We start from the raw sequence: 72089 nt of genomic DNA on the forward strand, positions 1-72089 counted from the left end.
CACTCTCTTCAAGGATGCCCGTAAGTTTGTCTTGTCTTGTGACGAATGCTAAAGAATAGGGAACATGAGTAAACGCCAGGAAATGCCTATGAACTATTCACTTGTCATTGAACCGTTTGATGTCTAGGGCTTTGATTATATGGGACCCTTCCCGAGTTCCAATGGGTACACTCACATCTTAGTCGCTGTTGATTATGTCACTAAGTGGGTAGAAGCTATGCCCACTAGAATGCTGATCATCACACATCTATTAAGATGCTTAAAGAAGTCATTTTCCCAAGATTTGGAGTCCCTAGATATCTGATGACTGATGGCGGTTCACACTTCATTCATGGTGTTTTCCGCAAGATGCTTGCTAAGTATGATGTCAACCATAGAGTTGCATCTCCTTATCATCCTCAGTCTAGTGGTCAAGTGGAGTTGAGTAATAGGGAGATCAAATTGATCTTACAAAAGACTGTCAATAGATCTCGAAAGAATTGGTCTAGCAAACTTGACGATGCACTATGGGCTTATAGGACTGCTTATAAGAATCCCATGGGCATGTCGCCGTATAAAATGGTTACGGTAAGGCCTGTCATTTACCTCTTGAGCTGGAACACAAAGCTTATTGGGAAATCAAAGAGCTCAACTTCGATTTCAAACTTGCCGGTGAGGAGCGGTTGTTTGATATCATCTCATTAGATGAATGGAGGGCCCAGGCATATGAGAATGCCAAATTGTTCAAGGAAAAGGTTAAGAGATGGCACGATAAAAGAATACAAAAACGACAGTTCAATGTAGGTGATTATGTCCTGGTATACAATTCTCGCTTAAGATTCTTCGCAGGCAAGCTTCTCTCTAAATGGGAAGGTCCTTACGTTGTCGAGGAAGTATATCGTTCCGGTGCCATCAAAATCAATAACCCGGAAGGTAATTTTCCTAGAGTGGTAAATGGGCAAAGAATCAAGCATTATATATCTGGTACTCCCATAAATATTGAGACCAATATCATCAATATCATAACTCCAGAGGAGTACATAAGGGATGATTTTCAGCCTATTTTTGACCCTGAAAACGAAGAGGTATGTGTTTCGGTAAGTAATTGGACTCCGAAACTTTTCCAATAGGAAATTTTCTCCGTTTTGGAATTTTTGGGAAACTAGAAAACTAAGAAGCAGTCCGGAGAGCGCATGAGGCGGCCACAAGCTTGGTAGCCGCCACCTACCCCCCTGGAGGCGGCTACAGGGCTTGTGGGCACCTCGTGTGCCTCCCGGACTCCGTTTTCTTGCGGAGCACTCCTTCTGGTCCAAAAAAATCATTATATATACGCCCGAGGGATTTGATCTCCGTATCGCGTAGTTTGCCTCTGTTTTTCGTTTCGAGCCTGTTTCTGCCACAGATCTAGGTCAAGATGTCTTCTCAGGATTCAGAGGGGGAGAGCTATGTGGCTGACTACCTTGCTAACCCCAAGGTCTATGGGGACTTGGAACCATATGGCTGGACCACTGACGAGGAAAAGGACTATGAGCCCAAGGGGAAGGAAAAAACGAGTTCCGACGAAGAGGAGGCTCCTCTACCTCAACCTGGACGCATTCATGTGGAGTTCAAGAAGTCAAGCCTCCCTGACCAAAGGAAGAAGCCTAAGACCTTGTTTATCCCTTCTCGTTTCTTGCAGGAGAGTAAGCAGGAACTTTGCCATAGAGTGTTGAAGCTCGAGGAGGAAAATGATGATCTGAGGGAGCAGAACTTTATGCTCAAGTGGAAATTAGACAAGCTCAAGACTACTTCAACAACACCACCACCAAAGGAAGACAACTAAGCATTGGTATGGGCAACCCCCCTGGCTTTTGCCAAGCTTGGGGGAGTTGCCTGGTATCGTATCACCTTCATATCTTTTGCTTTTACCTTTGTTTTAGTTCTTTCCTTTTCAGTTTTTATTTTTTCTCTTAGTGGAATAAGTCTTTAGTGTTTAGTTTGAGTCTTTTACTTTGTGTGTCCCCCGATGTATTCGAGCTCGCGATCTATATAATAAAGAGTATGTTAGTCAAGGGCTTTGTTTCGTGCCGTAATCAAAAGTATTAAAAGAACGATAGCATGAAAGATCATGAGATGATCTTATGGAAAGTGATAGCTTCACATATAACAAGTATGATGATTGAAACTTGTTGAGAATAGACCAACATAGACCCCAGTCATTATTGCATTTAATAAGAAGTAATAAGGAAAGAGAGGTTCACATATAAATATATCATCTTAGACACTTTTTACCATTGTGAGCACTCACCAAACTATTACATGCTTAGAAGTAGATGTTGGACAAGGAAGACAACATAATGAATTGTGTTTGCTTGGTTCCAAACAATGTTACATGCCTAGAGATCCCTTAGCATGTGACGATTGCTTCCACCTCATATTAGCCAAAACTCCCGCACCAAGTAGAGATACTACTTGTGCATCCATAAACCTTCAACCCAGTTTTGCAATGAGTGTCCACCATACCTACCTATGGATTGAATAAGATCCCTCAAGTAAGTTGTCATTGGTGCAAGCAATGAAAATTGCTCTCTAATATGTATGATCTATTAGTGTGTGGAAAATAAACTTTGTACTGTGATGAGGAAGACATAAAAGCGACAGACTGCATAATAAAGTTCTTTGTCACAGGAGGCAATATAAAGTGACGTTCCTCCGCACTAAGAGGACACGCATCCTAACCTCAAAAGCGCATGACAACCTCTGCTTCCCTCTGCGAAGGGCCTATCTTGTACCTTTACTTTTTGCCCTTGAAAGAGTCATGGTGATCTTCACCAATTCCTTATTTTTCCTCTGTCTTGGCTACCGTCACAAGCTAGGGAAAGATCTATATTCATACATCAACTTGGTGGTGAGTACTTATGCTCTAGTATTGTTGACTTTACCCTTGAGGTAAATGGTTGGGAGGCAAAATTATAAGCCCCTATTTTTCTCTATGTCCAACTGAAACTTCGATACCATGAGTACCACGTGAGTTGTACAATTGTGGAAAACAAAAGAGATGATTGAGTATGTGGGTTTGCTTTACAAGCTCTTTTTTGACTCTTTCTGATGTTATGATAAATTGCAACTGCTTCAATGACTATGGACTGTTGTTGGCTACTTCTAGGTAAGGTTTTTTGCTTCATGCTTTGCTTTGTGAAGGAATTGTTACTTTCCCATAAGAATCTTTATGATGTATTGCTTTTCTATGTGTGATCATGATGCCCTCATGTCCGTATTATGTTTTATCGACACCTTGATCCCTAAACATATGGACATGTTTATGGATCTTGGTTTTCGCTTGAGGACAAGCAAGGTCTAAGCTTGGGGGAGTTGATACGTCCATTTTGCATCATGCTTTCATGTTGATATTTATCGCTTTATGGACTGTTATATTACTTTGTGGTACCATACTTATGCCTTTTCTCTCTTATTTTGCAAGGTTTATTTGAAGAGGGAGAATACCGGCAGCTGGAATTTCTTGACTAGAAAAGGAGCAAGTCTGAGTCCTCTATTCTGCGCAACTCCAAATGCCCTGAAAATCAACGTGGATTTTTTTGGGAATATATAAAAAATACTGGGCGAAAGAAGTGCCAGAGGGGCGCTACCAGGGGCCCACAAGCCTGGTAGCCGCCGCCCCTGGTGGCGGCTACAAGGCTTGTGGGCACCCTGACGGCCCACTTGCCCCCCTCTTTTGCTATATGAAGGGTTTCGTCGAGGAAAAATTAAAGGTGGAGCTTTTTTGTGGATTCTCCGCTGCCACGAGGCGGAACTTGAGCAGAACCAATCTAGGGCTCCGGTAGGACGATCCTGCCGGGGAAACTTCCCTCCCAGAGGGGGAAATCGTCGCCATCGTCATCACCAACACTCCTGTCGTCGGAGGGGAGTCATCTCCATCAACATCTTCATCAGCACCATCTCCTCTCCAAACCCTAGTTCATCTCTTGTAACCAATCTCCGTCTCGCGACTCCGATTGGTACTTGTAAGGTTGCTAGTATTGTTGATTACTCTTTGTAGTTGATGCTAGTTGGATTACTTGGTGGAAGAGTTTATGTTCAGATCCTTGATGCTACTCATTACACCTCTGATCATGATTATGATTATGCTTTGTGAGTAGTTACTTTTGTTCCTGAGGACATGGGATAAGTCATGCTGATAATAGTCATGTGAATTTGGTATTCGTTCGATATTTTGATATGTTGTATGTTGTCTTTTCCTCTAGTGGTGTTATGTGAACATCGACTACATAACACTTCACCGTATTTGGGCCTAGAGGAAGGCATTGGGGAGTAGTAAGTAGATGATGGGTTGCTAGAGTGACAGAAGCTTAAACCCTAGTCTATGCGTTGCTTCGCAAGGGGCTGATTTGGATCCACTAGTTTAATGCTATGGTTAGACGTTGTCTTAATTCTTCTTTCGTAGTTGCGGATGTTTACGAGAGGGGTTAATCATAAGTGGGATGCTTGTCCAAGTAAGGGCAATACCCAAGCGCCTGTCCACCCACATATCAAAATATCAAAGTAACGAACGCGAATCACATGAACATGATGAAACTAGCATGACAGAAATTCCCGTGTGTCCTCGGGAGCGCTTTTCCTCCTATAAGACTTTGTTCAGGCTTGTCCCTTGCTACAAAAGGGATTGGGCCACTTTGCTGCACCGTTTCTACTACTTGTTACTTGTTACTTTTCACTTGGTACGTTTCACCTCACTACACCATCACTTGTTACCGCTACTTTCAGTGCTTGAAGTTATTACCTTGCTGAAAACCGTTTATCTGAGCCTTCTGCTCCTCGTTGGGTTCAACACTCTTACTTATCAAAAGGACTACGATTGATCCCCTATACTTGTGGGTCATCACATCTCAAAAACATGAGAGAGAGAGAGAGATCAAACACATAGCTACAGGTACATACTCTCAGCCCTGATGGTAAACTACTCCCTCCTCGTCATGGAGACCGCCGAGATGATGAAGATGGCCTCCGATGATGGTTTCCCCCTCCAGCAGGGTGCCGGAACACACTCCCGATTGATTTTTCGTGGCTCTGGAGGCTTGCGGTGGCGGAACTCCCGATCTAGGTTTCTTTGTGGGGGGTTTGGTATTTATAGGAATTTTTGGCATCAGCCTCACGTCAGGATGGTTCCCGAGGAGGTCACAAGCCATAGGGGCACGCCCTAGGGGGGTGGTCGCCCCAGCAGGCTTGTGGCTTCCACATCCACTTCCTGGGCCAGCTCTGGTGCTTTGGGGGTCTCTTTTGGTCCATAGAAATCAACGTAAATTTTCAGCCCATTCCGTGAACTTTTATTTCTGCACAAAAAACGACACCATGGTAGTTCTACTAAAAATAGCATCACTCCTAGTTAGTTCTAATAAAATCGTACCAAAATCATATAGAATTATTGTAAACATGGCATGAATACTTCATAAATTATAGATACGCTTGAGACGTATCAACATCCCCAAGCTTAATTCATGCTCGTCCTCGAGTAGGTAAATGATAAAATAATTAATTTATGAAGTGTGAATGCTAGCGAGTGCACAAATTTGACAAATGATACTTCCAATCACTTTTTCTAGCATCAATGTAAACCATAAACAGTAGCTCATCTCATAAAACTTCTCACGATCAAGTAACAAGCTATTAACATGTTAAAGTATCGACCAAAAAATTTATTGAAAATTAACAAACCATAATCCTAGTCATCGAACAATTGCAATTCATCTTATTTTCGGGAAGGGTCTATGTAAGAGCTTTGATTTAGCAAATTGCACATACTCAACTATCATATGGTCTTCCATGATTGCTAACACTCAAAGCATATTTTAAGAGCAAATGGCATCCGTGAACACACAAAAAGATAGGGGCTTAAAGTTTCGCCTCCCAACTTATTTATCATATAGATAATTGTCAACAATAATAATTCATGATCAAATATATTTGAATAGCCATGTATGCTTGGATCTTTCCCCGCCACATGATGCTTGCCAAGAGAAAAGGAGAAATATAGGAAGTGGTGAAGATCACCATGACTCTTGTATAAAGGTAAGTACTAGAAAGTAAAAGATTGGCCCTTCTCTGAGGGAAGCATTGATTTGCAAAGGTGCGAGAGCTCAAGATTTTAAAACATATATGAATAATAATTTTGAGCGGTATGCTTTCATTGTCAACATAACAACCGAGAGATCTCGGTATATTCCATGCTAGATACATTATAGGCGGTTCCCAAACAGAATGGTAAAGTTTTTACTCCCCCTTGATACGTCTCCAACGTATCTATAATTTTTGATGGTTTCATGCTATTATCTTGTCAAACTTTGGATGTTTTGTATGCCTTTTATATTTTTTTGGGACTAACTTATTAACTCAGTGCCAAGTGCCAGTTCCTGTTTTTCCGTGTTTTTGACCCTTTTCAGAGGAGAATTTTAAACGGAGTCCAAACGGAATAAAATCCCCGAAAAGATTTTTTCCGAAACAAAAGAAGATCGGGAGACGTGAGAAGCAAGCCAGGGGGAGGCCGGGCCTCACGGGCTTGTGGTCCCCCTGGACCTCCTCTGCCCTATGTTTTGCGCCTATATATTCCCTAAAATCCCAGAAAAAATAAGGAGTTCATCGAAAATACTTTTCCGCCGCCGCAAGCTTCTGTCTCCGCAAGATCCCATCTGGGGCACGTTCTGGTGCCCTGCCGGAGGGGGGATTCGGATACGGAGGGCTTCTTCATCAACGCCATGACCTCTCCGATGATGCGTGAGTAGTTCACCATAGACCTACGAGTCCATAGCTAGTAGCTAGATGGCTTCTTCTCTCTCTTGGATCTTCAATACAAAGTTCTCCATGATCTTCGTGGAGATCTATCCGATGTAATCTTCTTTTGCGGTGTGTTTGTCGAGATCCGATGAATTGTGGATTTATGATCGGATTATCTATGAATCTTATTTGAGTATTTTCTAATCTCTCTTATGCATGATTTCATATCCTTGTAATTCTCTTTGAGTTGTGGGTTTTGTTTGGCCAACTAGATCTATGATTCTTGCAATGGGAGAAGTTCTTGGTTTTGGGTTCATACCGTGCTGTGACCTCACCTAGTGACAGAAGGGGTTGTGAGGCACGCATCATGTTGTTTCCATCAAGGGTAAAAAGATGGGGTTTTCATCATTGGTTTGAGATTATCCCTCTACATCATGTCATCTTGCTTAAGGCGTTACTCTGTTCGTCATGAACTCAATACACTAGATGCATGTTGGATAGCGGTTGATGTGTGGAGTAATAGTAGTAGATGCAGAAAGTATCGGTCTACTTGTCTCAGACGTGATGCCTATATGTATGGTCATTGCCTTAGATATCGTCATGACTTTGCGCAGTTCTATCAATTGCTCGACGGTAATTTTTCCACCAACCATAATACTTGCTATTTTGAGAGAAGCCTCTAGTGAACACTATGGCCCCCGGGTCTACTCCACACCATATTTCCAGCCTTACACTTTTACTTTGTTGCACTTTCCGCCTTCAGATCTCACTTTGCAATCAATCTTGAAGGGATTGACAACCCCTTTATAGCGTTGGGTGCAATCTCTTTATGTTTGTATAGGTACTCTGGACTTGACGAGATTCTCCTATTGGATTGATACCTTGGTTCTCAAACTGAGGGAAATACTTACTGCTCCTGTGTTGCATCGCTGTTTCCTCTTCAAGGGAAAAACCAACGCAAGCCGAAGAGACGACAGAATGATCTCTGGCACCACTGCCGGGGAAGAACTTTTGTTGCCGTAGCACCCCTCCACGAATCAATAACACTCCACGGCGAGCCGAATCCACGGGCACCGTCCATACCAATAACATTCCTGGTGGAATTTTGTTTCATTATATTTGATTTGATTTTTGAGGATGGAAATGGGCATCCCGAGTACCAGCCACTTTCTCGTGAATGATAGTGAATCAACACATATCGTGAGAATAACCCACCTAGCATGGAAGATACTGACAACCCCTATTCACTATATGAGCGATTCGGGCATAGAAAACAGAATAGTATGTTAATCCAATTGCTAGTGAGTTGAGTGCACTTGACTTTCTCTATGGAGTTTTGCTTGAGATGTGTGAATCTGAAAATCGTGATGAAGAAATTTATGAAGTGATTCACGAGGGCTCCTTGAATGAAAAGCATGATTGCAATGGTTTCACTATAAATCCTATTAGTGACAATCATGCTAAAAATATGCAAAACCCTAAGCTTGGGGATGCTAGTTTTGTTATGTCCACTACTTGCTGCAATGATCATGATTGGGGTAATGATTTTCTTGTGATCTTAAATTTTTTTAAGCCTCATGATGAATATGATATTTGCAATAATATTGAAAGTGGGATTGGAGAAGTCATGACTTTAGTTGATGATAATCCCACTATTTTTGAAGAGCGCTAACTTTGCATGCTTGTAGATCATGAAAAGAAAGCCTTAGGTGTTGGTTATATTGTTGAATTCATTCATGATGCTACTGAAAATTACTATGATAGAGGATCATATGCTTCTAATTATTGCAATAGTATCAAGCTTCCTCTCCATGTGTTGTAATTTTTGAAGCTATGCTTGTTTTGCCTTCCTATGCTAGTTCATTCTTGCTTCAAGAAGTTGTTTGTTCACAAAATCCCTATGCATAGGAAGTGGGTCACACTTAAATGTGCTAGCCAAATGCTCCATGATGCTCTCGTTGTGTTTCAATTCTTGTCTTTTGTGAGAGCATCATTGAATTATCAATGCCTAGCTAAGGGCGTTAAACAATAGCACTTGTTGGGAGGCAACCCAATGAACTTATCTTTTCCTTTCTGCTTTGTTGCGTCCACACCATCATAATTCTGTTATGATTGTGTATTTTGTGTTTCTTTTTGTGTTTGAGCCAAGAAAAACCTTTATGATTAGTCTTGGTAATGGTTGTTTGATCCTGCTGGAAAAAGACAGAAACTTTTCGCTCACGAGATGATTTTTCATATTTATTCATAAATATATTTTGAGTTGATTCTTTTTGGTTCTGGTTGATATGCCTTTTTCCCAGGCAGTCATAAGTTTTCAGAATTTTTGAGGTACCAGAAGTATACAAAGTATACAGATTTCTACAGACTGGTCTGTTTTTGACAGATTCTGTTTTTGTTGAGTTGGTTTCTTGTTTTGATGAAACTATGGATAGTATCGAGGGGGGGTACTAGCCATGGAAAAGTGAGAATACAGTAGCCCAACACCAATATAAATAGAATTCAAGTTTGCTACAGTACATAAAGAGGCGGTAGTTTGTTTTATTGTGCTAATGTTATCACGACTTTCTGTTTATGTTTTGTGTTGTGAAGTTTTCATGTTTTGGGTGATGTTCACATGGACAAAGAGATAAGGAGTGGAAAGAGCTGAAGCGTGGGGATGCCCAAGGCATCCCCAGCCAAATTCAAGGACACCAAAAAGCCTAAGCTTGGGGATGCTTGTAATGACCCGACTCAATACGAGTCAAGCCTCTGGTGTTTCCGTACCATCCCAAGATCATGCTGGTACACAGTCAGTACATCAATGTATATATCAAGAGTTCAATCACACAGCTTTATTAATCGAAATCTCATAACGAGTACTTTATTACAATAATGAATTACAATAAAGTGGCTGAAGGCCATCTCATGAGATATCTAACGAAGACTAGCGGAAGCATCAGGTAGACGAGTCCATCCGACTCCAGGGCATGTCGTTGAGCGTAGATCGTAGCCTCACTCCTCGTCGGAAAAGTACTCTGCAACATGATACGTTGCAGCTGTGTAGGTCAGCATATGGAATATGCCGGCAAGTCATCATCGAGAGGAAAAAATAATAACCAACTATCTCTACATGCATATTTGGCAGGTGGGGCTGTAAGTTTTGCATAAAGCCAAATTTTCTCCTACAACAAGAGAGGGATGAAAGCAAAATATTACTACATTGTTTGTTGTTAACGAGATGGTCCCGCCAACCAATTCTCGTACCCGAGTTGTTGTTAAGTCCCACATCATTATTAAGTTGTGTCGAGAGTTCAGGGAAATTTCAATGCCTTCGGCTCAAGTTGTCCATGACCCTGGACAAGGCTAATCGATTAGGTTTGGGCACTCTGCAGAGTTTTGCACACGTTCCACACAATATTTGATCACCTCCGAGTATGTCCTCGCACTTCAGGGTGTTTGAAGACCGGATGATCAAAACATGGTCTTTCAACGGGTCCCTCTGAATCCCTGTCGGTGCCCATCCATTCCTACCGTTCTTCTACATCTGCTAGCACCGCCTGTACAGAGTCGCCGCGTTGTCCAACCAAGCCAGATCCCATAATGACTTGTGGCTGTGCAGGTAAGCCTTGGGTCTTGAAGCCTCCGTCCGTCTCTTCGAGCCTGGGTGAAGCTTTCCGCAAGATGTCATGGCCGTCTCCAGCATCCCGGGGTCGTCCACTGGTTTCTCCAGGGAGCCCGTCAAACCGTCCTTCACCCAGAGTTGCCTTTCTTCACGGGGTCTTGAAAATCTTGTCTTAACCGGTCTTGGTTATTTAATCATCCTCGCATCACTCGTGTTATGCACTCAACCAAAATCCCATCTACTCAAGCATAACAATATGAAATTGTCGTCCCGGGCCAAGTATCGGGGTTGTTGTGTGCCTACCACATGATACTACAACCTATACTAAAAATTTCCAAGTACCTACGCAACATGCAATTGGGCAAAGAAAGGTGAAACTACCATGCATAGAAAAAACATAAGAGATAGTATGATCAACATGACTTGTCTTGATGATAGTTTTCTTGATCGAGCGCTTCTAAGTAACAGGCCTCCCACTCCGGGTGATCTACCTATACAAACAAATACACACCATAAGCAATACAATCATCAACAAGTAAAATAACATCACAAGTATAAAGTAGCTATGGCCTAAGTGAAAGAATTCACTACACCTCACTAAGGCAGAAATTGTTTCTGTTAAAACCCCAAGTAAAAATATTAAAAAAAATTGAAACTTATACCACAGTAAGATATAATCACTAGGAAGCAGTAGCAAAAAGAATCAAATAAAAATCATTTTTAAACTCCTGGAATAAGAAAAACAAGGTTTAAACTAAATCTGATCTAATTCAAATTTGAGAATTTCCAACATAGACAAATTATATGTTTTTAAAAACTACAGAAAAATTGTGATCTACTGGAACAAGTTTCAACTCCATTGGAGTTATGGATCAAAAGTTATGGAGGAAACAAGATTGAAACTCTCTCTGTTTTTGAATTAAAACTAAAAACAGAGTAAATTAACTAGCACACGGGAGGGGGTATGTGGCACTCTCTGATTGGTTGGAAGGGTGTGCGCTGCGGTGCTATCTAGCAAACGGCCGCTATTTAGATAAAATCTCTCGGCTCAAAGTAAGTGAGGTAAAACTGGCTCGGTTTTTAACTATAAACCGAAGGGGTACGGGGTTCTAATCTCAAGCGTAGATCTACGATCTAACGGCTACAGGGGGGAGATGGGAGTACTCACAGCGGCAGCAACTCCGGCGAGACTCCGGCGATGGCCGAGGCGGAGCTGGCGATGGGGAGGAGCTCCGGGGGTCTCCGGCGAGGCCTGAGGAGTCGAGGAGATGGCGACGGCCCTCCTCCGGCGGTTGGTGGCGGTGGGGAGGCAGCTCGGGGGAGGGGAAGGAGCAGCAGGGCGCCGGGGCCTCGGGCGGAGCTCGGCTCCGGCGATCTCGGACAGGGGCGGCGGAGCTTGGGCAGGGCGGCGGCGAGGGGGGACGAGGCGAGGAGGGGGCTCGGGTGCATGTTTTATAGGGGGAAGAGGGGGCATAAAGGGGAAGGGAATCGGGGCCGGCGAGGCAAGTCTGGCTATGGTGGCCGATCGGGTGAGAGAAGGAAGGAGAGAGGAGAGAGAGAAGGAAAGAGAGGGAGAAGACCGGCTCGGGCTGGGGGTCGATCGCGGGCCCCACTGGGCAGAGAGAGAGAGGGGAGGGGCGTGGGATCGGTCGGCCGGATCCTAAGGGATTCAGTCCGGCTAAGGGGGGAATTGGGCCGGGAGGGTTATAAAGCGCCCAGGGCGCTTTCCAAAATAAGAAAAAAAACATTCCCGGTTTTCTATTTTTTCAAAAAAACAGAAATCAAATCAAAATAAAAGGCAAGTAAATAAAATCCTAAAATGGGGGTATTATATACCAAAATTTTCAGAAAAAAAATCTCTACACGTTGAACATTTTTCCGAAACCAAATTAAAAACTTTTTTAAAAATGTTTTTTTTCAGAAAAACCTCTAAAGGCTTTATTTTCTTTTAGCAATTATTTTCTCCATAAAACTCTGGGTTTTTTTTCTTGGCTCAAATATTTTGAAAAGTGCCCCTGATTTTGGAGGGTCATATTCCTCCTCTCTTTCTTGCTTGCAAGAATTATTCCCCGACATTTCTCGTGTGAAGAAAAAATAAAAATACAAAAGCAAAAATCGAAAGAATTCAAATGCAAACTTTATTTCAATCAATATGCATAGATGCTTAGCTACAATGTAAAATATTCCAAATTAGGAAATTTGGGATGTTACAAACCTACCCACCTTAAGATGAATCTCGCCCTCGAGATTCGGGTTGGCTAGAAAATAGGTGCGGGTGGTCTCGACGGAGATCCTGTTCTCGTTCGCAGGTGGGTTCTTCCTCGGTGTGGTGGCTCCACAACACCTTGCAGAACTTGATGATCTTGCTGCGGGTAACTCTGTTGGCAGTCTCGAGAATCCTGACGGGTTTCTCCTCATACGTCAGATCACTATCCAGCTGTATGGCATCTAGGGGCACTGTATCTCTCAACGGAACATCAACCATCTCAGCGTGGCATTTCTTCAACTGGGAAACATGGAAGACATCATGAACTCCGGACAATCCTTCCGGCAGTTCCAGTTTATACGCAACTTCGCCTCTATGTTCAAGAATTTTGTAGGGGCAAATGAATCGGGGTGCTAACTTTCCTTTCACACCAAATCTCTTGATTCCTCGAAGCGGAGACACCCGAAGATATGCTCGGTCTCCCACTTCGTATGTTACTTCCTTGCGTTTGATGTCGGCATAACTTTTCTGCCTGGACTGAGCTATCTTGAGTCGGTCACGAATCAGCTTGACCTTCTCTTCAAAACCTCGGATAAGGTCGGGACCAAAAAGTTGTCGGTCTTCAACTCCATCCCACATCAACGGTGTTCTGCACCTCCTTCCGTATAGAGCTTCGAAAGGGGCCATCTTCAGACTGGTCTGATAGCTGTTGTTGTATGAGAACTCAGCATAAGGCAAATTGTCATCCCAACTAGACCCATAGTATAGTGCGCAAGCTCTCAACATGTCCTCTAGAATCTGATTGACTCTCTCGGTCTGTCCATCTGTCTGGGGGTGAAAAGATGTACTGAATTCCAATCTTGTTCCCAAGGTTTCATGCAGTTGGTGCCAAAATTTTGATGTGAACTGTGTCCCTCTATCTGACACAATACTCTTCGGTACTCCATGCAGACATACGATCTTGGTCATATATATCTTGGCCAGTTTGGCACTCATGTAAGTAGTCTTCACAGGAATGAAGTGAGCTACCTTGGCCAAACGATCGACCACAACCCAAATAGAATCATAGCCAGAACGGGTCCTGGGTAATCCTGTGATGAAGTCCATACCACGCTTCTCCCATTTCAACTCGGGTATTGGCAGAGGTTGCAGCAAACCTGCTGGCTTCTGATGCTCGGCTTTCACTCGCTGACAAACATCACATATTGCTACAAACTCGGCAATGTCTTTCTTCATTCCTGTCCACCAGAAACTTTCTTTCAGATCCAGATACATCCTGGTGTTGCCGGGGTGTATCGAGGATGGGGAATCATGGGCCTCCTGAAGTATCAACTTCCTGAGTTCGAGATCATTGGGCACATAAATGTGATCCTCAAACCATAATGTTCCGTGTTCATCCTCACGAAAACCTTTAGCCTTCCCGTCTTTCATTTTCTGCTTAATCTCAGCTATCTCCTTATCTGATTTCTGTGCTTCGCGGATCTTTTCTGTCAAGGTGTACTGAATTTCCAGTGTGGCTACAAATCCTCTTGGAACTATTTCCAATTTGAGCTCTCGGAGGTCATCGGCTAACTCCTCGGGTAATCCTCCTGCTATGAGTGTGTTCACATAACTCTTGTGGCTCAACGCATCGGCTACAACATTTGCCTTGCCTGGGTGATAATGCAATCTCATGTCGTAGTACTTGATCAATTCTAGCCATCGCCTCTGTCTGAGGTTCAACTCCTTCTGCGTGAAGATATATTTCACGCTCTTGTGACCAGTGTAAACATCACAACTATTTCCGATCAGGAAATGTCTCCAGGTCTTGAGAGCGTGCACTACGGCTGCTAGTTCCAAGTCATGCGTGGCATAATTCAACTCATGGGGTGTGAGCTGTCTGGATGCATGGGCTACAACTTTACCTTCTTGCATGAGCACTCCTCCGAGTCCTTGACGAGAAGCGTCACAGTAAACCTGGAGATCCTTCCGAATTTTCGGTAATATCAGCACTGAGGCTGTAACCAGACGTTTCTTCAACTCTTGAAAACTAGATTCACATTCCTCAGTCCAAACATACTTGGACTCCTTCTTCAACAGCTCTGTCATGGGCTTGGCGATCTTTGAGAAATTCTCAATGAACCTCCGGTAATATCCGGCAAGTCCGAGGAAACTGCGGTTCTCCTTAACTGAAGTGGGTGCTACCCATTCGGTGACTGCTGCAACCTTGGCAGGGTCCACTGCTATTCCTTCTCCTGAGATGACGTGTCCGAGGAATCCGACTTCCTTCAACCAAAATTCACATTTGCTCAACTTTGCATACAACTTATGCTCTCGAAGTTTCTCCAGAACTAGACGCAGATGTTCCTTATGTTCCTCCTCGTTCTTGGAGAATATCAGTATGTCATCGATCAACACCACGACAAACTTGCCCAAGTATTCCATAAATACCTTGTTCATCAGATTCAAAAAAAATGCCGGAGCATTAGTCAGTCCAAATGACATGACCGTGTACTCATACAAGCCGTACCGAGTGGTGAAGGCTGTCTTGGGTATATCCTGTTCGCGAATCTTCAATTGATGATACCCGGATCGAAGATCGATCTTGGAGAATATTCGGGCTCCAACTAACTGGTCAAACAGATCATTGATCATCGGCAAGGGGTACTTGTTCTTGATGGTCACCTCGTTCAATGCACGATAATCGACAACCATTCTCAAGGACTTATCCTTCTTTTCAACCAAGAGCACTGGGGCTCCCCAAGGTGAAGAACTTGGGCGAATATACCCTTTGTCCAACAACTCCTTAATTTGCTTCTTGATTTCTACCAAGTCATTTGTGGGCATCCGATAGGGTCTCTTTGATATCGGGGCTGTTCCGGGTAATAGCTCAATCAGGAACTCAATCTCTCTATCAGGTGGCATGCCCGACAATTCCTCCGGGAATACATCTGGGTATTCTTGTACAATCGGTACTTCCTCCTGGACTACTCCCGTAAGATAGTTTACTAGTTTACTCCGTTTCGGGCGCTGAGACACGTACTTTATCCGCTTTTGCTCGGGGGTGGTGAGCAAAATAGACTTAAGGAAACAATCAATATTCCCTTCATACTTGGCCAACCAATCCATGCCTAGGATTACATCCAATCCCTAGGACTCTAATATGATGAGGTCGGTGGGAAAATTATGGTTCCCGATGTTGAGACTCAAAGCATGGCATCCTATCCCGGCTATCATCATGCCTCCTGGGGAACTGACCTTAATAGGCTGGCTGAGGGTTCTAGTTGGCAAACTATACTTTTCCACAACTACCCTTGATATGAATGAATGCGTTGCACCGGAATCAAAAAGTACCAATACTGGAAGTGAATTTAGCAAAAACTTACCAGCCACAGTATCGGGGTGATCATAGACCTCTTCAACATCAATGTGATTCACCTGAGCTCGAGGAAAAGGATTGGGCTTCTTTGCTGCAAAGTTGTCGTTGCCGTTTCCATTTCCCTGCTTGTTCTGGGGACATTCAGTGGCAAAGTGTCCCGTCTTCTGACACTTGAAGCAGGTGATGTGATTCAGATCCTTCTGAGCTGGAGCTGAATGATGCTGAGTGCCGGTACCGCCATTCTTGAAGTTGCTGTTGTTGCGGTGGTTCCCATTTCCTCCATGGTTGTGGCCTCCATGGTTGTGCACTGGGTGGTTATGCTGGACGTGTCCTCCAAACTTACCGGATCTAGTCCCGGTATTCCCTGAATAGGGGGTGTAGTGAGGCTTCTGTTGAGTGCCGGAGTTGAACTTTCCATTGCCATACTTCCGCTTGCGGTTCTCCATCTGCTGATGTTTCCCCTCCAAGATGAGGGCCTTAACTACGAGCTCCTAGTAGTTGTTGAAGTTGGTTACGGTCAGCTAAATGCTCAGCTCATCATTGAGTCCCTCCAAGAACTTTTCCTGCTTGGCCGCATCATCGGCCACATCTCCAGGTGCATAACGGGCGAGCATGCTGAATTCATCGACATACCGAGCCACAGAGCGATTTCCCTGGCGTAAGTTGCGAAACTCGCGCTTCTTCAGACTCATTGCACCATCTGAGACATGTGCGGTGCGGAAGGCTTGCTTGAACTGCTCCCAAGTGACTCCAACAATGGGGTATGTGGTGGTGTAGTTCTCCCACCATGCAGCTGCAGGGCCTTCAAGTTGATGCGCGGCAAAGTGCACCTTCTCAGCTTCAGTACAACCAGCAGTGATAAGTTCCCGCTCCATCTTGCGGAGCCAATCATCTGCCACAACGGGCTCAATGCTGCTGGAGAAAGTCGGAGGGTTCAATCTCAGGAAACAGGTGAGATTGTTGGCCTAGGGTGGATGATGGTTGTTGTTATTGTTCTGGTTCTAGATGATCAGCTGCATCAGGGTATTCTGTTGCTGAATCAACTGAGTGAGTTCCGGCGGGAAGTTGGAAGCAGGGGCACGTCTCGGAGGCATCTGATGTTTGTAGAGGGGTGAGATTAGCATAGAACAATGGTCTAAGAGTAATTACACTACCCATATGAAATGCAACAAACAAGTATCACACCACACATTTTATTCAATACCATCACAAAAGGTTCACACACGGGGATACAAAATTCGATAACCTAAACATCGGCCTAAACGTTTAACGATAAGATAAATTTGGTGGTCTAGTCTAAGTGTCCTCCTCAGAAAAGCATGGTGGTGGGTCCTTCGGTGGAGCTTTCTTCATAGTCCTCGTCATTGCTGATCAAGGGGGCTACGTCTCCTTCGGGATGAAGGTTCTCGCCCATGTCCAGTTCCTCCTCCAGGTATGCAACTCGAGTCTTCATCTTCTCGATCCTCTCCAAAAAGTCCTTCACCTCCAATTCGTGCTCATAGTGGGCTTCCCGGGCTGCTTCTTCGAGTTTGAGTTTGCGGAGCGATAGTTGCTTGATCTTCCTGTTGTCCTTGTTCACACGATGTTCCAGAGTCCTGCTATGCTTCTCCAAGGTCTGGGCATAGGACAGGAGAGCGTCCTTGGTCTTGCTTGAGATGATTTCTCCATCTTCTCCTCTCCAGGATACCGTGAATAGGTCCAGTGAAATAGGGCAGCCTCTGTACACTTCCTTGATACGTCTGAGTGCACAATGGACCGCCATGTCCCTTCCGAGAATCCAGTTGGGTGCGATGAACTTGAAATCCACCGGCTCAATGCGTGGCTCTAATGTCCTTCTTGGAACGTGCACCTCAATCCTGTAGCATGAATCCTCTGGGTAAGACGAAGTAGGCTTCCCTGTGATAGTCGACAGAGCAATCCTCAAGTCCTTGGTGATCTATATCAGCTCCTTTCCAAAAGGCATAGTGGCGTCGGGCTGGCGCAAAACTCCATGAACTTAACGGGGATGAAGGTGGCCATCTAAAACATTGGAATATCAGAGAGAAGTCAGAAATGATCAGAAGAGGAAATAGAGGATTTATAGACATAAGAAAATAGTTTTTTTCCTAAGGCTTTTCCATTCCTAGAGGTTACGTCCTACGGTTAGCGTGTGCTCTGATATCATTTCTGTAACGACCCGACTCAATACGAGTCAAGCCTCTGGTGTTTCCGTACCATCCCAAGATCATGCTGGTACACAGTCAGTACATCAATGTATATATCAAGAGTTCAATCACACAACTTAATTAATCAAAATCTCATAACGAGTACTTTATTACAATAATGAATTACAATAAAGTGGCTGAAGGCCATCTCATGAGATATCTAATGAAGACTAGCGGAAGCATCACGTAGACGAGTCCATCCGACTCCAGGGCATGTCGTCGAGCGTAGATCATAGCCTCACTCCTGGTCGGAAAAGTACTCTACGACATGATACGTTGCAGCCGTGTAGGTCAGCATATGGAATATGCTTGCAAGTCATTATCGAGAGGAAAAATAATAATAACCAACTATCTCTACATGCATATTTGGCAGGTGGGGCTACAAGTTTTGCATAAAGCCAAATTTTCTCCTACAACAAGACAGGGCTGAAAGCAAAATATTACTACATTGTTTGTTATTAGCGAGATGGTTTCGCCAACCAATTCTCGTACCCGAGTTGTTGTTAATTCCCACATCATTATTAAGCTGTGTCGAGAGTTCAGGGAAATTTCAATGCCTTCGGCTCAAGTTGTCCATGACCATGGACACGGCTAATCGATTAGGTTTGGCACTCTGCAGAGTTTTGCACACGTTCCCCACAAGATTTGATCGCCTCCGAGTATGTCCTCGCACTTCAGGGTGTTTGAAGACCGGATGATCAAAACATGGTCTTTCAATGGGTCCCTCTGAATCCCTGTCGGTGCCCATCCATTCCTACCGTTCTTCTACATCTGCTAGCACCGCCTGTCCAGAGTCACCGCGTTGTCCAACCAAGCCAGAGCCCATAATGACTTGTGGCTGTGCAGGTAAGCCTTGGGTCTTGAAGCCTCCGCCCGTCTCTTCGAGCCTGGGTGAAGCTTTCCGCAAGATGTCATGGCCGTCTCCAGCATTCCGGGGTCGTCCACTGGTTTCTCCAGGGAGCCCGTCAAACCGTCCTTCACCCAGAGTTGCATTTCTTCACGGGGTCTTGAAAATCTTGTCTTAACCGGTCTTCGTTATTTAATCATCCTCGCATCACTCGTGTTATGCACTCAACCAAAATCCCGTCTACTCAAGCATAGCAATATGAAATTGTCGTCCCGGGCCAAGTATCGGGGTTGTTGTGTGCCTATCACATGATACTACAACCTATACTAAAAATTTCCAAGTACCTATGCAGTATGCAATTGGGCAAAGAAAGGTGAAACTACCATGCATAGAAAAAACATAGGAGATAGTATGATCAACATGACTTGCCTTGATGATAGTTGTCTTGATCGAGCGCTTCTAAGTAACAGGCCTCGCACTCCGGGTGATCTACCGATACAAACAAATACACACCATAAGTACTACAATCATCAACAAGTAAAATAACATCACAAGTATAAAGTAGCTATGGCCTAAGTGAAAGAATTCACTACACCTCACAAAGGCAGAAACTGTTTCTGTTAAAACCCCAAGTAAAAATATTAAAAAAAATTGAAACTTATACCACTGTAATATATAATCACTAGGAAGCACTAGCAAAAAGAATCAAATAAAAAACATTTTTTAAACTCCTGGAATAAGCAAAACAAGGTTTAAACTAAATCTGATCTAATTCAAATTTGAAAATTTCAAACATAGACAAATTATATGTTTTTAAAAACTACAGAACAATTGTGATCTACTGGAACAAGTTTCAACTCCATTGGAGTTATGGATCAAAAGTTATGGAGGAAACAAGATTGAAACTCTCTCTGTTTTTGAATTAAAACTAAAAACAGAGTAAATTAACTAGCACACGGGAGGGGGTATGTGGCGCTCTCTGATTGGTTGGAAGGGTGTGTGCTGCGGTGCTATCTAGCAAACGGCCGCTATTTAGATAAAATCTCTCGGCTAAAAGTAAGTGAGGTAAAACCGGCTCGGTTTTTAACTATAAACCGAAGGGATACGGGGTTCTAATCTCAAGCGTAGATCTACGATCTAATGGCTACAGGGGGGAGATGGGAGTACTCACAGTGGCAGCAACTCCGGCGAGACTCCGGCGATGGCCAAGGTGGAGCTGGCGATGGGGAGGAGCTCCGGGGGTCTCCGGCGAGGCCTGAGGAGTCGAGGAATGACGCCGGTCCTCCTCCGGCGGTTGGTGGCGGTGGGGAGGCAGCTCGGGGGCTGGGAAGGAGTAGCAGGGCGTCGGGGCCTCGGGCGGAGCTCGGCTCCGGCGATCTCGGGCAGGGGCGGCGGAGCTTGGGCAGGGCGGCGGCGAGGGGGGACGAGGCGAGGAGGGGGCTCGGGTGCGGGTTTTATAGGGGGAAGAGGGGGCATAAAGGGGAAGGGAATCGGGGCCGGCGAGGCAAGTCTGGCTATGGTGGCCGATCGAGTGAGAGAAGGAAGGAGAGAGGAGAGAGAGAAGGAAAGAGAGGGAGAAGACCGGCTCGGGGTGGCGGTCGGTCGCGGGCCCCACTGGGCAAAGAGAGAAAGGGGAGGGGCGCGGGATCAGTCGGCCGGATCCTAAGGGATTCGGTCCGGCTAAGGGGGGAATTGGGCCGGCAGGGTTAGAAAGCGCCCAGGGCGCTTTCCAAAATAAGAAAAAAAAACATTCCCGATTTTCTATTTAAAAAAAAACAGAAAGTAAATCAAAATAAAAGGCAAGTAAATAAAATCCTAAAATGGGGGTATTATATACCAAAATTTTTAGAAAAAAAATCTCTACAGGTTCAACATTTTTTCAAAACCAAAATAAAAACTTTTTTTAAAATGTTTTTTTTCAAAAAACCCTCTAAAGGCTTTATTTTCATTTTGCAATTATTTTCTCCATAAAACTATGGTTTTTTTCTTGGCTCAAATATTTTCAAAAGTGCCCCTGATTTTGGAGGGTCATATTCCTCCTCTCTTTCTTGCTTGCAAGAATTATTCCCCGGCATTTCTCGTGTGAAGAAAAAATAGAAATGCAAAAGCAAAAATCGAAAGAATTCAAATGCAAACTTTATTTCAGTCAATATGCATATATGCTTATCTACAATGTAAAACATTCCAAATTAGGAAATTTGGGATGTTACCATTCCCCGGGAAGGCATCCCCTCTTTCGTCTTCAATCCATCGGTAACATTACTTGGAGCTATATTTTTATTCACCACATGATATGTGTTTTGCATGGAGTGTCTTGTATCTTCGGAGTCTTTTCTTTTTGTTGTGTCACAATCATCCTCGCTGCACACCTTTTGAGAGAGACATGCACTCATCGTGATTTTGTTAGAATGCTCATCGTGCTTCACTTATATCTTTTTGAGCTAGATAATTTTGCTCTATGTGCTTCACTTAGATATTTTAGAGCACGGAGGTGCGTGACTTGGTAGTTGGCCTATGCTATGAAAGTAGTCCCAAAGGTGATAGGTACCCAAAGAGGATACAAAAACCTCCATCTTCATGTGCATTGTGTAGAAAGAGAAGTTTTGATTCCTCTCAATTAGTTTTGAGAAGTGGATTCGGTAATATTAAGAGTTATGTTACTAGGGTGTTGTGAATCTAGAAATACTTGTGTTGAAGTTAATGATTCCCGTAGCATGCACGTATGGTGAACCGCTATGTTAGGAAGTCGGAACATAATTGATCCATTAATTTTGATCCTTTGTGTTGAGGTCGGGATCGCGCGCGATGGTTAACACCTACCAACCCTTCCCCTAGGAGTATGCGTTTAGCACTTTGTTTCGATTACTAATTAAAAAATTCGCAACAAGTATGTGAGTTCTTCACGACTAATGTGAATCCATGGTATAGATGCACTTTCACCTTCCACCATTGCTAGCCTCTCTAGTACCGCGCAATTCTCGCCGGTGCACAAGCCCACCTTATGCCTTCCTCAAAACAGCCACCATACCTACCTACTATGGCATTTTCATAGCCATTCCGAGATATATTGCCATGCAACTCCCACCGTCGTGTCTCATGACTTGTGTCGTCACTCTCATATTGCCATTGCATGATCGTAAGATAGCTAGCGAGATGTTTCAACGTCATACGCCAAGCTAGATCGTTGCACATCCCGGTACACTGCCGAAGGCATTTCCTATAGAGTCATCATCATTTTGAGCTTTGAGCTATGAGTAAATAAAAGTGTGATGATCATCATTATTAGAACATTGTCCCATGTGTGGAAATAAAATAGAGGCCAAGATCCCAAATAAAAAAATAAAAAAGAGAAGAGGCCAAAGAGCCCAAATAAAAAAAAGAAAAAGAGAGAAGGGACAATGCTACTATCTTTTTCACACTTGTGCTTCATAATAGCACCATGTTCTTTATGATTGAGAGCTTCTTGCTTTGTCACTACCATATGCTAGTGGGAATATTTATTATATAACTTGGCTTGTATATTCCAATGATGGACTTCCTCAAAATAGCCCTAGGTCTTGTGAGCAAGCAAGTTGGATGCACACCCACTAGTTCTCCTTTTGAGCTTTCACACACTTATAGCTCTAGTGCATCCCTTGAATGGCAATCCCTACTCATTCACATTGATATCTATTAATGGGCATCTCCATAGCCCTTTGATACGCCGAGTCAATGTGACCATCTCCTCCTTTTTGTCTCACAACCACCACCACACTCTATTCCACCTATAGTGCTATATCCATGGCTCACGCTCATGTATTGCATGATAGTTATAAAAGGTTTGAGAAAGTAAGAGTGCGAAAACAATTACTTGGCCAATACCGGGGTTGTGCATGATTTTCATTAGTTGTGTGAGGATGATGGAGCATAGCCAGACTATATGATTTTCTAGGGATAACTTTCTTTGGCCTTGTTATTTCGAAAGTTCATGATTACCTTGCTAGTTTGCTTGAAGTATTATTGTTTTCATGTCAATAGAAAACTATTGTTTTGAATCTTACGGATCTGAACATTCATGTCACATGAAAGAAGTTGCAAAGGACAACTATGCTAGGTAGCATTCCACATCAAAAATTTAGTCTTTATTACTTCCCTACTCGAGGACGAGCAGGAGTTAAGCTTGGGGATGCTTGATACGTCTCCAACGTATCTATAATTTTTGATGGTTTCATGCTATTATCTTGTCAAACTTTGGATGTTTTGTATGCCTTTTATATATTTTTTTGGGACTAACTTATTAACTCAGTGCCAAGTGCCAGTTCCTGTTTTTTCCGTGTTTTTGACCCTTTTCAGATGAGAATTTTAAACGGAGTCCAAACGGAATAAAATCCACGAAAATATTTTTTCTGAAACAAAAGAAGACCGGGAGACGTGAGAACCAAGGCAGGCGGTCCCTAGGGAACCCACAAGCCCCCCAGCCCCGCCAAGGGGTGGAGGCCGGGCCTCACGGGCTTGTGGGCCCCTGGACCTCCTCTGCCCTATGTTTTTCGCCTATATATTCCCTAAAATCCCTAAAAAACAAGGAGATCATCGAAAATACTTTTCCGCCGCCGCAAGCTTCTGTCTCCGCAAGATCCCATCTAGGGCACGTTCCGGTGCCCTGCCGGAGGGGTGATTCGAATACGGAGGGCTTCTTCATCAACACCATGACCTCTCTGATGATGCGTGAGTAGTTCACCATAGACCTACGGGTCCATATCTAGTAGCTAGATGGCTTCTTCTCTCTCTTGGATCTTCAATACAAAGTTCTCCATGATCTTCATGGAGATCTATCCGATGTAATCTTGTTTTGCGGTGTGTTTGTCGAGATCCGATGAATTGTGGATTTATGATCAGATTATCTATGAATCTTATTTGAGTTTCTTCTGATCTCTCTTATGCATGATTTCATATCCTTGTAATTCTCTTCGAGTTGTGGGTTTTGTTTGGCCAACTAGATCTATGATTCTTGCAATGGGAGAAGTGCTTGGTTTTGGGTTCATACTGTGCGGTGACCTCACCCAGTGACATAAGGGGTAGCGACGCACGCATCGTGTTGTTGCCATCAAGGGTAAAAAGATGGGGTTTTCATCATTGGTTTGAGATTATTGATACGTCTCCATCGTATCTACTTTTCCAAACTCTTTGCCCTTGTTTTGGACTCTAATTTGCATGATTTGAATGGAACTAATCCGGACTGATGCTGTTTTCAGCAGAATTGCCATGGTGTTCTTTTTGTAAAGAAATGAAAGTTCTCGGAACGTCCTAAAAATTTACGAAGAATATTTCTGGAAAATATGAAAAATACCTGCGCAAAAATCCACCGGAGGGGACGGGACAGTGGGCACAAGCCCTGTAGCCGCGGCCTCCCCCCTGGTGGCGGCTGCCAAGCTTGTGGGACCCACGTGGCTCTGCCGCCCCCAATTCCAGCGCTATTTATTCCCTTTCGTCTCGGAAAAAATCAGGAGAGAAGATTTCATCGCGTTTACTATATGGAGGCGCCGCCACATCCTGTTCTTCATCTCGAGGGCAGATCTGGAGTCCGTTTTGGGCTCCGGAGAGGGGAAATCGTCGCCATCGTCATCATCAACCTTCTTCCCTCTCCAATTCCATGAAGCTCTTCATCGTTCGTGAGTAATCTATTCGTAGGCTCGCTGGGCGGTGATGAGTAGGATAAGATCTATCATGTAATCGAGTTAGTTTTGATGGGGATTGATCCCTAGTATCCACTATGTTCTGAGATTGATGTTGCTACTAATTTGCCATGCTTAATGCTTGTCACTAGGGCCCGAGTGCCATGACTTCAGAACTGAAATTATTATGTTGTCACTAATATATGTGTGTTTTAGATCCGATCTTGCAAGTTGTAGTTACCTACTATGTCTTATGATCCGGCAACCCCGGAGTGACAATAACCAGAACCACTCCCGATGATGACCATAGTTTCAGGAGTTCATGTGTTCACCAAGTGCTAATGCGTTGTTCTGGTTCTTTATTAAAAGGAGAACCTTAATATCCCATAGTATCCATTTGGACCCCGCTGCCACGGGAGGGATGGATAATAGATGTCATGCAAGTTCTTTTCCCTAAGCACATATGACTACACAAGGAATGCATGCCTACATCACATTGACGAACGGGAGCTAGCCACATATCTCTCCATGTTATAACTATTGCATGATGAATGTCATCCAAACAAATCACCGATCCATTGCCTACGAGTTTGTCCCACTACTGATGTTACTTGTTTTGCTCTGCTGCTGTTACCACTATTGCTTCTATTGTTACTTGCTACTGCTGTTACTTGCTACTGTTGTTACTTGCTACTGCTGTCACTATTGCTGTTCCTTGCCACTGCTGTTACTCGTTACGCTGCTGCTACCTGCTAAAATACTTTATCGTGCACCGTTGCCGGAAAAGACTATTTCCCGTCCATGGGCAACTTACTGGCGCCATTGATACAACCGCTAGGAATAGTCTGCCGACAACAAATCGTTTCTGGCACCGTTGCTATCATACTACTTTTCTTGCAGATACTAATCTTTCAGGTGTGGTTGAATCTAACACATTCAGCTGCTAATACTTGAGAATATTCTTTCACCTTCCGTCGCGTGAACCAACAAATTTGGGTTGAATACTCTACCCTCAAAAACTGTCGCGATCGCACACGCTGGTGGGCCATTGCAAGACAATTGCTGAGAATAGTTGCACGTCAACTACATTTTTCTAGTGTCGTTGCTGGGAACTGCTAGCAACATTTTTCTAGCACCGTTGCCGGGGAGGGATTGCTATATTCCCTGAGTCACTTGGGATTTATATCTGTTGATCACTATGAAGAATCTGAAAGATCCAAGAACCAAAGTTTTGCCCTCAACTACGAGGGGAGGTAAGGAACTGCCATCTAGCACTGCACTTGATTCACCTTCAGTTATGAGTAAGTTTGCGACACCACCTCCTGCTAGAAATCTTGATATGTCGCCTGTGCTTGATACTGCTAGAGATGCTATGCCTGATACTGTTAGAGATGTTATGCCTGATACTGCTAGAAATGCTATGCCTGATACTATTAGAGATGCTATGCCTGATACTACTAGAGATGCTATGCCTGATACTGCTAGAGATGCTATGCTTGATACTGCTTTGCCTGATGATGCTAGAGATGCTATTTTGCCTGATGATGCTATGCTTGATACTGCTAGAGATACTACATTGCCTGATATACCTGAGGGTTAAGTTATGGAGGGAGAGATAGCTGAGGATTTTCTTGCATGTAAGGATGCCTATGACGCTGAGAAATTACTTCTCAAGTGGAAGGAAAAATCTTTGAAAGCTAGGATGAAATATGACCCGAAGTTTGCCACTTCACCTATCTTTATCACCGATAAGGATTATGAATTCTCTGTCGACCCTGAGATAATCTCTCTAGTCGAATCTGATCCTTTCCACAGTTATGAGTGTGAGATGGTCGTAGCCCATCTTACCAAACTACACGATATAGCCACCCTTTTCACTAGTGAGGAGAATATCCGCTACTCCTATATCCTTAAGTTGTTTCCTTTCTCTCTAAAGGATTACGCTAAACCCTGGTTCACTTCTCTTGCTCCTGGATGTGTGAGTAGTCCCCAGGATATGGTCTATTACTTCTGTGAGAAATATTTCCCTGCCCATAAGAAACAAGCTGCCTTGCAAGAAATGTACAACTTTGCTCAACTCAAAGAAGAGAGTCTCCCACAAGCTTGGGGGAGGCTCATCCAGCTACAGAATGCTTTGCCTGATCACCCTCTTACGAAGAACGAGATACTTGATATCTTCTATAACGGACTTACCGATGCTTGTAGAGATCACCTAGATAGTTGTGCCGGTTGTGTTTTTAGGGAACAAACTATGGAACAAGTTGAGATCCTACTGAATAACATCTTGATCAATGATAATGCTTGGACTATTCCCGAACCACCTCCTAAGCCAACTCCTAAGAAAAGAGGTATTCTATTCCTCAGTCCCGAAGATATGCAAGAAGCCAAGAAATCTATGCAAGAGAAAGGCATTAGATCTGAAGATGTCAAAAATCTACCACCTATCGAAGAGATCCATGGTCTCGATAACCCGATACAGGTAGTAGAAGTGAATTCTCTGCGTAGGTTTGATGAGAGTGATATTCCTTTTGATAAACCTGCTAGCCTATGCTTTGATCAATTTGACAACTTTGTTGCCAAACAACAAAGTTTCAATGATTATGTTAGCAACCAATGGGAACAAAGTACTCGTATGCTTAGTCATTTAAGTGCTTGTGTAGACAGAAATGTCAATGATTTGAAGCTTGTAAGTAAACATGCCTCTATGATTACTACTCAGGTAGAACAAGTACTTAAAGCTCAGAATGACTTGCTCAATGAATTAAATGACAACTCTGTCAGATTCATTACTAGAGGAGGCAAAATGACTCAGGAACCTTTGTATCCTGAAGGCCATCCTAAGAGAATTGATCAAGATTCTCAAGGAATTAATGGTGATACACCCAGTCATCCTAAGAAGAAGGACGATAGAAACCTACATGTCAGTTCACCAAATACTGTCACATCTGAAGAACCAAATGATATTTCTGCATCTGATGTAGAAACACAATCTGGTGATGAACATGAACCTGGTGACAATATGGACAGCGATGTTCATAATAATGGTCAACTTAGCAATGATAAGGATGTGGAGATTGAACCTACGGTTAATCCTGATAACCCAAAACCTAAGAGATACGATAAGAATGACTTCACTGCTAGGAAGCATGGTAAAGGAAGGGAGCCATGGGTTCAGAGACCTATTCCCTTTCCTCCTAAGCCATCCAAGAAAAAGGATGATGAGGATTTTGAGCGCTTCGTTGAGATGATCACACCTGTCTTTCTGCAGATGCAGTTAATTGATATGCTCAAAATGTCTCCATATGCCAAGTATATGAAAGATATCCTGACTAATAAACAGAAGATACTAGATGTTGAGATCTCCACCATGCTTGCCAATTACACTTTCAAAGGTGGAACTCCTAAGAAACTTGGTGATCCCAGAGTGCCCACTATACCTTGCTCCATTAAAGGAAACTACGTAAGAACTGCCTTATGTGACCTTGGAGCCGGTGTTAGTGTTATGCCGCTTTCTCTTTATCGTAGACATGAATTGGATAAGTTGACACCCACTGAAATTTCTTTGCAAATGGCCGACAAATCAACTTCTTTCCCTATCGGCATTTGCGAGGATGTGCCTGTTGTGGTTGCTAACACCACTATCTTAAAAGACTTTGTTGTCTTGGATATTCCTGAGGATGATGCCATTACTGTCATCCTCGAAAGACCCTTTTTAAACACTGCAGGGGATGTTATAGATTGCAACAAAGGCAATGTCACTTTCCATGTCAACGGTAATGAGCATACAGTGCACTTTCCGAAGAAACGATATCAAGTACATTGCATCAATGCTATCGAAAAAACTTCATCGATTCTTATTGGGAGCTTTGAATGCCCTATTCCTCGTGTCAAGATGAAGTCTGATTTGCTTGTTGGGGAGATACATATCCCCATTGAGGTGACTTAGTGGCTATTCGACAATTCTCCGTTTCCTCTTGCGATTCGAAAAAGTTTTGTCATGAGGATTTGATCAACCCCATTGACGGATTTCTTTCGATGACCATGAAATGGATGAATCAAGGAGTCACATACCTCTGTTTTAAGCTTTCACTTTGTGTTTCTTAGAAGAAAAATGATAGATTTAGTTTAATTTTTCCTGTTTTCTGTTTTAGCGTCCCGGAGAAAAATACCCCAAAAATAAAAGTTCTCCGATGGTCCTGAAAATCAAATATGACTTTTTTTCTCGATTTTTTGAAAAATACTGGAACTGAGAGCTGGCCTGGGGGCCACACCAGTGGGCCGCAAGCCCTGTAGCTGCGGCCTCCCCCTGGCGGCGGCTACCAAGCTCGTGGGGCCCACAGGGACCCCCTCCACTCATTCCAGCTCCCATCCTCTTCTTCTACCTCCAGAAAAAATCGTTTCACAGCTCAAACCCGTGTTCTCGCTCATTTGGCTGTGATTTTCGATCTCCTTGCTCAAAGCACCATTCTCCGAACCGTTTTGGGGAAATTACTCCTTGGTAAGTGACCCCTCCATTGGTCCAATTAGTTTCTACTCTAGTGTTTTATCCTTTGCGTATTCTTGCTACCTTGGTGACCCTGTTCTTGAGCTTGGAATGTTGATTTTAGCTGGTCCCAAGTAGTTTTAGCACGTGATACGGTCTCTAGGCACTAGTAGGAGTAGTTGCTACGAGTTGGGTTAATCCTTACTCACTTTTCTTTCCAAGTCTCTAAAAATTTCAGAATTTTTCAGAGCTAGAAAAGATGAGGAGGATCTTGAGAGGATCTTCAAGCCGTAACCCCAAGGAGGATGAGAAGAACCACCCCAAGTACGTGGTTCCTCGAGTCACAGAAGTTCGATCGTGCAAGTGAAAGGCAATAATGATGATATATGATGAAGTGACTAAGACTCGAAAAGCTGGTATGAACTCTATCTATTTTGTTTTTGTAAATATGACTAGCTTGTCGTCCCAGATTCAGCTTTGTTGTGAGAGAACCGTATTTGCAATGGCAACTTAGAGATCATAGTTTCTGATGCCATGCTTAATTAGCTGAGAGCTTATAATGGTTTGTCTTGATTGCCAACATAGATTTTGAGATGACTATGATGTAGTATGATAGGATGGTATTCTCCTTTGAATGATTCAAGTGGCTTGAGTTGGCGCATGTTCATGCATGTAGTAGAAACAAAATCAACATAGCCTCTATGATGTTCGTATTCGTGGTGATTTATATCCTGTTCATGCTTGCACTCAATGTTAGTCAAACTCATTGCATCTTGATGACTGTTGTCGCTCTCTAGTTGGTCGATTCCCAGTCTTTTGCTAGCCTTCACTTGTACTAAGCGGAATACTCCTTGTGCATCCACTTCCATAAACCCAAAAGTTGTGCTTTATGAGTCCACCATACCTACCTATGTGCGGTATCTACCTACCGTTCCAAGTAAATTTGTATGTCCCATTCTCTAAACCATTAAGAAATAATTTGTTTTCCATGCCCGAACCGCTCATGTGGTGACAGGGGGCTATTGGTATCTTCCATGTTAGGCGTATTATCCTCGGCATGTGTTTATTCACTGTCATTCACGAGAAAGGGGCCGGTAATTGGAATGCCCAATTCCACGCTTAAATCGAAAACATAACTGTAAAACCAGACTCCCCATGGATTGATTTTAGTATGGACGGTACCCGAGGATTCGGCTCGCCGTGGAGTGTGATTGATTGGTGGTTGGGGAGTTAAAACTTTACTTTTCTGTTTGGGAACCGCCTATAGCATGAATAGCATGGAAGATATTGAGAACTCTTGGTCATTGCATTGACAATGAAAGCATGCCACTTAAAATTATTATCTCCGTTTTCAAAGCTTGAGCTCTGGCACCTCTGAAAATCAATGCTTCCCTCTGCGAAGGGCCTGTCAATTTATTTTCCTGTTGAGTCATCCTCCTCTTGTATAAGCACCAATTAGAGAGCACCTCTGTCATTTTTATGCTTTGCTTTTGATTGATATTGAGTATGACTAGGACTGGATCTTCGTTGCTATGAATTACAATGTATAGTCAGCCCTTGATCTTTGAAAGTGCTCTGCATTTATGTTTTGCGGTTTCAGAAAGAGCTAGCAAGATACCACCTATTCATATTGCTTCATGCTTGTTTTGATTGAATTGTTGATATATGAAACTCATTATTATTTTCTCGCTAGCTGATTATGCCATTGATATTAGTTTACCGTGAGACCTTTGTGTCACTTTCTTATGCGGTTAACTTGTGATCTTGCTGAAATTCTGGTTATGAGTTAGACATAGTTACAACAACAAGATCAAACATATTTTGTCAAAGTTTTTCTTTCTTTTTTAGTTTCTCAACTGAGTTGCTTGAGGACAAGCAAGGTTTTAAGCAACTATTTTGCCCTTGTTTTGGACTCTAATTTGCATGATTTGAATGGAACTAACCCGGACTGACGCTGTTTTCAGCAGAATTGCCATGGTGTTGTTTTTGTGCAGAAATGAAAGTTCTCGGAACGTCCTGAAAATTTACGGAGAATATTTCTTGAAAATATGAAAAATACCTGCGCAAAGATTCACCGGAGGGGACGGGCCAGTGGGCCACACACCATGTAGCAGCGGCCTCCTCCCTGGTGGCGGCTACCAAGCTTGTGGGGCCCACGTGGCTCTGCCGCCCCCAATTCCAGTGCTATTCATTCCCTTTCATCCCGGAAAAAATCAGGAGAGAAGATTTCATCGCGTTTGCGATACGGAGGCGCCGCCACATCCTGTTCTTCATCTGGAGGGCAGATCTGGAGTCCGTTTTGGGCTCCGGAGAGGGGAGATCGTCGCCATCGTCATCATCAACCTTCTTCCCTCTCCAATTCCATGAAGCTCTTCATCGTTCGTGAGTAATCTATTTGTAGGCTCGCCGGGCGATGATGATTAGGATGAGATCTATCATGTAATCGAGTTAGTTTTGACGGGGATTGTTCCCTAGTATCCACTATGTTCTGAGATTGATGTTGCTACTACTTTGCCATGCTTAATGCTTGCCACTAGGGCCCGAGTGCCACGATTTCAGATCTCAAATTATTATGTTGTCACCAATATATGTGTGTTTTAGATCCGATCTTGCAAGTTGTAGTTACCTACTATGTGTTATGATCCGGCAACCCCGGAGTGACAATAACCGGAACCACTCCCAGTGATGACCATAGTTTGAAGAGTTCATGTGTTCAGCAAGTGCTAATGCGTTGTTCCGGTTCTTTATTAAAAGGAGAACCTTAATATCATGTAGTATCCATTTGGAGCCCGCTGCCACGGGAGGGATGGACAATAGATGTCATGCAATTTATTTTCCCTAAGCACGTATGACTACACACGGAATGCATGCCTACATCACATTGACAAACGGGAGCTAGCCACATATCTCTCCATGTTATAACTGTTTCATGACGAATGTCATCCAAACAAATCACCGATCCATTGGCTACGAGTTTGTCCCACTGCTGCTGTTACTTGTTTTGCTCTGCTGTTGTTACTACTGTTGCTTCTATTGTTACTTGCTACTGCTGTTACTTGCTACTGTTGTTACTTGCTACTGATGTCACTACTGTTGTTCCTTGCTACTAATGTTACTCGTTACACTGCTGCTACCTGCTACAATACATTTTCGCGCACCGTTGCCGGGAAAAGACTATTTCCCGTCCACGGGCAACTTACTGGTGCCATCGATACAACCGTTAGGAATAGTCTGCCGTCAACAGATCGTTTCTGGCACTGTTGCTATCATACTACTTTGCTTGCAGATACTAATCTTTCAGGTGTGGTTGAATCTGACACATTTAGCTGCCAATACTTGAGAATATTCTTTCACCTCCCGTCGTGTGAACCAACAAATTTGGGTTGAATACTCTACCCTCGAAAACTGCCACGATCCCACGCGCTGGTCGTCCATTGCAAGACAATTGCTAATTGTTGAGCATCTCGGAGCAGTTCTTTTCTCCCTCCGTTGCCGTGGAGGCATCAAGTTAGGAACTGCTAGCAATTATCCCTCTACATCATGTCATCTTGCTTAAGGCGTTACTCTGTTCGTCATGAACTCAATACACTAGATGCATGCTTTATAGCGGTCGATGTGTGGAGTAATAGTAGTAGATGCAGAAAGTATCGGTCTACTTGTCTCAGACGTGATGCCTATATGTATGATCATGGCCTTAGATATCGTCATGACTTTGCGCGGTTCTATCAATTGCTCGACAGTAATTTGTTCACCCACCGTAATACTTGCTATTTTGAGAGAAGCCTCTAGTGAACACTATGGCCCCCGGTGTTGGAAATATGCCCTACAGGCAATAATAAAATGGTTATTATCATATTTCCTTGTTCATGATAATCGTCTATTGTTCATGATATAATTGTATTAACATGAAATAGTAATACATGTGTGAATAAATAGATCACAATGTGTCCCTAGCAAGCCTTTAGTTGGCTAGCTCATTGATTGATAGATGATCATGGTTTCCTGATCATGGACATTAGATGTCATTGATAATGGGATCACATCATTGGGAGAATGATGTGATGGACAAGACCCAACCCTAAGCATAGCACTAGATCGTATTGTTTGTATGCTAAAGCTTTTCTAATGACAAGTGTCTTTTCCATCGACTGTGAGATTGTGCAACTCCCAGATACCGTAGGAGTGCTTTGGGTGTATCAAACGCCACAATGTAACTGGGTGACTATAAAGGTGCACTACGGGTACCTCTGAAAGTGTCTATTGGGTTGGTACGAATCGAGATCGGGATTTCTCACTCCGTGTGACGGAGAGGTATCTCTGGGCCCACACGGTAGAACATCATCATGAGCTCAATGTGACTAAGGAGTTAGTCACATGATGACGTGCTACGGAATGAGTGAAGAGACTTACCGGTAACGAGATTGAATCTCGGGTTAGTTCTATACCGATAGACAAAGGGAATTGTATACGGGATTGATTGAATCCTTGACATCGTGGTTCATCCGATGAGATCATCATGGAGCAAGTGGGAGCCACCATGGGTATCCAGACCCTGCTGTTGGTTATTGGCCGGAGAGGTGTCTCGGTCATGTCTGCCTGTTTCCCGAACCCGTAGGGTCTACACACTTAAGGTTCGATAATGCTAGGGTTATAGGGAATTGTTATACAAGGTTACCGAAAGTTGTTCGGAGTCCCGGATGAGATCCCGGACGTCACGAGGAGCTCCGGAATGGTCCGGAGGTAAAGATTGATATATAGGATGGATGGTTTTGGACACCTGAAATGTTTCGGGCGTCACCGGTAGTGTACCGGGACCACCGGGACCACCGGAAATGGTCCCAGGGGTCCACCGATAGGGGCCACCAGGCCCAAGCGGTAGCATGGGCCAAAAGGGGGAGGGCAACTAGCCCAAAGTGGGCTGGTGCGCCTACCACAAGAGTCCCAAGTCGCAGGAGGGAGAGAAGGGGGGGAACCCTAGGCGCTGGTGGGCCTAAGGCCCACCTAAGGGGTGCGCCACCCCCTCCCCGTGCCCTGGCCGCCGCACCTCCCATCTGGGGGCTGCCGCACCACCTAGGGGGAAACCCTAGGGGTGGCACCACCTCCCCTCCTCCTATAAATAGAGAAGGGTTTGGGGCTGTTTTGCACACGGTTTCTTCTCCTCTCGGCGCAACCCTGCTCCCCTCCTTCCTCCTCCTCCCACGATGCTTGGCGAAGCCCTGCCGGGAGACCTTGTCTCTCCATCGACACCATGCCGTCATGCTGCCAGAGATCTCCCCCAACCTCTCCCTCCTCCTTGCTGGATCAAGGTGCGGGAGACGTCACCGGGCTGCACGTGTGTTGAACGCGGAGGTGCCGTGGTTCGACACTAGATCGGAATCACACCGCGATCTGAATCGCCGCGAGTACGACTCCATCAACCGCATTCTAGCAACACTTCCGCTTAGCAATATTCAAAGGTATGAAGATGCACTCAGCCCTCTCTCGTTGCTGGTCTATCGATAGGAAGATCTGAATATGCATAGATTTTTTTTTGAATTTATGTTACGTTGCCCAACAGTGGCATCCGAGCCACGTTTTCTATGCGTAGATTCTATGCACGAGTAGAACACAAAAGGTTGTGGGCGATGATTTGTCAATTTCTTGGTGCTACTAGTCTTACTCTTTTCCGGCGGTATTGTGGGATGAAGCGGCCCGGACCGACCTTACACATACGCTTACGTGAGACTGGTTCCACCGACACACATGCACACCGTGCATAAAGGTGGCTAGCGGGTGTCTGTCTCTCCTACTCCAGTCGGATTGCATTTGATGAAAAGGGTCCTTATGAAGGGTAAATAGATTTGGCATATCATCGTTGTGGTTGTCACGTAGGTAAGAAGGCGTTCTTGCTAGAAACCCAAATCTGCCACGTAAAACTTGCAACAACAATTAGAGGACGTCTAACTTGTTTTTGCAGGGTTTGACATGTGATGTGATATGGCCAAAGTTGTGATGTTGCATGTATGATGTATGAGATGACCATGTTATTGTAATAGGTTTCACGACTTGCATGTCGATGAGTGTGACAACCGGCAGGAGCTATAGGAGTTGTCTTAATTTATTGTATGAGATGCAACGCCATGTGCTAACTACTTTTACTTCATTGCTAACGGTTAGCTATAGTAGTAGTGATAGCAGTAGTTGGCGTGACGACTTCATGGAGACACGATGATGGAGATCATGATGATGGAGATCATGGTGTCACGCCGGTGAAAATGATGATCATGCGATGCCTGAATATGGAGATCAAAAGAGCAAAGATGATAATGGCCATATCATGTCACTATATGATTGCATTGTGATGTTTATCATGTTTTTCATCTTATTGCTTAGAACGACGGTAGCATAATAAGATGATCCCTCTTAAAATTTCGAGAACGTATTCCCCTAAGTGTGCACCGTTGCGAAGGATCGTTGTCTCGAAGCACCACGTGATGATCGGGTGTGATAGATTCTAACATTCGCATACAACGGGTGTAAGCCAGATTTACACACGCGAAACACCTAGGTTGACTCGGCGAGCTTAGCATGTACAGACATGAACTCGAATACAAGATACCGAAAGGTCGAACGTGAGTGGTATGGGTGAATACGATCAGCATGAAGTTGCTCACCATGATGACTAGTCCGTCTCACGTGATGATCAGACACGGGTTAGTCAACATGGATCATGTATCAATTAGATGAATAGAGGGATGTCGATTTAAGTGGGAGTTCATACTTAATTTGATTATATGAACTTAATTGTCATGAACTTAGTCTAAAAGTTGTATTTATAAATATTGTAGATGGCCAACGTCAACCTCAATTTCAATGCATTCCTAGAGAAAAACAAGCTGAAAGATGATGGTAGTAACTATGCAGACTGGGTTCGCAACTTGAAGCTCATCCTTGAAGCAGCTAAAAAGGCTTATGTCCTTGATGCGCCGCTAGGTGACCCTCCCACTTCCGCAGCAGCCCAGGACATTCTGAACGTCTGGCAAACGCGGAGTGATGACTACTCTCTGGTTAGGTGTAGCATGTTATACAGTTTGGAAACGGGTCTCCAAATGCGTTTTGAGCAACACGGTGCATATGAGATGTTCCAAGAGCTGAAACTGGTTTTTCAAGCTCATGCCCGTGTTGAGAGATATGAAGTCTCCGACAAGTTCTTTAGCTGTAAGATGGAGGAGAACAGTTCTGTCAGTGAGCACATACTCAAAATGTCTGGGTTACATAGTCGTCTGACTTCACTTGGAGTAGAACTTCCGGATGATGCTATAATTGATAGAATCCTCCAGTCTCTCCCACCAAGCTACAAAGGTTTTGTGCTGAACTACAACATGCAAGGGATGGAGAAGACCATTCCCGAGTTGTAATCGATGCTCAAGTCTGGAGAAGTAGAAATCAAGAAAGAGCATCAAGTGTTGATGGTCAACAAGACCACCAGTTTCAAGAAGGGCAAGGGTAAGAATAACTTCAAAAAAGACGGCAAAGCCGTTGCCGCGCCCGGTAAGTGATACGTCTCAAACGTATTTATAATGTTTGATGGTTTCATGCTGTTATCTTGTCATCTTTGGATGTTTTATGTACCTTTTATATATATTTTTGGACTAACTTATTAATTCAGTGCCAAGTGCCAGTTTCTGTTTTTTCTGTGTTTTTGGCTCTTTTCAGATCTGATTTTGGAACGGAGTCCAAACGGAATAAAATCGCCGAAATGATTTTTTTCCCGAACGGAAGAATATCAGGGGGCTTGTGGGCCAAGCCAGGAGGGCTACAGGGAGCCCACAAGCCCCCACTCCGCCACCAGGGGGGCGTCGGTGGCCAGGCTTGTGGCCTCCCTGGCGCCCCCTGTCCTAGATCTTGCGCCTATATATTCCCTAAAAATCAGAAAAAAAATCAAGGGATCCACGAAAATACTTTTCCGCCACCGCAAGCTTCCGTTTCCGTGAGATCTCATCTGGAGACCCTTCCCGGTGCCCTGCCGGAGGGGACTTTGGAGTTGGAGGGCTTCTACATCATCATCATCGCCCCTCCAATGACTCGTGAGTAGTTCACTTTAGAACTACGGGTCCGTAGTTAGTAGCTAGATGGCTTCTTCCCTCTCTTGGATCTTCAATAAAAAGTTCTCCATGATCTTCATGGAGATCTATCTGATGTAGTCTTCTTTGGCGGTGTGTTTGTCGAGATCTGATGAATTGTGGATTTGTGATCAGATTATCTATGATATATATTTGAGTCTTTGCTGATTTCTTATATGCAAGATTTGATATCCTTGTAAGTCTCTCCGAGTCTTGGGTTTTTTCTGGCCAACTAGATCCATGATTCTTGCAATGGGAGAAGTGCTTGGTTTTGGGTTCTTACCGTGTGGTGACCTTTCCCAGTGACAGTAGGGGCAGCAAGGCACACATCGTATAGTTGTCATCAAGGGTAACAAGGTGGGCTCTATCGTTGATATGAGATTGTCCATCTACATCATGTCATCTTTCTTAAGGCGTTACTCTGTTCTTTTGGACTTAATACACTAGATGCATGCTAGATAGCGGTTGATGTGTGGAGTAACAGTAGTAGATGCAGAAAGTATCAGTCTACTTGTTTTGGACGTGATGCCTATGGATATAATCATTGCCATAGATGAAGTCACGACTTTGCGCGGTTCTATCAATTGCTCGACAGTAATTTGTTCACCCACCATCTACTTGCTTTCATGAGAGAAGCCACTAGTAAACACTACGGCCCTCGAGTCTATTCACATCTATCATTTCCACTTTCTCTTTTACTTTGCTTTGTTCTTTTATTGCTTTCAGTTCTCACTTGGCGAACAATCTATAAGGTATTGACAACCCCTTCGTAGCATTGGGAGCAAGCTTTTTGTGTTTGTGCAGGCACTTGTGATACTCCTTCACTGGATCGATACCTTGGTTCTCAAACTGAGGGAAATACTTACCACCACTGTTCTACATCACCCTTTCCGCTTCGAGGGAACACCAACGCAAGGCTCCAAGGCCACGGGGGAAATCCTTTGCATATTTTCCTAGGAAGTCCCTTAAGGTGTAGCCGTAGTACAAGGATTCCTGGTGCCGTTGCTGAGGAGTATCAAGAAACACTCCTATTTCTGGCCATTGGAAGGTCTTTTGTTGCACTAGTAGAAGTATTTCTGGTGCCGTTGCCGGGGATTGAGACATCTATCCAAGTAGGTCTTACAAACTCATCTCCTGCATTTACTTTTTTGCAAGTTACCTCTCGTTTTCCTCTCCCCCACTTCACATTTGCCGTTTTCATTTGCCTTTTTCCTTTGCCATTTTCTTTTGCCTTTGCCGATTTCCTTTGCCGTTTTTCTTGCTTGCTTGTGTGCTTGTTTGTTTGTTGAAGTCATCATGGCCTAAAACACCAAACTTTGCGACTTCTCGAGTACCAATAATAATGATTTTATTATTACTCCGATTGCTCCCGCCACTAGTGCGGAATCATATGAAATCAACGCAGCTTTGCTGAATCTTGTTATGAAAGAGCAATTCTCTGGCCTTCCTAGTGAAGATGCCGCATCCCATCTCAATACCTTCATTGAGCTTTGTTATATGCAAAAGAAAAGAGATGTGGATAATCACATGATTAAGTTGAAACTTTTTCCTTTCGGGTTGCGAGATCGCGCAAAAACTAGGTTTTCTTCTTTGCCTAAAAATAGTATCGATTCTTGGGATAAGTGCAAAGATGCTTACATATCCAAGTATTTTCCGCCGGCTAAGATCATTTCCTTACGTAACGATATCATGAATTTCAAGCAACTTGATCATGAACATGTTGCACAATCTTGGGAGAGGATGAAGCTTATGATTAGAAATTGTCCCGCTCATGGCTTGAGTTTGTGGATGATTATACAAATCTTTTATGCTGGCTTGAATTTCGCTTCTCGCAATATGTTGGACTCCGCCTCAGGTGGAACATTCATGGAAATCACATTAGGAGACGCTACAAAACTCCTAGACAATATGATGACCAACTACTCTCAGTGGCACACTGAAAGGTCGTCTGCTAGCAAAAAGGTACACGCTATAGAAGAGATTAACTCGCTTAGTGATAAGATGGACGAGTTGATGAATTTGGTTGCTAGTAGAAATGCTAATGTAGATCCTAATGACATGCCACTATCTTCCTTGATTGAGAGTAGCAACGCTAGTTTGGACGTGAATTTTGTTGGTAGGGACAATTTTGGCAACAACAATGCTTTTAGAGGAAATTATGTTCCTAGGCCATTTGCTAGTAACTCCTCTAACAATTATGGCAATTCCTACAACAAAACATATGGACATCACAACAAATTACCCTCTGATTTAGAGATTAATATCAAAGAGTTCATCAACTCTCAAAAGATTTTCAATGCGTCCACAGAGGAAAAACTACTAAAAATAGACGATTTGGCTAGGAGCGTTGATAGGATGCCTTGTGATATTGATGCTTTGAAAGTTAGATGCGCTCCTCCCAAGGTCAACTTGGATGAAACTTTGAAAGCTATGCATGTCTCCATGAATGAGAACAAAGAAAGAACCGCCCAAATTCGCGCTAGGCATGAATGGTTTAAAAGGGTGTGTTCTAGTGATGCAAATCACGAAGATCTTAAAGTGCTTGGTGTGTCTCCTCTTGAATCTTTGTTTTGGCGTGTCAAACCTTTTGATGGAGGGGCTGGATATGAATCCACTTTGGTTGAAAAACGCCCCAATGATTCGGAGTCCACCCATCTTGATGATGAAGGTGTGGAGAGTGGAGTAGAAGAAATCAAAATTTTGGGTAGTAATGAAACTCCCACTTTGGATTTCAAGGAATTCAATTATGATAATTGCTCCTTGTTTGAACGCATTTCTTTGATGCAAACCATTGCAAACTCTCCACATGCTTAGAGCCAAAGCAAAGCCTTTACCGCGCATATTGTAGATGCTATGATGAAATCTCTTCAAGACAAGCTCAAACTAGAAGTCTCTATACCTAGAAAACTTCATGATGAGTGGGAACCTACTATCAAAATCAAGATCAAAAACTATGAGGGCAATGCTTTGTGTGATTTGGGTGCTAGTGTTTCCGCGATTCCAAAGTCTGTATGTGATATTCTTAGTTTTCATGAGATTGAAGAGTGTTCTCTTAATTTGCATCTTGCGGATTCTACTGTCAACAAACCCATGGGAATAATCGATGATGTTCTTATTGTTGCAAATAAGAACTATGTACCCGTGGATTTCTTTGTACTTGACATCGATTGCAATCCTTCATGTCCCATTATTCTTGGTAGACCTTTCCTAAGGACTATTGGTGCTATCATCAATATGAAGGAAGGGAATATTAGATTTCAATTTCCTTTGAAGAAGGGCATGGAGCACTTTCCTAGAAAAAAATAATATTGCCTTATGAATCTATGATGAGGTCTACTTACGGTTTGAGCACCAAAGATGACTATACGTGATTCCATCACCTTTTGCCTAGCTAAGGCCGTTAAACAATAGCGCTTGTTGGGAGGCAACCCAACGAATCTATCCTTTTTCTTTCTGTTTTGTGTTTTCCACACTTTCATAATTCTGTTATGATTGTGTTTTTTGCGTGTCTTTTTGCGTTTGTGCCAAGCAAAACCGTTATGATTAGTCTTGGGGATGATCGTTTGGTCATGCTAGAAAAGACAGAAACTTTCTGCTCACGAAAAGAATTTTCATTTATTTTCTGTAAGAGCTTTTGAGTTGATTATTTTTTCTGCTGATTTATACGCAAATTCTTCAGACCGTCGTAATGTTTCAGAATTTTTGAGGTACCAGAAGTATACGAAATATACAGATTGCTAGAGACTGGTATGTTGTTAACAGATTCTGTTTTTGTTGTGTTGGTTGCTTATTTTGATGAAACTATGGATAGTATCGGGAGGGTATTAGCCATGGAAGATTGAAAATACAGTAACCCAACATCAACATAAGTAGAATTTAAGTTTGCTACAGTACCTAAGGAAGTGGTGGTTTGCTTTTCTTATACTAATGTTATCACGAGTTTCAGTTTAAGTTTCGTGTTGTGTTCAAGTTTTGGGTGAAGTTCTTATGGACGAAATGATGAAGAGTGGAAAGAGGTCAAGCTTGGGGATGCCCAAGACACTCCAAGATGATTCAAGGATGCCGTAAAAGCCTAAGCTTGGGGATGCCCCGGGAAGGCATCCCCTCTTTTGTCTTCAATCCATCGGTAACGTTACTTGGGGCTATATTTTTATTCACCGCATGTTATGTGTTTTGTTTGGAGCGTCTTTTATCGTAGGAGTCTTTTATTTTTGTTGTGTCACAATCATCCTTGCTGCACACCTAGAGAGAGAGATACATGCACTCACCATGATTTTGTCGAGCTTCACTTATATCCTTTGGTAGACAATTCAGCTCACATGTGCTTCACTTATATCTTTTGAGCTAGTTGATTTTGCTCTTTGTGCTTCACTTATATCTTTTAGAGCACGGCGGTGCGTGGCTTGGTAGTTGATGTATGCTATGAAAGTAGTCTCTAAAGGGGTAGTTATCCAAAGGGACATGAAAACGTCCACCTTCATGTGCATTGAATAGTTAGAGAAGTTTGATTCATCTCAATTAGTTTTGAGTTGTGGTTGTGGTAATATTGAAGTTATGATAGTAAGGTGTTGTGGATCTAGAAATACTTGTGTTGAGGTTAGTGATTCCCGTATCATGCAGGTATGGTGAACAGCTATGCGATGAAGTCTGAGCATGATTAGTCTATTGATTGTCATCCTTTGTGTGGCGGTCGGGATCGCGCGATGGTTTATACCTACCAACTCTTCCCCTAGGAGTATGCGTTGAATGCTTTGTTTCGATTACTACTAAAACTTTTGTAACAAGTATATGAGTTCTTCATGACTAATGTTGAGGCCATGGTTTAGATGCACTTTCACCCTCCACCATCACTATCTTCTTAGTGCCGTGCAACTTTCGCCGGTGCACAAAACCCACCATTAGCCTCCCTCAAAACAGCCACCATACCTACCTAATATGGCTTTTTTCAAAGTCATTCCGAGATATATTGCCATGCAACTACCACCATGACATGTGCCACCACTTCTACATTGCCATTGCATGATTGTAAGATAGCTAGCATGATGTTTCCATTAATGTCTATGCCATGCTAGATCATTGTCATGGTACACTACCAAAGGCATTCCATATAGAGTCATCATTGTTCTATGTTTTGAGTTGTAAGTGTGATGATCATCAGCGATGGAACATTGTCCCATGTGAGGAAATAAAAGAGGCCAGCGAAGCCCATATACAAAAAGAGGCCAAAGATGCCCACCAAAAAAAGAGGCCAAAGAGCCCACCATAAAATTGAGAGAAAAAGAGAGAAGGGACAATGCTACTATCCTTCCACACTTGTGCTTATTAAGCACCATGATCTTCATGATTGAGAGTCTCTCGTTTTGTCACCACCACATAGATAGTGGGAAATTTTCATTATATAACTTGGCTTGTATATTCCAATGATAGGCTTCCTCAAATTTTCCTTAGGTCTTCGTGAGCAAGCAAGTTGGATGCACACCCACTAGTTTTCTTTAAGAGTGTTCACATACTCTTAGCTCTAGTGCATCATTTGTATGGCAATCCCTACTCACTCACATTCATATCTATTGATGAGCATCTCCACAGCTCATTGATATGCCTAGCTAATGTGACCATCTTCTCCTTGTTTGTCTTGCAACCTCCACCACACTCCACACCACTTACAGTGCTAAAACCATGGCTCACGCTCACGTATTGCGTGAGAGTTGAAAAGGTTTGAGAAATTAAAGGTGTGAAAACAATTACTTGGCCAATACCGGGGTTGTGCATGGCTTAAATTCGTTGTGCAAGGATGATAGAGCATAGCCAGACTATATGATTTTGTCGGGATAACTTTCTTTTGGCCTTGTTATTTTGGAAGTTCATGATTATCTTGCTAGTTTGCTTGAATTATTATTGTCTCCACATCAATACAAACTATTGTTTTGAATCTAATGGATCTGAACATCCACGTCACATAAGAGGAGTTACAAAGGACATCTATGCTAGGTAGCATTAAAGCATCAAAAAATCATTCTTTATCACTTCCCTACTCTTGGGGATGCTTGATACGTCTCAAACGTATCTATAATTTTTGATGGTTTCATGCTGTTATCTTGTCAACTTTGGATGTTTCAAGTACCTTTTATATCTTTTTTGGGACTAACTTATTAATTCAGTGCCAAGTACCACTTCCAGTTTTTCTGTGTTTTCGACTCTTTTCAGATCTGATTTTGGAACGGAGTCCAAACGGAATAAAATCCCCGAAATAAATTTTTCCAGAACGGAAGAAGATCAGGGGACTTGAGGGCCAAGGCAGGAGAGCCACAGGGGGCCCACAAGCCCTGTAGCCGCCACCGGGGGGGGCAGCTACCGGGCTTGTGGCCTCCCTGGAGCCCCCTTCCCTAGCTCTTTCGCCTATATATTCCCTAAAATCCAGAAAAAAAATCAGGGCATCCACGAAAACACTTTTCCGCCGCCGCAAGCTTCCGTTTCCGCGAGATCTCATCTGGAGACCCTTCCCGGTGCCCTGCCGGAGGGGACTTTGGAGTTGGAGGGCTTCTACATCAACATCATCGCCTCTCCAATGACTCGTGAGTAGTTCACTTCAGACCTACGGGTCCATAGTTAGTAGCTATATGGTTTCTTCTCTCTCTTGGATCTTCAATACAAAGTTCTCCATGATCTTCACGGAGATCTATCAGATGTAATCCTCTTTGGCGGTGTGTTTGTCGAGATCCGATGAATTGTCGATTTGTGATCAGATTATCTATGATATATATTTGAGTCTTTGCTGATTTCTTATATGCATGATTTGATATCCTTGTAAGTCTCTCCGAGTCTTGGGTTTTGTTTGGCCAACTAGATCTATGATTCTTGCAATGGGAGAAGTGCTTGGTTTTGGGTTCCTACCGTGTGGTGACCTTTCCCAGTGACAGAAGGGGCAGCAAGGCACTCATCGTGTTGTTGCCATCAAGGGTAACAAGATGGGATTTTATCGTAGATATGAGATTGTCCATCTACATCATGTCATCTTACTTAAGGCGTTACTCTGTTCTCATGAACTTAATACACTAGATGCATTCTGGATAGCGGTCGACATGTGGAGTAATAGTAGTAGATGCAGAAAGTATCGGTCTACTTGTTTTGGACGTGATGCCTATAGATATAATCATTGCCTTAGATAACGTCACGGCTTTGCGCGGTTCTATCAATTGCTCGACAATAATTCGTTCACCCACCGTCTACTTGCTTTCATGAGAGAAGCCACTAGTGAACACTACGGCCCCTGGGTCTATTCACAACTATCGTTTCCACTTTCGCTTTTACTTTCAATTGTTTCTTTTTGCTTTCAGTTCTCACTTGGCAAACAATTTATAAGGGATTGACAACCCCTTCATAGCGTTGGGTGCAAGATCTTAGTGTTTGTGTAGGTACTTGTGACAATCCTTCACTGGATCGATACCTTGGTTCTCAAAACTGAGGGAAATACTTACCGCCGCTGTGCTACATCACCCTTTCCGCTTCGAGGGAACACCAACGCAAGGCTCCAAGGCTATGGGGGAAACCTTTGCATATTTTCCAAGGAAGTCCCTAAAGGCGTAGTCGTAGCAGAAGGATTCCTGGTGCCGTTGCTGAGGAGTATCAAGACAAGAATAGTCTCCCGTCAACACGCTTGTTTCTGGCGCCGTTGGATTGTCTTTTGTTGCAGTAGCAAAGCTCACGGTAGCTACCATTATGTTCTCACTCTCACCGATGATTTGAGTAGGTATGGGTATATCTACTTGATGAAGCACAAATCTGAGACGTTTGAAAAGTTCAAGGAATTTTATAGTGAGGTTGAGAATCAACGTGATGGAAAAATTAAGTGTGTGCGATCAGATCGTGGAGGAGAATATTTGAGTCACGAGTTTGGCACACACCTAAGGAAGTGTGGAATCGTTTCACAACTAATGCCGCCTGGCACACTGCAACGCAACGGAGTGTCTGAACATCGTAATCGCACTTTATTAGATATTGTACGATCTATGATGTCTCTTACCGACATACCGCTATCATTTTGGGGATACGCATTAGAAACTACAGCATTCAATTTAAATAGGACACCGTCTAAATCCGTTGAGACGACACTGTATGAACTATGGTTTGGCCAGAAACCTAAGTTGTCGTTTCTTAAAGTTTGGGGCTGCGATGCTTATGTGAAGAAACTGCAACCAGAGAAGCTCGAAGCCCAAGCGGAGAAATGCGTATTCATAGGATACCCTAAGGAAACTATTGGGTATACATTCTATCTTAGATCCGAAGGTAAAACCTTTGTTGCCAAGAATGGATCCTTTCTAGAAAAAGAGTTTCACTCGAAAGAAGTAAGTGGGAGGAAAGTAGAACTTGATGAGGTAATTACACCACCTCTCGAACAGGAAAGTAGCACAGGGCGGGAAATTGTTCCTGTGGTGCCTACACCAACTGAATAGGAAGTTAATGATAGTGATCATGAAGCTTCGGATCAAGTTACTATTGAACCGCGAAGGTCCACAAGGGCACGCTCCACACCAGAGTGGTACGGCAACCCTGTGATGGAAATCATATTGTTAGACAACGGTGAACCCTCAAACTATGAAGAAGCAATGGCGGGCCTGGATTCCAACAAATGGCTTGAGGCTATGAATTCCGAGATAGGATCCATGTATGAGAACAAAGTATGGACTTTGGTGGACTTTCCCGATGACCGGCGAGCCATAGAAAATAAATGGATCTTCAAGAAGACTGATGCAAACGGTAATGTGACCGTTTATAAAGCTCGACTTGTCGCAAAGGCTTGTTGACAAATTCAAGGAGTTGACTATGAAGAGACTTTCTCTCCCGTAGCGAAGCTGAAATCAGTCCGAATCATGTTAGCAATTGCCGCCTTTTATGATTATGAAATTTGGCAAATGGACGTCAAAACAGTGTTCCTTAACGGGAATCTTAAGGAAGAGTTGTATATGATGCAACCAGAAGGTTTTGTCGACCCTAAGGGTGCTAACAAAGTGTGCAAGCTCCAGCGCTCCATCTATGGGCTGGTGCAAGCATCTCGGAGGTGGAACATTCGCTTTAATGAGGTGATTAAAGCGTTTGGGTTCATACAGGTTTATGGAGAAGCATGTCTGTACAAGAAAGTGAGTGGGAGCTATGTAGCTTTCCTCATACTGTATGTGGATGCCCTATTATTGATGGGGAATAATGTAGAGATGTTGGAGAGCATAAAGGCCTATTTGAACAAGAGTTGTTCAATGAAGGACCTTGGAGAAGCTGCATACATATTAGGAATCAAGATCTATAGAGATAGATCGAGACGCCTCATAGGTCTTTCGCAAAGTACATACCTTGACAAGATATTGAAGAAGTTCAATATGGAAAACTCAAAGAAAGGGTTATTGCCAGTTTTGCAAGGTATGAGATTGAGTAAGACTTAGTCACCGACCACGCAGCAGATAGAGAGAAGATGAGTACTGTCCCCTACGCTTCAGCCGTAGGCTCTCTAATGTATGCCATGTTGTCTACCAGACCTGATATAAACCTTGCCATAAGTTTGGTAGGGAGGTACCAAAGTGATCCCGGTATGGAATACTAGACAACGGTCAAGAATGTCCTTAAGTACCTGAAGAGGACTAAGGAGATGTTTCTCGTTTATGGAGGTGACAAATAGCTCGTCGTAAAGGGTTACGTTGATGATAGCTTCGACACAGATCCGGATGACTCTAAGTCACAGACCGGATACATATATGTTTTGAATGGTGGGGCAGTGAGCTGGTGCAGCAGCAAGCAAGAAGTTGTGGCAGCATCTACATGTGAAGCGGAGTACATAGCTGCTTCAGAAGTGGCTCATGAAGGAATTTGGATGAAGGAGCTCATCACCGACCTTGGAGTGGTTCCAAGCGCGTCGGGTCCAATGAAACTCTTCTGTGATAACACTTGGGCCATTGCCATAGCCAAGGAGCCTAGGTTTCACCGGAAGACTAAGCACATCAAACGCCGCTAGAACTCCATCCAAGACCATGTCAGAGTGGATTGATAGATATTTGTAAAGTATACACGGATCTGAATATTGCACACCCGTTGACTAAACCTCTTCCTCGAGCAAAACATGATCAACACCATAATGCTATGGGTGTTCGATACATCACAATGTAACTAGATTATTGACTCTAGTGCAAGTGGGAGACTGTTGGAAATATGCCCTAGATGCAATAGTAAAATGGTTATTATCATACTTCCTTGTTCATGATAATCGTCTATTGTTCATGCTATAATTGTATTAACAGGAAACAGTAATACATGTGTGAATAAATAGATCACAATGTGTCCCTGGCAAGCCTCTAGTTGGCTAGCTCGTTGATCGATAGATGATCATGGTTTCCTGATCATGGACATTAGATGTCATTGATAACGGGATCACATCATTGGGAGAATGATGTGATGGACAAGACCCAATCCTAGGCATAGCACCAGATCGTATTGTTCGTATGCTAAAGCTTTTCTAATGTCAAGTGTCTTTTGCTTCGACCATGAGATTGTGCAACTCCTAGATACCGTAGGAGTTCTTTGGGTGTATCAAACGTCACAACGTAACTGGGTGACTATAAAGGTGCACTACGGGTACCTCTGAAATTGTTTGTTGGGTTGGTACGAATCGAGATCAGGATTTGTCACTCCGTGTGACGGAGAGGTATCTCTGGGCCCACTCGGTAAAACATCATCATGAGCTCAATGTGCCTAAGGAGTTAGTCACACGATGACGTGCTACGGAACGAGTAAAGAGACTTACCGGTAACGAGATTGAACAAGGTATAGGTATTACCGACAATCGAATCTCGGGCAAGTTCTATACCGACAGACAAAGGGAATTGTATACGGGATTGATTGAATCCTTGACATCGTGGTTCATCCGATGAGATAATCGTGGAGCAAGTGGGAGCCACCATGGGTATCCAGACCCCGCTGATGGTTATTGGCCGGAGAGGTGTCTCGGTCATGTCTGCCTGTTTCCCGAACCCGTAGGGTCTACACACTTAAGGTTCGATGACGCTAGGGTTATAAGGGAATTGTTATACGAGGTTACCGAAAGTTATTCGGAGCCCCGGATGAGATCTCGTACATCACGAGGAGTTCCGGAATGGTCCGGAGGTAACGATTGATATATAGGATGGATAGTTTTGGACACCGGAAATGTTTCGGGCGTCACCGGTAGCTTACCGGGACCATAGGGACCACCGGAAATGGTCATGGGGGTCCACCGAGAGGGGCCACCAAGCCCAAGAGGTAGCATGGGCCAAAAGGGGGAGGGAAACCAGCCCAAAGTGGGCTGGTGCACCTCCCACAAAAGGCCTAAGGCGCAGGAGGGAGAGAAGGGGGAACCCTAGGCGCTGGTGGGCCTAAGGCCCACCTAAGGGGTGCACCACCCCCTCCCCCTACCCTGGCCGCCGCACCTCCCATCTGAGGGGGCTTCCGCACCACCTAGGGGGGAAACCCTAGGGGTGGCACCCCCCTCCCCTCCTCCTACAAATAGAGAGGGGTTTGGGGCTGTTTTGCACACGGTTTCTTCTCCTCTCGGCGCAGCCCTTCTCCCCTCCTTCCTCCTCCTCCCACGGTGCTTGTCGATGCCCTGCCAAGAGATCTTGTCTCTCCATCGACACCACGCTGTCGTGCTGCCGGATTTCTTTGATGACCCACAAGTATAGGGGATCAATCATAGTCCTTTCTGTAAGTAAGAGTGTCGAACCCAACGAGGAGCAGAAGGATTTGACAAGTGGTTTTCAGCAAGGAAATATCTGCAAGCACTAAAATTGTCGGTAACAAGTGATTGTGTGGTGAGATGATTCGTAGCAAGCAACAAGTAACAAAAGTAGCAATGGTGCAGCCAAGTGGCCCAATCGCTTTTGTAGCAAGGGACAAGCCTGGACAAAGTCTTATAGGAGGAAAACCGCTCCACAGGACACACGGGAATTTCTGTCATGCTAGTTTCATCATGTTCATATGATTCGCGTTCGTTACTTTGATAGTTTGATATGTGCGTGGACCGGAGCTTGGGTACTACCCTTACATGGACAAACATCCCACTTATGATTAACCCTTCTCGCAAGCATCCACAACTACGAAAGAAGAATTAAGACAAAGTCTAACCATAGCATTAAACTAGTGGATCCAAATCACCCCCTTACGAAGCAACGCATAAACTAGGGTTTAAGCTTCTGTCACTCTAGCAACCCATCATCTACTTACTACTTCCCAATGCCTTCCTCTAGGCCCAAATAATGGTGAAGTGTTATGTAGTCGACGTTCACATAACACCACTAGAGGAAAAACAACATACAACATATCAAATTACCGAACGAATACCAAATTCACATGACTACTATTAGCATGACTTATCCCATGTCCTCGGGAACAAAAGTAACTACTCACAAAGCATAATCATAATCATGATCAGAGAGGTAATGAGTAGCATCAAGGATCTGAACATAAACTCTTCCACCAAGTAATCCAACTAGCATCAACTACAAAGAGTAATCAACACTACTAGCAACCTTACAAGTACCAATCGGAGTCGCGAGATGGAGATTGGTTACAAGAGATGAACTAGGGTTTGGAGATGAGATGGTGCTGATGAAGATGTTGATTGTGACGAGTCCCCTCCGATGATAGGGGTGTTGGTGATGACGATGGCGACGATTTCCCCCTCCGGGAGGGAAGTTTCCCCGGCAGGATGGACCTCTAGATTAGTTCTGCTCAAGTTCCACCTCGTGGCGGCGGCGAAACCATGAAAAAGCTCCTCTTTGAATTTTTCCTGGACGAAACCCTTCATATAGCAAAAGAGGGGGACAAGTGGGCCTGCAGGGTGCCCACAAGCCATCATGGCGCGGCCTGGGGGGTGGCCACGCCGTGCAGGCTTGTGGCCACCTGCACGCCCCCCTTTGGCACTTCTTCGGCCTAGTATTTTTGATAAATCGGGAAAAAAATCCTCGTTGATTTTTACGGCGTTTGGAGTTGCGCAGAATAGGTATCTCAACTTTGCTCCACTTTCAGGCCTGAATTCTAGTTGCCGGCATTCTCCCTCTTCATGTAAACCTTGCAAAATAAGGGAGAAAATGCATAAGAATAGTATCGTGAAGTGAAATAACAGCCAAAGAAGCGATAAATATCAACATGAAAACATGATGCAAAATGGACGTATCAACTCTCCAAGCTTAGACCTCGCTTGTCCTCAAGTGAAAGCCTAGCTCAATAAATATGTCCACATGTTTAGGGAGAGATTTGTCGACAAAACAAGATACGAACGTGCATGCATCATGATCAAGACCAGAACAACAATACCAACATATAATCTCTCATGCTAAAGTGATAATTCCTTCCCAAAGTAAAGCATGGATCAAGAACCTTACCGAGAAGTTACAACCGATAGCCTTTAGTCATTGAAGCAATTGCAATTTATCACAACATCAAAAAGAGTCAAATAAGAGCTTGTAAAGCAAATCCACATACTCAATCATTCTTTCATTCTCTACAATTGCTACAACTCACATATTACTCATGAGATCAAAGTTTCAGCTGGCCACAGAGAAAGATAGGGTCTTATAGTTTTGCCTCCCAATTGCTTACCTCAAGGGTAATGTCAACAATAATAATTCATGAATGCCTACCTCCAAGTTGACATATGAATATAGATCTTTCCCAAGCATGTGATGGTAGCCAAGATAAAGGCGAAATAGGGAATTGGTGAAGATCACCATGACTCTTTCAAGGGAAAAAAGTAAAGGCACAAGATAGGCCCTTCGCAGAGGGAAGCAGAGGTTGTCATGCGCTTTTGATGTTTGGATGTGTGTCCTCTCAGTGCGGAGGAACGCCACTTTATATTGCCTCCTGTAATAAAGAACTTTATTATGTAGTCTGTCGCTTTTATGTCTTCCTCATCACATGTTCGTATAAAGCTTATTTTCCACACACTAATAGATCATACATATTATAGAGCAATTTTTATTGCTTGCACCGATGACAACTTACTTGAGGGATCTTATTCAATCCATAGGTAGGTATGGTGGACACTCATGGCAAAACTGGTTTGAAGGTTTATGGATGCACAAGTAGTATCTCTACTTGGTGCGGGATGTTTTGGCTAATATGAGGTGGAAGAAATCGTCACATGATAAGGGATCTCTAATCATATGACATTGTTTGGAGCCAAGCAAACACAATTCATTACATTCTCTTCCTTGTCCAACATCTACTTCTAGGCATGTAATAGTTTAGTGAGTGTTCACAATCATAGATGGTGTCAGAGATGATATATTTATATGTGAGCCTCTCCTTCGTTATCACTTCCTATTAATTGCAACAATGACCAAGGTCTACGTTTGTCTACCCTCAACAAGTTTCAATCATCATCCTTTTTATATGTGAAGCTATCACTTCCCATAATATCATTACGTGATCTTTCATGCTTTTGTTCTATTCTCACTCTTTTGATCATGGCAAGAAGCAAAGCCCTTCAACTAAGACACTCTTTATTATATGGCTCACGAGCAAGAATACATCGGAGGTGACACAAAGCAAAACTCAAGACTAAAACACTAAGACTTTTAATCTACTAGAGAAATAGAAAACAGAAAAGAAAAACTAAAACAAAGGTAAAGGCAAAATATGTGATGGTGATACGATACCGGGGCAACTCCCCCAAGCTTGGCAAAAGCCAAGGGGATTGCCCATACCAATGCTCAGTTGTCTTCCTTTGGTGGTGATGGTGGAGTTGTTGCAACATGAGTTTGATCCTCCGTCTTCCAAGGCACAGGTGCTCCATCATGGAAAGAAGAACGAGTCTCCGGAATCCTCAAATCTGTAGCCAACCGTATTGATTTAAATCTATACTCATACTCACAGTTTTGGTTCTGCAGGTCATAGATCTGGCCCTGGAGTTGATCAATCCTGTCATAGAGCCTGGAGAGATGCCTCCCAATGTCATTGGCATCAATCCTGTGCTTGTTGGTGAACTCCGTGATCATCATGTGGTTGGCGTTGAGTCCACGCTCCACCATACCTTGGCACTTGAAGACTTGTTGCTCCATTGCTTCGAGCCTTGTCTCCACGCTTCCGATCTTCTTAGGCCCCTCAACATCATGGATGTGCAGCGTCCCCTCACGCATCTCAATAGATTGAGGGTGTTGCAGCACTCCCGTGAGGTAGGGATTGATGACCTTCTCGAAGATCTTGTCCTTCGGATCTTTTGGGGAAGTCATGGCGATCTATATCTGCAACAGAAACAGGCTTGAAACGAAAAACATAGGAAATCTGCGTGATGCAGGGGTTAGACCAAACGGGAGTATATATAATGATTTTTTCCAGACCAGAAGGAGTACCCTGCACGAAAACGGAGTCCGGGAGGCGCACGAGGTGGCCACGAGCCCTCACGGCGCGGCCAGGGGGTGGGCCCGCGCCGTGCAGGCTTGTCGCCTCCTCGCGCACTTTCCGGACTACTTCCAATTTTTGTATTTTTTCAAATATTCCAAAATGGAGAAAAATTCCTACTCGAAAAGTTTTGGACTCTGTTTTCTTACCGAATCACATACCTCTTCTTTTTCGGAGTCTGAAACAGGCTGATAAATATCCCTTAGGTATTCTTCCGGAGTTATGGTATTGATGATATTGCTTTCAACATTTATGGGAGTACCTGAGATATAATTCTTGATTCTCTGCCCATTTACCACTCTCGGACAATTACCTTCCGTGTTGTTGATCTTGATAGCACCGGAACGATATACTTCCTCAACAACATAGGGACCTTCCCATTTGGAGAGAAGCTTGCCCGCAAAGAATCTTAAATGAGAGTTATATAGCAAGACATAATCACCTACATTGAACTCACGCTTTTGTATCCTCTCTCATGCCACCTCTTAACCTACTCTTTGAACAACTTGGCATTCTCATATGCCTGAGTTCTCCATTCATCAAGCGAGCTAATATCAAATAACCTCTTCTCATCGGCAAGTTTGAAATCAAAGTTGAGCTCTTTGATTGCCCAATAAGCTTTATGCTCTAGCTCAAGAGGTAAATGACATGCTTTCCCATACACCATTTTGTACAGAGACATGCCCATGGGATTCTTATAGGCAGTTCTATAAGCCCACAGTGCATCATCGAGCTTCTTAGACCAATTCTTTCTAGACCTGTTGACAGTCTTTTGCAGAATTAGTTTAATCTCTCTGTTACTTAGATCTACATGACCACTGGACTGAGGGTGATAGGGAGACGCAATTCTATGGTTGACATCGTACTTAGCAAGCGTTTTACGAAAAGCACCATGAATGAAGTATGAACCATCGTTGGTCATTAGATATCTAGGGACTCCAAATCTAGGGAGGATAACTTCTTTCAGCATCTTGATAGAGGTGTTGTGATCAGCACTACTACTGGGGATAGCTTCTACCCACTTAGTGACATAATCAACAGCAACTAAGATGTGAGTATACCCATTGGATTTTGGAAAGGGTCCCATATAATCAAAGCCCCAAACATCAAATGGTTCAATGACAAGTGAATAGTTCACAGGCATTTCCTGACGTTTGCCAATATTACTTATTCTTTGACATTCATCACAAGACAAGACAAACTTACAGGCATCCTTGAAGAGAGTGGGCCAATAGAAACCTGATTGCAATACCTTGTGTGCAGTTCTATCTCCCGCATGGTGTCCTCTCTAGGCCTCGGAGTGACACTTCTGTAGGATCTGTCCCCGTTCATGTTCAGGTACACAACGTCTAATAACACCATCTACTCCTTCCTTATAAAGGTGAGGATCATCCCAAAAGTAATGTCTCAAGTCAAAGAAGAATTTCTTCTTTTGCTGGTACGTGAAACTAGGTGGTATGTATTTGGCAACGATATAGTTTGCATAATCAGCATACCACGGTGCACTACGTGAAGCATTGATGACATTCAATTGCTCATCGGGAAAGCTATCATCAATAGGTTGTGGGTCATCAAGAACGTTCTCCAACCTAGACAAGTTATCTGCTACTGGGTTGTCAGCACCCTTCCTATCGACGACGTGCAAATAAAATTCTTGTAGCAAGAGAACCCATCTGATAAGTCTAGGTTTAGCGTCTTTCTTCTCCATGAGGTACTTAATAGCAGCGTGATCAGTGTGAATAATGACTTTGGAATCAACTATCTAAGACCTGAACTTTTCACATGCAAACAGGACTGCTAAAAACTCCTTCTCCGTAGTGGCATAGTTTCTTTGGGCACTTTCTAGAGTTTTACTAGCGTAGTGAATAATATTCAACTTCTTATCGACCCTTTGCCTAGAACAGTACCAACAGCGTAATCGCTAGCATCACACATGATCTCAAAAGGTAAGTTCCAATCAGGTGGTTGAACAATAGGTGCAGTTATCAAAGCCCTCTTAATTATTTCGAAGGCTTCCTCACAATCATCGTCAAAGACAAAAGGAATATCCTTTTGCAAGAGATTGGTAAGAGGCCTAGAAATCTTAGAGATGTCTTTAATGAACCTTCTATAGAAACCAACACGACCAAGGAAACTTCTTATCCCTTTGATATCTGTGGGGTATGTCATTTTCTCGATTGCATCAACCTTAGCCTTATCGACTTCAATACCTCTTTCAGAAATTTTATGTCCTAAGACGATGCCTTCATTAACCATAAAGTGGCACTTCTCCCAATTCAATACAAGATTGGTGTCTTTACATCTCTGTAAGACTCGATCAAGGTTGCTGAGGCAATCATCAAAGGAAGACCCGTAAACGGAAAATTCATCCATGAAAACCTCGACAATCTTTTCACAAAAGTCAGAGAATATAGCCATCATACATCTTTGAAAGGTGGCAGGTGCATTACATTAGCCAAAAGGCATACCTCTATAAGCAAAGGTACCGAAAGGGCAGGTGAAAGTGGTTTTCTCCTGATCAGATTGTGCAACTGGTATTTGGGAGAAACCAGAATAATCGTCTAGAAAGCAGAAGTGTGTGTGTTTGGACAGCCTTTCTAGCATTTGGTCGATAAAAGGCAAAGGGTAATGATCTTTCCTAGTGGCTTTATTCAATTTCCTAAAATCGATCACCATCCTATAGCCAGTAATAATCCTATGTGGGATCAACTCATCCTTATCATTAGGGACAACGGTAATGCCTCCCTTCTTAGGGACGCAATGCACCGGACTCACCCAATCTCTATGAGCAACAACATAAATGATACCTGCTTCCAGGAGCTTTAGTATTTCTTTTCTTACTACTTCTTTCATCTTAGGATTTAATCTCCTTTGATGATCAGCAACTGGTTTGAAGTCAGGATCAGTTTTAATCTTGTGCTGGCATAGAGTAGGACTAATGCCCTTAAGATCATCAAGAGTATATCCAATAGCAGCATGGTGCTTCCTCAGAGTTTTTAGTAACTTCTTTTCTTCTTGCGCTGAGAGGCTAGCACTAATTATAACATGATATATCTCTTTTCCATCAAGATAGGCATACTTAAGAGTATCAGCCAACTGCTTAAGCTCGAACATAGGATCACCCTTTGGTGGGGGTGGATCCCCAAGCAGTTCAACAGGCAGATTATTCTTAAGGATAGGATATTGTTCTAAGACAACTATATCTATCTCATCCCTTTCATCCATATGCATATCATTTTCATGCTCAAGCAAGTATTGCTCTAAGGGATCAGTAGGAGGCACAATAATAGAAGCTAAGGCAATAGTTTCATCCCTACTAGGCAACTCCTTTTCATGAGGTTGTCTACCAAACTTAGAGAAATTGAACTCATGTGACACACCTTCTAAGCCAACAGTGACAGTTTGCTTCTCACAATCAATATGAGCATTGACAGTATTGAGAAAAGGTCTACCAAATATGATGGGACAAAAGCTATCTTGTGTGGTAGCAAGAACGAGGAAATCAGCAGGATACTTCATTTTACCACACAAGACTTCAACATCCCTAACAATTCCCACAAGGCAGATAGTATCTCTATTGGCAAGCTGAATAGTGACATCAATAGGTTCTATCTCAACAGGTGCAATCTCATCTTTCATTTCATCATATAAGGATTGAGGTATTGCACTAACACTAGCACCCACGTCCCATAAGCCATGATAAAAATGATCTCCTATCTTAACAGAAACCACATGCTTGCCAACAACATGCCTATGTTTGTCTCTAGCGTGAGGTTTAGCAATTCTAGCAGCATCTTCACAGAAGTGAATATTATGTCCCTCAACTTCTTCAAACAGAAGATCTTTGATGATAGCAATGCTAGGTTCAACTCTAATTTTCTCAGGGGGTGTAGGTGTTCTAATGTAGCCTCTACGTATCACAGTTGAAGCTTTAGAATGATCCTTTATCCTAACAGGGAAAGGTGGTTTCTCAATGTAAGCACTGGGAACCACAGGATCATTATAGGCAATGACTTTCTCTTCAATTGGAGTGGGTTTAACTACATTGACTTCTAAAGGAGGAGGATATTTAAACCACTTCTCTTTGTGGAGATCAATATGAGCAGCAAAGGATTCACACATTGAAGCTACTATTTCAGAGTCAAGTCCATACTTAGCGCTAAAATCACTAAAGGTCTTTGTCTCAACAAAGGATTTAACGCAATCAAACGTGAAATTCATACCTGACTCCTTACCTTCTTCAGGCTCCCAATCTTCAGAGTTGCGTTTAATTCTATCCAATAAATTCCATTTGAAGTCAATATCTCTCTTCATAAAAGAACCGGTACAAGAAGTGTCAAGCATGGTGCGATCATCATGAGAAAGCCGAGCATAGAAGTTCTGAATGATAATTTCTCTCGAGAGCTCATGATTGGGGCATGAATATAGCATTGATTTAAGCCTCCCCCAAGCTTGAGAGATGCTTTCTCTGTCACGAGGCCAAAAATTATAAATATAATTCCGATTACGATGTACTAAATGCATAGGATAAAACTTTTGATGAAATTCCAATTTCAACCGATTGTCGTCCCATGATCCAGTATCATCACATAGCCTATACCATGTCAACGCGTTATCCTTCAAAGATAAAGGAAAGTCCTTCTTCTTGACCTGATCCTGGGCCATACCGGCAAGCTTGAATAAACCACAAACTTCATCTACATAGATTAGATGCAAGTCTGGATGTGATGTTCCATCTCCTGTAAAAGGATTAGCCAGCAGTTTCTCAAGCATACCCGAGGGAAATTCAAAGAAAATATTTTCAGTAGGTGCAGCAGGTTGAGGAGCAACTATTTGTGCTTCCGTTTGAGGTGAAGATACCCCGAACAAGCCCCTCAGAGGATAGTATCGATAGTGACAAGTGACAATAAATTTCAACACACTATATGAATGTTTCCTTACCAAGTTCCACTTACCAAAGGCGCTTTACTCCACAGCAACGGCGCCAGAAAAGAGTCTTGATGACCCACAAGTATAGGGGATCAATCATAGTACTTTCGATTAGTAAGAGTGTCAAACCCAACGAGGAGCAGAAGGATCTGACAAGTGGTTTTCAGCAAGGAAATATCTACAAGCACTGAAATTGTCGGTAACAAGTGATTGTGTGGTGAGATGATTCGTAGCAAGCAACAAGTAACAAAAGTAGCAACGGCGCAGCAAAGTGGCCCAATCCCTTTTGTAGCAAGGGCAAGCCTGGACAAAGTCTTATAGGAGGAAAAACGCTCCAGAGGACACACGGGAACTTCTGTCATGCTAGTTTCATCATGTTCATATGATTCGCGTTTGTTACATTGATAGTTTGATATGTGGGTGGACCGGCGCTTGGGTACTGCCCTTACTTGGACAAGCATCCCACTTATGATTAACCCCTCTCGCAATAATCCGCAACTACGAAAGAAGAATTAGGACAAAGTCTAACCATAGCATTAAACTAGTGGATCCAAATCAGCCCCTTACGAAGCAACGCATAAACTAGGGTTTAAGCTTCTGTCACTCTAGCAACCCGTCATCTACTTACTACTTCCCAATGCCTTCCTCTAGGCCCAAATAATGGTGAAATGTTATGTAGTCGATGTTCACATAACACAACTAGAGGAAAAACAACATACAACATATCAAATTACCGAACGAATACCAAATTCACATGACTACTATTAGCATGACTTATCCCATGTCCTCAGGAACAAAATTAACTACTCACAAAGCATAGTCATAATCATGATCAGAGAGGTATTGAGTAGCATCAAGGATGTGAACATAAACTCTTCCACCAAGCAATCCAACTAGCATCAACTACAAAGAGTAATCAACAGTACTAGCAACCTTACAAGTACCAATCGGAGTCGCGAGACAGAGATTGGTTACAACAGATGAACTAGGGTTTGGAGATGAGATGATGCTGCTGAAGATGTTGATGGTGACGAGTCCCCTCCGAAGAGAGGAGTGTTGGTGATGATAATGACGACGATTTCCCCCTCCGGGAGGGAAGTTTCCCCGGTAGGATCGTCCTGCCGGAGCTCTAGATTGGTTCTGCTCAAGTTCCGCCTCGTGGCGGCGGTGAAACCACGAAAAAGATCCTCTTTGATTTATTTCCTGGATGAAACTCTTCATATAGCTAAAGAGGGGGGCAAGTGGGCCTGCAGGGTGCCCACAAGCCCTCATGGCGCGGCCCGGGCGATGGTCGCGTTGTGCAGGCTTGTGGCCACCTGCACGCCCCCCTCTGGCACTTCTTCGCTCCATTATTTTTGATAAATCGGGAAAAAATCCTCGTTGATTTTTACGGTGCTTGTGGGCACCCTGCACACCCCCCTCTGGCACTTCTTCGGCCCATTATTTTTGATAAATCGGGAAAAACAGTCCTCGTTGATTTTTACGGCGTTTGGAGTTGCGTAGAATAGGTATCTCAACTTTGCTCCACTTTCAGGCCATAATTTCAGTTGCCGGCATTCTCCCTCTTCATGTAAACCTTGCAAAATAAGAGAGAAAAGGCATAAGAATAGTACCGTGAAGTGAAATAACAGCCAAAGAAGCGATAAATATCAACATGAAAACATGATGCAATATGGACGTATCAATCTTCCCCAACCTCTCCCTCCTCCTTGCTGGATCAAGGTGCGGGAGACGTCACCGGGCTGCAAGTGTGTTGAACGCGGAGGTGTCGTGGTTCAGCACTAGATCAGAATCACACCGCCATCTGAATAGCCGCGAGTACGACTCCATCAACCGCGTTCTAGCAACGCTTTCGCTTAGCGATCTTCAAAGGTATGAAGATGCACTCACCCCTCTCTCGTTGCTGGTCTCTCCATAGGAAGATTTGAATATGCGTAGAATTGTTTTTTGAATTTATGCTACATTACCCAACACCTGGGTCTACTCCACACCATATTTTTAGCCTTACACTTTTACATCGTTGCACTTTCCGCCTTCAGATCTCACTTTGCAATCAATCTTGAAGGGATTGACAACCCCTTTACAGCGTTGGGTGCAAGCTCTTTGTGTTTGTGCAGGTACTCTGGACTTGACGAGATTCTCCTACTGGATTGATACCTTGGTTCTCAAACTGAGGGAAATACTTACTACTCTTGTGTTGCATCGCCCTTTCCTCTTTAAGGAAAAAACCAACGCAAGCCCAAGAGACGATAGAAGGATCTCTGGCACCACTACCGGGGAAGAACTTTTGTTGCCGTAGCACCCCTCACCAATCAATCACACTCCACGGCGAGTCGAATCCACGGGCACCGTCCATACCAACAACATTCCTGGTGGAATTTTGTTTCATTATATTTGATTTGATTTTTGAGCATGGAAATGATCCTCCCGAATGCCAGCCAATTTCTCGTGAATGATAGTGAATCAACACATATCGTGAGAATAACCCACCTAGCATGGAAGATACTGACAGCCCCTATTCATTATATGAGCGATTCGGGCATACAAAACAGAATAGTATTTGAAGGTTTAGAGTTTGGCACATGCAAATTTACTTGGAACGGTAGGTAAATAGCACTTATAGGTAGGTATGGTGGACTCATATGGAACAACTTTGGGTTTAAGGGTGTTTGGATGCACAAGTAGTACTTCTACTTGGTGCGGAAGTTTTGGCTAGTATGAGGTGGAAGCAAGCACCACATATTGGAGGATCCATAACAATATAACTTCTATACAAATATACCCAAGCATAACTCATTACGTTGTCTTTCTTGTCCAACTTCAACTAATTTGCTCAAGTAACAGGAATTAACAATCATAGAAGATTTCCAAGATAGTATATTTTTATGTGAAATCTCTCTTCCTTCAATATTCTTTCATGAATTGTTCGAGTGACCAATGCAGTGTTTGCTAACTTTCAATAAACTTTACCACCTATACTTATTATATGTGAAGTCATTACTCCCCTTGGGATAAGCATATGAAAAATATATAATTTCATATTGATGATATTCAATTCAATCAACCATTTACTCATAGGATATAAGTGAAGCACGAGAGTAACTGACAAAACTACTCCAAAAGATATAAGTGAAGATCAATGATGTAACGCCCAAGATGCGGTGATGACGAATTGATGGATATACTTCTCACCCCTCGTTGGTTACCACAAGTGGAAGCTCGAGATGTAGTCAGCAGCCGATTTCCCTTACATGGAGACTGTAAGGTTTATCGAACCAGGAGGACTCCTAGGTTCAACAAGTAGGTGTCTTCAACCCTGGCTCTAGCAGAAGACGTGGACCTACACACACAACAAATAACTTTGCTCCCAACAAGTATAGAGAGGTTGTCAATCTTTCTGGCCTTGTAGTTTGCAAAGGATCAAAACACAAGTGGGAAGGTAATAGTGATTGCAACAGAAAAGTAATGAAAGCGATAAATGATGGAGGTGTAAACAATGATGGTGATATGGACCAGAGTCACGTGATGTTCACTAGTGATGTCTCTCTACCAAAAGACGATAAACAACTATGCTTGGGTAAACAAATCACAGTTGGGCAATTGACAGAATTATGATCGCACCGCAATGCTAATTATGTTACTTGATAGTTAGAGGTTCAATAGTAATGGCTAGTACGCCAAGACAAGTAGATCGTTTATTCATCAGCATCTACTTACTAATCATCCAGCTTGAGATATCTATCCAGAACATCTCTCTGGTATTAAGTTGCAAGCCCCACCCAAAGTGTAAACTCAAAGCAACGGACAACTGCATTAATGAACTATGCGTAAGGTAAACAATCCTTGCAACCATGGTCACAAGCAACGTTGTTTTCCCCTTGTGGCAACAAGCACATCCCCTAGTCTCATGTTCCTGTCACTCAAGCTAGACATCGAGGGGCATGAACCCACAATCATGCATAACGCTCCCTCTTGGAGTTACAATCTACTACTTGGCCAAATCAATAAAAAGCAATGGAGAACATGCATGAATCACTAAGGATAATAATATAAAAGGATAATCAAATATATAACTCATAACAATCTGGACATAATCTCATAATCCATGAGATCCCAACAAACCGAGCATAGCAATAACAAGAGAATTACATAGATGCCTTGATCGTGTAGGGCAGCTCACCAGGACTAACCATTGAAGCACAAGATTGGAGTGAAGACACCACATAGCTACCGGTCATGGACTCATGGTCCAAGGAGGACTACTCACGACACGTCCGAGAAGCGTCCATGGTGGTGGAGAAGCTCCCGGAGGTCAATCCTCCCTCCGGCAGGGTGCCGGGAAGAGGTCTCCTAACGCTCCCGATCTCGGAAGTTCTACGGCGGCGGTACGACGGAGAAATTCCCGATTGCACAAAGTCTACGAGGTTTTCCTCTCGGGACTCTAAATATAGGCCAAAGGAGGGCACCGGAGGAGATGGGACCCACCCAGGTGACCTCCTGGCCCGGCCTAGGGCCTGGCCGCGCCAGCAGGCCGCCTGGGAGGCCCCTCGCCCTCCTTCGGTGATCCGGAAGCTTCTGTTTCGCTGATTATATATATATATATATATATTGGATTTTTTCGGGCTTCGGAAAATTGGGTAATAGCCCCTTCAAAATAGACATCAATAGACAGAAACTGGCACTGGGTGCACTGAGTTACTAGGTTAGTCCAAATATGTGTAAAATGATACAAAAGCGTAGCAAAACATATAACAATGTCACTGAAAAGATCATGGAACAAGGAGAAGTTACAAATATGTTTGGGACGTATCGTGCGGTCCTATCCATATTTTGGCTTGAGGGCCTCGACAGGGATAGAAATGCATCTCATCGTTTCGCAAGAATGGATATCGTTACAAGTACATGTACTGAAAAGGTGAGTATAAGGAGTTGGCTTATACTCGCCACAAGCTACATCAGACTCACATCAGTACAACAATATCCAGTCATCATGAAGAAGAGCAGGGTCTGATTACGGACGAAAACAAATGATAAAATAACTACGTCCGTCCTTGCTATCCCAGGCTGCCGGCCTAGAACCCATCCTAGATCAACGAAGAAGAAGAAGAAGAAGAAACTCCAAATAGCACAATCAACACACTCATGTCAAAGTAACTCTTTACCTGTACCTGCAACTAGTGTTGCAGTAATATGTGAGCCACAGGGACTCAGCAATCTTATTTGCAAAGGTATCAAGACTAGAAAAGCTTAATGGGTGAGGTATGGTTAAGTGGTGAGGCTGCAGCAAGCGACTAAGCATTTATTTAAGGTGGCTATCTTATGAGTATAAGAATAAAAGGGGGATGATCTACGCACAGCGGACGCGAACTACTGATGATCAAATGAATGATCCTGAACACCTACTTACGTCAGACATAACCCACCATGTTCTAAGTCGGAGAAAGGAACTCACGAGAGAGACAGTCACAGTTACGCACACAGTTGGCAAGTTTTAATTAAGTTTACTTCAGGTCATCTAGAGCGGATGTTAAACAAAGTTTCCAAATTGCCACCTAACCGCGGGCACGTCTTTCCGAAAGATTTAACCCTGCAAGCACTACAAGAAATATGCCCATTTATGACCCAAAAAAATGACCGAGGCTAAATTGGTCATAGATCTATGACCTAAATTTACAAAATGGTCAGTGAGTGTCTAGGAGGGCCCAAACCCCCTAATCTTGTTGACCATATGTGTCAAAAGGTCATAATCCCATTGCATAAAATGGTCATGAGGATATATAGCATTGTTTTAGAACATATTTTCGAGCGTCTTTAAATTAATTGTGTCATCATAAGTTCTTTGCCACAAACGGGGCATGCCCGTTAGGCACAAAATTCAGCAATTGTCTCTAAGTGCCATGTACGCAAGTTGATTTTGATTATGTCTTCACACCTCCTACCTAATGCAGATAGTATTGACAAGTAGGACCCCAAACATTCGTGCAAGGCCAAACAATATTATGTGTTGGTTCCACACACCATAGAAAATTTACACGTTCACTTTATATTGTCATCGATCCATCTAAGTATTTTATTTAAATAGCATTCCAAATTTAAATATCACATGTTAAGCCATATTTTAATAAAATGTCTGTCCTACTATAAATATGTGTTGTGTAGATGTATCTGTATATTTAAAATGTTCCATATCTTTGTGAAGCATATCCCTTCAAAGCGTATTCGTAATAGATTTGTTTCGTGGGGCTATAAAAGAAATCTAGATGTACACAAATGCCATGTGGCTCTTATTTAAATGCGAGGACCATTTCTTTAAAAACCATTTAGTCTAAGCTACAAGGTAATAATTTATATTTTATTTTCATGGTAAACAAAAATTTAATCTACTTTTGTTTTAATTCTATACATAGAAACTCCTGGTATTAATTTCATTTATTTGTTATTTCAATAAAATCGAATAGGACTAACAAGAAATGGATTTATTTACGTGTAAGTAGAGTCTATCTATTTTTTCGCGTCCCGCCCACATTTCCCTGATTCCCTCCATCATTTTCACTTTCGCGCATTTTCTTCTCGAGCCGCGCTCGATGCCAGGTCTCACAAATACTAAGTGTCTAACCCTAAGTTTTTCCTCTCCGCCCCCACCCTCATTTGTAGCCGCCGCCGCCAACATCGCCCAGATCCCCTGCCCAGCGCCACCCCATCCGGCTCCGCTCCCACCCCCACCTCCTCCGACTCTCGAGACGGTCGTGTGAAGCCTCCCGGACGGATTCCCCCATAGATCGGCCGTGCTCTTAGTAAACACCGATGGATCCTCCATTGACCTCAACCTGCCAGATCACGGGTTTCATCCATCAAGCCACCCCCGCAGAAGCAACAGCTCTCTGGCATCAAGATCAGCGTCCTCAGCGCGGGCGACCGCATCGGCCGCGCAGTTGGTGACGTCTTCGTCCACCTGCGCATCGACAACGTCCTTGACATCGCGTACGTGCGGCACTACAGGAGGATCTCTTACATAGGCTGCCCAACAGCCGCCGACAACGACGCGGAGAGTAAGCAAGACACGGTTGTCTCGCCGGTAGTGCATTACACAGCAATTTTCCTTCTCCATTGCTTATATCTAACTATCTACACTATCCAGGTAACTATGTACAGAAAACAGAGAACATGAACAGTCTCTGCATTCATGTTCTTCAGGAGCTACAAACAGCCAATTTGCTTGTTGGCTCGAACAGTTGGAATTACGCAACCAGTGTAGTGACTAGATTCCACCGTGGAGCTCAGAAGTACGTTCTCGACTTCGACAAAGGCATTTCTTCCGAGGAAGCACATGACATACTCCATCACTCCAGTCAGATGTGTTGGTCTGCTCCACGTCCACCAGTTCATGTGATCTCCTTGTCACTCTTCTTTCCTCCATTTTGACTTCTAACTCAGAAAGAAAGAAATACAAACTGTGTTCTCAAAGGTATATTTAGCATTCAGTTTGACACCCATTGTGTAAATACATCTCTAATTAACCGCACTTGTTGCTGTGAATTGGTCAGCAGTGCAAACAGTTCCATAAATGGCTTTGGGATATAGCAGCCTCTTTCTGTCGCATTGTTTGAAAAACCAAATCGCTGTTTGTGTCTGTGTCTGTGCAACATAGGTGGCTGCTTGCTGACACTAGCACTCGATAATCCTTGTGTCTTGTAGCATATATAGTAGTATAGGTCGGTTTAGATTTTCTTAGCTTATAAGGCATAAGCCTGCTATAAGCAAGTAAGCTTGCTGTAGCATTTGAGATGAATCAATAAAGATTCATACTACTAGCTCTTGTGTTTGTGTGAGTGAAAAACCAGGGAAGGAAGGAAGGACGGTGTGTGTGTGCATCACATACTTTAGAAAAGCAGCGGTCAACATTTTAATACCGCTAGATTTCATGATATATGCCAGAACTGAATTTGCAAGATGCTATAACCGGTGACTGAACAAGAACTTGCATTGGTAGGCATGAAATTTATTCTCCGAACATAGGAAGTTGTAGCAAGCATTCTTCTACTTATGCAAAGATTAAAATCCTCAGACATATTTCTGCTCCGAACTAAGTTTACCATCTGCTTGGACTGCATTGGCAGACATGAGATTTTTATATCACGAACAAATGTTAGATGTAGCTATATTTGCAGATAATTATAAGACCTCTACTTTTATCATGTATCTTCTTCCAAATGTCCTACCTATCCATTGTATATTTCTTCTTTCAGTGCAATTGTACTTCTATTGAAATATTAATTAATGAACACTTGTTACTTTTTGTGCATGGAGAAGTGTGAAGCCAGCAAGAATGTAGAAACTGGCTCAGTTGTGCTACACGTGAGTCAGCTGTGAGGACCCAATTGATCTGGTTGCTTGCTTGTCTGAATTTGGTGCCCATTAGTTCAGTTGTTACACGCCTGTCTGAATTTTTCCGGTGCCACTGCTGCCAGACAGCATACCTTCGGCTCTGCTTCAGAGCGAGATAAGCATTGCAGTGTTCGCTAATCGATTTTGCTTGCTGCTACAAATTTACTACAATTTAGTTATATGCGTATCTGAATTTTTGTTGAGTGCTTGCTTGCTGCTACAAATTCACTAGAATTTAGTTATATGCGTATCTGAATTTTGTTGAGTGTTTGCTTGCTGCTAAAGAATTAGTTGCCGAATTTAGCTCCATGCCTGTCTGAATTTTGTTAGGTGCTACTTCTGTCAGACAAGAATACCTGCTCTTCCCCTAACTTCTAGACAGAATCATATCAATAGAGTATCTATAGGCTGAATATAACTGTTGTTGTTCTGGCAATTGACAGGATGATTTCCTGCCTCGGACGGCTACCCCCTAAGAAGATATTTTCAAGTCGATTCTCTGGTATGGAATGCCACCAATGCTGTTATATGTTTGTATTTACTTCTGATAGTTATATGATTGTAGCACACACTTCCACATCATGTAATTTCGTACTTCCATATTTCCCTTTTACTCCAATTGAATATTAATAAGCCAATGACAATCCCTAGCTGTATCAGGTGAAAACTAAGTGCTGCAATGTGATATCGATCGATCGATTCTTTAGTTACCTCTATTGCCTAATTTAGGCCCTCAAAGTGCCAAGTGGCAACTGTATATATCCCTTCATTGGGAAATATCATGATTCTAATGTGACAGATCACTGTGATAGGCTTTTGCCTTGCTATCTGAGCACGAGTTTACCCCTAGATAATTATTTTATTCTCGTTTCTGGTATAGTTACTACCAAAGTGCACATATTGGTTTTGCCTACTTACCCTACTATATGAAATACTACTCATGTTTACCTTGGTGCCCTTCCCCACTATATCTTTTGTCTGCCATAGATGTTGGTTAATCAACTCTGCTTCAGTTAGCCCAAACTACTAAGGAACATCATAATCAACTCAACTATTTGCCCCCTTGACGGGCCAGTTTTCTTTTCTTTAAACCTTCCTTGTAACTTAAATATTGTGTCTGTTGCCCCATTCTTTGATATAATTTCAGGCTGTGGTTTTTTTGCCCCACAGTAAGCAGTCAAAAAACAAATCTAACACTACCATATTCACCTCACCAATCTAAATAATATCATAGTATATATACCAGTGATAATAATAATAGTCATAGTTGGAGCAGTTTCATGGTCCAGTTTCTAAAAACACCGCGTATGTTTTTTGCCGGAGTTAGTAGCTGACTGCTAAATAAGGTTTGCCGGAGTTAGTAGCTGACTGGAAGAGGGTGTCGTATTTTGCAGTTGGAAACCAAAAAAAAACAAAAATTAAAAACATTGAGAGAACATAAAAAAGTGGCTGCAAACCCTTTGATGGTCCATCATGTTGTTTATATGTGATCTTCGGTTTCTAGATGCACTTATGTCACTATTAGTCAAATTTTATTTCCGTTGCTTCTGCTGACATATAACAAAATGGTAAAAGCAAACCACACAAACACACTTTTAGGTATTATTGACTACTTCCAATTATGTGAGGAAAGGATTGATAGATAAAAAAACTGGAGCTATATTTGGTGTCCCCTTGCTTCTCCATCAGACCCTGTACCAAGAAGAAATATCATGTGTTCTGCAATCTTATAGTTTTCCTTTGCTTATTTATAATGTATGCTTGTTGTATGTGCTTTCGCTCGCAATTTATTAGAGCATATGCTTGTTTCTATAACGTTTTGTCCATGTCTAATTAAATCTTGATCCTGTAGTACTTTCTGTTTGAGAAATAGACATTGAGGATCACTATTACATATATTTTATGAACCCTGTTGGGATGCTTTGCAGGAGATACTGAAACATAATTCCTGACCTGGGAAGATAATGGAGACTGCTACACATGTTCCTTCGTTCCTCCGGATCAATAAAGAAGATATGGCAGTTGGGGCTTCAATTGTATCACCCACACTTAGTATACATACATGAATGTAGTTACAAGTCAAATCACATATTGTGCTCATTTCACAATGTAATGTAGGACCAGTTAACTGTTAGTCATTGTAACATGGTTGACTAAGATGAAGCTTCATTGCACCTTTCATTCTTTTTATGTGCTCATTTTAGTAATAGTTACTAGGTTCTAGGGCTGGAGTTGTAACTGGATGAAGCTTCATTGCAACTGGATTTGTAGTGGAGATGAAGGCCGAACTATTTTATGTGGTGCATGTTTGTAAATTTTCTGCAATGATGCTTAATGTAATGTTTTTTCATCGGAATTATCTACGATGCCTAGTGTATGAAAACTGTGCAAAAATAAGGCCTGGTCCTAGATAAAAATAGTAATGGGCTGAAATATCAAATATTGATTTGAATTGTTGGGCCTGGCCCATTTAGGTGTGTGATTTGGATTGGGCGAGTAAAATTGTGACCTTATTTTTTAGTCATCGATGATCCGCCACATCATCAGCTTAGCCACGTGGCTGATGCCATGTCAGCTCCTATGTGGTTCAGGTACACATGTAATGACCAAAAAAATTGGTCAAAGATTTGATGACCTAAGTTTTTTGGTCAAACAATACTTGACCAAAATACTGAAAAGGTCATGGTTGTTCATTCTTGACGGCCAACTGTTGACCCTCTGAATTTGGTCAAAAAAAGGTCGTAACATGATACCAATGACGATTCTTTGACCAAAATGGTGGGTCATTATCGATCATATTTCTTGTAGTGAAGGGTGCTCCAACTAGTCCGTCACAAATGGCCACAAGCCACATAGAAAGCCTCGATCACGAAACACATGATCTCCTCTGATTCCTTAGTGGAAAACCTCAACTCTGAGAAGACCCAAAGCATCACCGGAATCCCGATGCACAAGATATTTCGTAAAAGGTATAACTAATCCAGCAAGGCTACCCGACATGTCGACGATCCCGATAGGAGTCGCGTATCTCGTTCTCAGGACACGATAGATAAGCTATGCGTACGATGGCTGACAGAAATCACCCAAGTTGCCCTTGGTTGGCTCCGCACAGTGCTCTGGGTTGGACCAACACTCATGAGCAGCATTGGCCCGGGCGTTGATTAATTACTCTGCGGGTGCCGGCGGGTCCCTATGCATTTTTATTAGTTATTAGGAAAATGTAGTACCAAAGTTGGGCCTTGCCAGACAAGCTTTAACTAAGATCAATTATCAAGTGGGTCCCCATAACAATCCGGATCATGTTAGGAGCGCTAAATTATGTAATATATCACATGTAGCCTAAACTAAGGCGGCAAAGGTGGAACAAAACACCATGCTAGAAAGGCCGAGCCTTCCACCTTTTACCAAGTATATAGGTGCATTAAATTATGTAGCATTAATAGGGTGATATAACAAGGAACCCATGTTATCACATGGAATCAACTGCACCTGCAACTAGCAACACTAACACATGGTTAAGCAAGCGGTAACATAGCGAATCGCTGGTTTGCTAGGTTGTGAACAGGTTGAAGGTTTTCACGGCAATGTTGAGAGGCTGACATTTAAGTGGTAGGCAACGAGACATATGAAAAGAAACGGGACAACTAGCATGGCAATGATAGTAATGGTATCTAGGGGAATGATCATCTTGCCTGAGATCCCGCTTGGAAGAAGAACAAATCCGCAAAGCAGACGAACCGATGTAGTCGAACGGGTCCTCACATTCCGACACGCTTGCAGAACTCTATGGAGATGATGCAAACCAGAGACAAGAATCAACACATGATATTCACCACGACACATGCACGATATGATGCACACCCTAATATGATGCATGTCGAGTTTAAATTATGCAAGGCACGACATGGCAACTCACAGCAATTAAACACTACACATTAAGTGAAGATCAATATGCAACGAGTTGCATATTGATGAAACTCCACATTTAATTATTTAGTTTTCTCCCATTTATTTACAGAGCAATATTAAATGTTGTTAAACATGTCAAGGGGAGAAGCACAAATTAAACTACCTATGTAGGCATTTTAAAAGAGGCCGAAAGCGACATATAACATCTCCGAACTGAGCCCATGTGTTAACTTTGTAATCTGTTCAGATAGGTCCTAACCGCATTTTATGTTTGTTAAACGGCAAAACAAAGTGGTTCACATGAATCTACTCGTCGTTCTAGTCCATTTACATATATGGTCATCTCTAACGAAGCTATAGTTAATTAACTACGACCTAAACTGTTTCTAACACATCGACATGCAAACCTATGCAAACAACACTCTAAACAAGTTTAAATATGCACGAGAGCTAGAAAATATTTCTACACGAAATTCTAATCACTTTACATATATAATTTGTTGCGATCCGACGCGCGGTTTAAAAACTACGGGTGTTTGAAAATATGTTTTTTTTTTCTCAAAATTGATAAAACCTAGCATAATATAGATAAAACCTGGAATAATAGACAATTCGCATGACAAAAAAAAACTATTGGGCCCGATCAGCGGGCGCAACTTATTTAAGTTGTGCGTGAGCGGGCAATAGGGGCGCTCACCCTAGGCTGGGCCCGATCGATGGGGAGGCGGCCTGGCTGGGCCGACGTGGAGCTGGACCGAAGGGATGCCGGCCTGGGATGGCACACTCGAGATGTGCTGCGCTGGGGCGACTGGGCCGTCCCACCTAGCGGCCAACGCATGTGCGTCTGGATCTGGATCGATCGAGATCGATGAGCCTCGCGACGGGAGCGCATGGCGACGGCGTCCTGTGGTGGGGCTAGCGCTCAGTTGCAGGCGCGGTGGGAGGCGGACAGGGTGGCGGTGCCGGAGGCACCAGCTGGCCGGCAGCGTGGCAACACGGTGGCAGCGCAAGGCCGGGAGAGCGAGCTCGGCAGGCGGAGCTCCGGCTGCTCGGGGCGACGAGGCGAGCTCGGTAGGCGGCGGCTAACAGGGCTGAGGGCGCTAGGGCTCCGGCCAAGGTCCTGTGGGTGGGAGCGGACGGCAACCTCCGGTGAGGTCCAGCGAGGGCCGGGGCTGGCTCGGGGCTGGGGCGCTCGGGAGCAGAGCTGCGCTGGCTCTATGCTGCGGGAGACGCTCGCGAGGGCGACGGCTGATCCTGGCCCAGCGGGCCTTAGGTTGGCTCGGGTGGGCCCGCGGCGGCGTGGATCCCTAGGTGGCTAGGTTTTTCCAAAAATGGACGAGGAGAAGTCCATTTATAGGCAGGGATGGGCTAGGTTAGGGATTTCGGGTGGTTATTCGACCCTCCGATCACGATCGGACGGACCGATCGGAGAGGTGGGTTTGGGTTAGCTTAGGTGGGCTAGTTGTGCCATGTTAGAGAGGCTAGGCGGGCAAGAGAGGGAATGTTAGCGGCCCGTGACACATTTTTTTAGAAATGCCAAAAACGTCCGACAAATAATTCGAAGACGGAGCCACCATGGTCCACCGTTCGGGTATCGAACGAACTCCGATTGCGATGAAATTAGGCAGGCAGCCTACCTACACTAAAATAAGACCGAACGCCAAGTTTCAGTCCAATCCGAGAATATTTTATATGCACTTTTAAAAACAATATTTTATCAATGTCGCGGGCGCGTGCGTGTGTGGTTGGTCTCAGTACGGTCAACAACGAACATGGAGAGAACCGGCAACTAATAACGGATGTAGGTTTTGAAAACTGGCGACAACTGGGTGCCGATACAATGCGGATGATGCGCATGATGCGATGATGAGTGCGACACACAATCTAGCAACACGGCAGTAATGGAATAAGAGAGGAATCTTTTGGAGCGTCGGTCTCGGTCTATCACAACTCTCCTACACTAACAAAAGATCTCGCCCCGAGATCTTAGAATTAAAAGGGGAAGAGGATGATAAAGCAAGAGGTTAACTTAGTTGCTAATACGTCTCTGCTACTTCTCAAAAAACAGCGCCAGAAACTGACACATTGACAGAGATTGGGCTTGCGTTGGTTTTTCCCTTGAAGAGGAAAGGGTGATGCAGCACAGGAGTAGTAAGTATTTCCCGGAGTTTGAGAACCAAGGTATCGATCCAGAAGGAGGGTCTCGTCAAGTCGAGAGTACCTGCGCAATCACAAACAAGCTTGCACCCAATGCTT

Source organism: Hordeum vulgare, chromosome 5H, assembly GCF_904849725.1.
Source record: "Hordeum vulgare subsp. vulgare chromosome 5H, MorexV3_pseudomolecules_assembly, whole genome shotgun sequence".
NCBI lineage: Eukaryota > Viridiplantae > Streptophyta > Magnoliopsida > Poales > Poaceae > Hordeum > Hordeum vulgare.